Consider the following 70,419-nt stretch of genomic DNA (forward strand, 5'->3'; position numbering starts at 1 on the left):
TGTGATTGCCGAAGAGAAGAAGATATTGGACCGGGTCATGGCCATGGCCGGCAAGCAGCCAAACCTGTCCCCCGATCCCAAGGAGTATGATGCCCAAGGATCTTTCCAGCCGGCCAAAGAAACAAAGAAGATACCCCTCGACCCCGAGCACCCCGAGAGGTTTGCTGTCATCGGGGCAAGCCTGAACAGCAAATAGGAAGGCGAGCTCGCCGATTTCCTCCGTGAGAATCGGGACATCTTTGCATGGTCCCCCAAGGACATGCCAGGTGTTCCAAAGGAATTCGCCGAGCACAAACTACACATCCGAGAAGACGCAAAACCAGTCAAGCAGCCCCTCCGCCGACTATCAGAGGAAAAGAGAAGAATTGTAGGGGAAGTGATAGCCCGGCTTCTGGCAGCCGGCTTCATTATGGAAGTTTTCTTTCCAGAGTGGCTCGCCAACCAGGTCCTCGTGCTAAAGAAGAACAACAAGTGGCGCATGTGTATAGATTACACAAGCCTCAACAAGGCCCGCCCTAAAGATCCCTTTGCCCTGCCGAGGATTGACCAAGTGATAGACTCCACGGCCGGATGTGAGCTGTTGAGTTTCTTGGATGCTTACTCAGGATACCACCAGATAAAGCTAGATCCGGCTGACCGCCTGAAGACCGCCTTCATCACGCCATTTGGAGCCTTCTGCTACCTGACTATGACATTCGGCTTGAGAAATGCCGGTGCCACTTTTCAGCGTTGCATGCAGAAGTGCCTCCTCAAGCAACTCGGCAGAAATGCTCACGTCTACGTAGACGACATTGTGGTGAAGACGGAGAAGCGCGGCACCTTGCTGGAAGACCTCAAAGAAACATTTGAGAACCTACGCCGGTTCCAAATCAAGCTCAACCCCGAGAAATGCGTGTTCGGAGTGCCAGCCGGCCAGCTCCTAGGCTTCCTGGTCTCCGAACGCGGCATCGAATGCAACCTGGTGAAGATCAAGGCCATCGAGAGAATGGCGATCCCCACCAAGCTTCGAGACATCCAGAAGTTCACCGGATGCTTGGCCTCCTTGAACCGCTTCATCAGCCGGCTCGGAGAGAAAGCTCTCCCCCTCTACCGCCTCATGAAGAAGAGCACTCACTTCGAGTGGAATGACCAGGCCGACCAAGCTTTTCACGAGCTGAAGAAGATGCTGGCCACGCCGCCTGTCCTAGCGGCGCCGACTGAGAAAGAGCCCATGCTCCTTTACATTGCCGCAACCAGTCGGGTGGTCAGCACCGTCATCGTAGTCCAACGCTCAGAAGAGGGCCGAGCCCAGCCGGTCCAGAGGCCAGTGTACTATTTGAGCGAGGTACTGTCCGCCTCAAAGCAGAACTACCCGCACTACTAGAAGATGTGTTACGGCGTGTACTTCACCGCCAAGAAGCTGAAGCCCTACTTTCAAGAGCATCCCGTCACGGTCGTATGCACCGCCCCGCTGGCCGAGATCATAGGCAGCCGGGATGCATCCGGCCGGGTGGCGAAATGGGCCATCGAGCTGGCCCCTTACACGATCTTCTACCAGCCCCGCACCGCCATCAAGTCCCAAGCACTGGCCGACTTCCTCGTCGACTGGGCCGAGACCCAGTACCTACCACCGGCTCCCGACTCCACCCATTGGCGCATGCACTTCGACGGGTCCAAGATGCGCACCGGCTTGGGAGCCGGCGTCGTCCTTACCTCTCCCAAAGGCGACAAGCTCAGATACACGCTGCAGATTCACTTTGCCGCCTCCAACAATGTAGCCGAGTACGAGGCGCTCATACACGGGCTCCGGCTGGCCAAGGAACTCGGCATTCGCCGGATCCTATGTTATGCCAACTCGGACTTGGTGGTCCAGCAATCATCCGGCGACTGGGACGCCAAGGACGCAAATATGGCAAGCTACCGCTTCCTTGTTCAGCAACTCAGTGGATACTTTGAAGGATGCGAGTTCCTCCACGTACCGCGAGCCGACAACGAGCCAGCCGATGCCCTGGCTCGAATAGGCTCCACTCGGCAAGCAATACCAACCGGTGTCGCTCTACAATGCCTCCTCAAGCCGTCCATCAAGCCATCTCCAGAGTCCGATTCTATCTTCGTACCGCCTGACCCCGACGCGGCCGGGTCCGGCTCGAAGAACCAAGCAGGCGACCCGGGGACTTCAGCAGTCGGCCCGGGGACTTCGGTAGCCGGCTCGGGGACTTCCGCTGTTACGCCCGATCCGGGGACTGCCACACCCGGCTCGGGGACTACAGTAGTCGGCCCGGTGACTGCACCAACACAACAGCCGGCGGCCGACTCCAGCATTTCACCACCCTGCCCGACCACCCTGGTGGCAGTAGCCACATTGGCAATAGGAGAAGTCACGGCTCCATCATGGGCTCAGTCCATCCTCAACTTCCTAGTAAACCAAGATCTGCCGGCTGACGAAACAGAGGCAAGGCAAGTCCAACGCCGAGCCGGAGCATACACAATCCTCAACAAAGAGCTCGTCAAGCGCAGTGTCACTGGAGTCCTCCAACGATGCGTCGAGCAAGAGAAGGGCATCGCAATCCTCAGAGACATCCACCAAGGAGAATGCGGCCACCACGCGGCCTCAAGATCACTCGTCGCCAAGGCTTTCCGCCATGGTTTCTTTTGGCCGACTGCCTTGGATGACGCCAAAGAATTGGTTAAACATTGCAAAGGGTGCCAACTCTTCAGCTCCAAGCAACACATGTCGGCTTCGGCACTCAAGACCATTCCCCTCACCTGGCCCTTCGCCGTTTGGGGACTGGACATGGTGGGCCCATTCAAGACGGCGCGCGGCGGCATGACGCATTTGCTCGTCGCCGTGGACAAATTCACCAAGTGGATTGAGGCAAAGCCGATCAAGAAGCTGAATGGGCCGACTGCCGTGACATTCATCGCGGATATAACAACTCGGTACGGCGTGTCACACAGCATCATCACCGACAATGGCACGAATTTTGCCAAAGGAGCCTTGGCACGTTTCTGCGCAACGCAAGGTATCCGGCTGGACTTAGCGTCCGTCGCCCACCCGCGGTCAAACGGCCAGGTCGAGCGAGCCAACGGCCAGGTCGAGCGAGCCAACGGCCTCATCCTCTCCGGCATCAAGCCCCGACTGGTCGTACCACTGGAGCGTTCAGCCGGCTGTTGGCTTGATGAGCTGCCGGCTGTCCTCTGGAGTCTTTGCACTACTCCAAACAAGTCAACCGGCTTCACTCCTTTCTTCCTCGTGTACGGTGCCGAGGCGATCATCCCAACCGACATCGAGTTCGACTCGCCCCGGGTAACCATGTACACGGAGGCGGAGGCCAAGGAAGCACGAGAAGATGGCGTTGACCTGCTGGAAGAAGGCCGGCTGTTAGCCCTCAGCCGGTCTGCCATCTACCAGCAGGGTTTGCGCCGCTACCACAGTCAGAAGGTCAGACCAAGATCCTTCCAAGAGGGCGACCTTGTGCTCCGGCTGATCCAGCGAACTGCCGGCCAGCACAAGCTCTCGGCCCCTTGGGAGGGCCCCTTCGTCATCAGCAAAGCTTTAGGCAACGACTCCTACTACCTAATCAACGCACAGAAGCCCAAGGCACGCAAGAGAGACGACTCCGGCAAGGAGTCGGAACGACCATGGAACGCCAACCTCCTTCAAAGATTTTACAGTTGAAATGCAGTATGTATCACGCTAACTTTTGTACTAAGTACGAGACAATAGGCCCCCCGAGGAGAGCTCGGGGACTGCCATCTTCTATCTATGAATGAAGAGTATCATGCTTATGACCTTGTCATTTCATTTACTTGTTCCGTCCGGCACCGGGTTCGACTAGTCAGCCCGGGGACTGGCCGACTAGAGTTATATTAGAAGTCCTACCCGCGGTCAGACAAGTAGTGTGCCGACACCCAAGCTTAGCTCTTGCCAAAGTCGCAGTTCGAAGAACCGGCTGTCCGGCTGGCAAGAGTTAAAAGCAGGAAAGGATGCCCACACGAAAAATGGCTAGGGACTAACGGACTAATATAACGAAAGCCGGTTTGCCTCCTACCACCGACCGACTACCAGAGTAGCCGGCCGGTCGGTTTCCATTCACTTCACTTCAATCCAAGAAAGCTCGAGTACTTGCCTCCCCAAAGAGGGAAGGCGGCAAAGGAAAAAGCCTAAGGATAAAAAGCATACGTGAATGGAAACCAAACATGCACACAATAATATTTACATAAAAGACCTCCAAGAGGCCAGCATTCAACATAGTTTGGATACACCCCCAGTGGGTGGAACTGCAAAAGCTTAATAAAGTTGTTCAAAAGGCAACAAGCAGGAAAAACAAGGACGACAGATTAAGCCGACGGAGCGATCGACGAGCCGGGCTGGTCGGTGGAGACGGCTGTGCCAGCTGAAGGAGTGGCCGGCTGGCGAACCTCGGCTTGATCACCGCCTCCCGCAGAGGGCGCGCTTGCGCGCGCCTCGTTGCTGAAGGCACAGTCAGCCTGAGGCCGGCCGGTTGTTCCATCGGCCGGCTCGACGTCTTCACCGTCCTCTTCTTTGTCGTCTTCGCCTTCGTCGCTGGAGGCGATCTCCTCTGCCGAGTCCTCGCCCACCGCCGGGTTCAGCCCGAACCACTCCTTCGGCTGGGCAACGCCGTCATCGTTGATTTCAGGCGCAAAAACGCTGATGTCGGTGCACTCGGCGATCGTTGAAGCACGCTGGCGATAGCCGGCCGCACCTCCTCCAGCTCTGCGTCGGCCTCCAGCCGCCAAGTGCGCAGCTAGTCCAGGTTCAGCCCTGGGTACCAAGCTCAGACGAACTCCAACGCCCGCCCAGCTCCAAGCCGGGCCACCGACGCCTTCCAAGCTTCAAAGCGACCGACTGCAACCTCCAGCCAGTCGGCAGTCCGGCTCGGGGTGCGGGGAATCATCTTGTCGGGCCAGAGGGCGGCCAACACCTGCGCTCCGGCACGTTGGAGGCGGCGAAGCATACGATGAGCCGGCTGTAGCCGCGCTTGGACCGCCAAGAGCTGCTCCTCAAGCGTCCGATTCGCGTCCGGCGCGATGTTGACCCCCGCCTGACGGCGCGCTTCGCGATGGGCCTCGATGGTTTGGGCGGCGAAGACGGAGTAGCCGGGAAAGTAGTCTGCACAAAGAACAAAAAGTAGCACAAGTCAGAACAAAAACCAGGCGGCCAGGGGCAGGAAAGGAGCGAGGGAGGCGGCTTACCGTCGACCAAGTCCTCGATGCGGCTGAAGCCTTCATCCAGCGCTTGCCGGGTCTCAGCCCAGCCCGCCGCCTCAGTCTCGAACTCGGCCTTCAGGGCGGCTTCGCTATCCTGCGCTTTCTTCAGGGCCGCCTTGTGGCTCTCCTCCTGGTTAGCCAGCTTCTTGGCCAGGCGGTCACGCTCCTGGACCAAGGCGGCGTACTCAGTATCCTTGGTGCGAAGGGCGGCCTGCGCTTCGCTGAGCTCCCTCCTCAAGTCAGCGTTGGCCCCTGCAAGCACGAAAGACAAAAGAAAAAACCAATGAGGAAAAAGTCATCAGGGAAGATCCGACCCGGCTGCTCAGCAGTCGGCCCAAATCTCGGGGACTACACCCAGTGGGTGCGCTGACGCACCCCCACAGGAGACAAACAAGATCAAGTACTCACTTCGGCTGTTGACCAGGTCTTCGGTCTTCCGACCCAACTCCTGAGCCTGGGAGTTGAAGGCGGCAGCACGGGAGTTATGATACTCCTGGAAGATCAGACAGGAGGCGAGAATAAGGTAATCGTCAAGGAAGATCCGACCCGACTGCTCAGCTGTCGGCCCGAATCTTGGGGACTACACCCAGTGGGTGCGCTGACGCGCCCCCACGGAAGAAATCAAGAGAACAAAGCAACCAAGGATAAAAGACTCACCCGGATGGCAGCCCGCGTCGAAAGGAACTCCTGGGTGTACTGCTGCAGCAAGGCGGCGTGAGCTTGAAGCCGGCTCCGGACCTCTTGGGCCGCCACGTTCAGCTCGCCCGTCCCCCCGCTGGGAGTCCACTCGGACGTGGCGGTGTTGGCCGCCTCCAGGGCCTCCGCCGACTGGCCGGCGCCTGCAACTCGGCGCGGCTCCGGCGCAGCGGTGCCTCCCCCTGCGCGCCGGCGCGTTACCGGCTGCACCTCGAGGCCGGCTCCGACCTCCGGCTCGCCCCCGGCCGGCTCCTCTGGTGCCGCTGATGATTGGCCGCCTTGGCCCGCTCCGGTTGGCGCTGCCGGCGGCGCCCTCTCCGCGAAGACCATGGAGTCCTCCCTCCTCTCCATCAACGGCGGGTCTTGGCCGATTTCCTCCGCCAGGGGCAATGGGGTGTCAGGGGCCATGGCACCGAGGGGAATGGCGAGCAGCGGAGGCTGGTTATGCGAACCCTCCGCCTCCGTCTCCGCGGCCGCCGCCTCTGCTTGGGCCTTGGCTGCCGCGTCGGCCTGCTCCTTCGCCGCCTGGGCGGCCGCTTGTTCCGCCGCCTCCCGCTCCTCCCGTGCCTCACGGGCGTTCTGCTCCATGGCCTTCCTGAGGTCGGCGCGGGGGTCCACGCGGCGGGAGCCTGAAGACCCTCCAGTCGGCCCGACTACGGAGCCGCCCGGACCCCGCTCAAGGGAAAGCGGCGCCCTGTCCAGCGAGCAAGGAAAGGTTAGGAAGAGTGTTCAATAGAAGAGAACAATGAAAAGCATGCGTCCAAGCATTCGATGACTTACGCTGAGACCGCCTGAGGCTGCTTCACCGCCTTGCGGAAGCGGGCCGCCTTCGCGGCCGCCTCATCTCGTTTGGTCGCCGCAATGGAGGCCTTGGACTTCTTCGGCCAGCTGCCGAAGAGGATTGACGCGGCTCGGCGCTTCTGGGCGCCGCCGCTGACAGCCGGCGCGGCGGACGAGCCCGCGCCTTGATGATCAGGCGCCGGCTGGCGACGCAGGGTGACTTCGACCTCGACATCATCCGGCCAGTCCTCGAAGCCGGCAGTGAGCCCCGTGCCTCCGGGCTCGTCGTTGTCCCCCACGACGGCGTCTTCCATGGCGGCCGCTCCCAAGTCCGGGTCGTCGGCGTCGTCCACCGTGCGGCCGGGGACATACTGACGCTCTATCCCTGCGGCCCCGGTCGTCGGCGGAAGGAGAGGTTCTGCTAAGGGAGAACCGACTAATCAGAAGCCGGCCATCATGAGGCCGGCTACCAACAAAAAAGAAGAAAGAGAGGAAAACTTACCACGGGCAGAGGGTTGGCGCGAGAATACGGCGCCTTGCCGTATCGCCAGTCCTCGGCGAGCTTGCAATTGGAGATATAATTCACCATGTATGACACCTCCGAATGAGGCATCTCCCTGGTGCTTAGCCGGCTTGGGTCGAAGCGGCCGCTCATCTGACACATCATGTGGGGCCGGCTTTGGAGAGGAAGTAGCCGGCGCTCCACGAAGGCGGCCACCAAGTCGGCTCCGGTCAGGCCTTCCGACTGGATCATCACCCGAAGCCGGGAGACGGCTGCGTTCCTGGCCTGAGACAGTGACCTGGACCGGAAGCTCCATGAGGGTTGCCTCCCAGCCGGCGGGTCAGCTACATAAGCCGGTAGATTGACGTGGTCGCCTTGCTGGGCGACGTTCTTCACGTAGAAGTACGACTTCTGCAAGATCTTCACCGACTGGATCAACGGGATGGGCGGGAACGGGTTGTTCTCGCCCGACCTCCTCATGGCGATGTAGGCCCCGCAGGGAGCGGGCACGCCTGCGACGACGGTGCCGAGTTTTCTCTGGAAGAATTCCCCCCAGAGCTCCAGCGTGGGGAGCACCCCCAAGAAACCTTCGCAGAGAGAGATGAAGGCCGACAGCAGCATCACCGCGTTGGGCGTGAGGTGATGCGGCTGAAGATTGTATAATTCGAGGAAGGAGCGCAGGAACCCGCTCGCCGGAAGGCCGAAGCCGCGCAGGAAGTGCGAGCGGAAGACGACCCACTCGCCCTCCTCCGGTGCTGGCAAAATCTCCCTCTCCGGCGCCAGAAGGACCCGCACGAAGTTGGCGTCGGGCAGGCGCCACGTCCGGCGGAGGAACTCAACGTGGTCCTCATGGACGTCGGAGCCGTCCCACGAGCTTGACAGCGCCATGGGAGCGAGACGATGTGGCGGCGGGGCGGCACTGAGACGGGAAGCTGCGGCGGCAGCGAGAGGAAGAAGGAAGACGAGGAGGGGCGGAGTGAGAGAGAGCGTGCGAACCTCTGTCTCTCTCCCTCCTCCCCCTACTTATAGGCTCGCGTGGCGGAGCCGAGGAGGCATGGCGTGGGGAAACGTGGGGATCGACTGTGCCCACTCCCCCACATCCTGCGTTTATTGCGCCCTAACGGCGAAATAAAATCGCCACGGGGAGGCGAGCGGTCCGCATGGGCCGTAGAAGATCAGCGCCCGGGCCGAGGCCTAGGAGTGGCGGGCCCGGGCCTGCGGCGGCGTCTCGTCGTGCGCGTGCACTGGCAGGGGTTCGCTGCCACGTGGCCCGTGGGAGGGCCCGCGGTCAGCTCACGGGTCAACCGCGTTCCCACCAGCAAGACACGGAGCTCTCCGAAATCGGCATACACCAGCGAAGCCGGCTCCTCAGGGTAGGAAGCTGACCAATCTTCTCGTCCCTCTGTCAGCCTCGAAGCCCGATCAGCTTCGGGGACTACTGTCGGAGTAAATAGCCATGGGTAGCCTAGCCGGCTTCCCCTGGCCCTTCTGAAAAAATTGCGAGCCCGTCCGGCTCTCAAGAATCCAAGACGTGGGGCCGCCTTCCCCTTCCTGGCCTTCACCCAGGCCGGTTATCGGGAGGCGGCCTGACTTTAGCCCTCGCGAAGAAAGCCATGGGAAGGCCGGCTTCGAGAAGCCGGCCGCGAGAAGGCCGACTCCAAGAAGCCGGCTCCCACAAAGTGGTCGAGACCGTACCCTCAAAGTTTGCGTCCGCCTAACGGCAATGTGACGGGGCGTGGCTACAGTGAAGCCTGCCACCCCCAAATCCCGGAGCACGACCGGCACAGTGCGCCGTACGGGTGACCATGACCCGTCCGGCGCATCACTGTTGCCATGTTGACCCTGATGCCATCCACGATGGGCTACCAATACGGCCCACGGGCGGTGGGCCCCTTCGGGCAGAGAGACACCCGAAGGCGGCCACGCCTCCCCCAGTCGGCCCAAGACAGAGCCGGCTCCCCGCAGCCGGCTTGCCGCCACCCTCGAAGGAGACGCCCCATTAAGGAGACAAGACGCGGTGAGGCTACAGCAACCGCCCGCCGGACGGCGGCACTGTAGCCACGCCTACCTCGACGAAGCCCACGTCACCAAGATAGAGCAACAATGACCAGCCGCCGACAAGGTCCTGGACGGTGGGGCCTGCCCGTCGTCCAAGGGGCCGGCAGCCGACGGGACCCACCAGTCGACGGGCCCCAGCAGCCGGCAGAAGCCGGCGAGCGCAGGCACAGACGGCTGGGCCCCACGCCCAGTCGGATTACCATTGTACCCCCGGGGGGTAGGCCTATATAAACCCCCCGGGCACCCATGCAAAGGGTTCGACCCCTAGCTAGATTTAGACACCACACAAGGAGAAGAAGCAGGCCAGCCGTGCCCTTCTTCCTCCTCCCACCAAACAGCTCAAGGAGCATTGTGTAGTTACTTGTCCATCTAGTGATCATGCAGAGACCCCGCAGAGCAGCAGTAGGGGTGTTATCTCCACGGAGAGCCCTGAAGCTGGGTAAGATCCGCCGGCGTGCATGTCTTCGCCTCATCCCGTTTCCAGGCACCGGCGATGTCTTACTGGCTCCCACAATGATAAGCCACCCGTTGGCATATGTCGCACCTACCACCCGACAATGAAACATCATGTAACATAGCAGATTCATTAAAGATAACATTTCTGCTAATAACAACCTTCTGGGTTTCAGGATTCCATAATTTAAAATCTTTAACACCAGACTTATAACCAAGAAAGATGCATTTAACAGCCCTAGGCTCCAACTTTCCATTATCAACATGAGCATAAGCAGTGCAACCAAAAACTCTCAACTGCAAATAATCAGCAGGTGAACCAGACCATACCTCAATTGGAGTTTTCTTAGAGCAATAGATGGTGAACGGTTAATGAGATAACAAGTAGTGGAAGCGGCCTCAGCCCAAAAACGCCTATGCAAACCTGCATTGGACAACATGCAACGGGCTCTGGAAATAATGGTCCTGTTCATGCGCTCAGCAACACCGTTCTGTTGAGGAGTATAAGGAACGGTGTAGTGTCTGACGATGCCTTCAGACTTGCAATAATTCTTAAATTGCTTAGAACAGAATTCCATACCATTATCAGTGCGAAGTATTTTACCTTCTTTTCAGTTTGTCTCTCAATCATAATCTTCCACTCCTTAAATGCTGAGAATGCTTCATTTTTATGCTTCAAGAAATAAGGCCATACTTTTCTCGAATAATCATCAATAATAGTCAGCATGTAACTAGCACCACCTAGTGACTTCTTGCGAGATGGTACCCATAAATCAGAATGCACATAATCAAGAATACCTTCGGTTGTATGAGTCGAAGTGTTGAACTTCACCCTCTTGTGCTTGCCGAAGATACAATGCTCACAAAATTTTAATTTACCAGGTTCATATCCATCAAGAAGACCTCTCTTATTTAACTCTGCCAAACCAAGTTCACTCATATGTCCAAGACGCATATGCCAAAGGTTAGCAGCATCATAATCAGAATTCTTTGAAATAGCTGGAGTAGCGTTACCTGAAACGGTAGAACCTCGAAGGTAATAAAGACCATTGGTCGAACTTAAATCACCTTTCATCACAATAAGGGAACCTTTGGTGACTTTCAAAACACTATCTCCACCTGAATACTTGTATCCCTTTGCATCAAGGGCACTCATAGAAATAAGATTTCTCTTCATCTTTGGAATATACCGAACATCTGTCAAAGTTCTGATTATGCCATCAAACATCTTGATTCGAATAGAACCTATGCCTTCAATCTTGCATGGTGAATTATCAAAACCCAAAACGGAACCAGCAGAAGTAGTGGAATCAAAAGTATTAAACCAATCTCTATGCGGGCACATATGAAAAGTACATGCAGTATCAAGTACCCACTCATCATTGGTCTCAGCACATCCAGCAATAACGACAAGAGCATCATCGGAACTATCATCACGAGCAACGTTAGCAGAATTTTCACCTTGTTTGTTACCTTTCCTCTTTTCTTTATTCTGCAACTTGAAACACTCTGAGATGTCATGCCCGTCTCTCTTGCAATATCTGCAATATTTCTTGTCTCTGGATTGTGACCGGCCCCTGTAGCCGTTTTTACTTTTGCCTCTGTTTCCATTATTGGAGTTCTTCTCCTTTGTCCTGCCACGAACAGATAATCCCTCTGCTTGGGATGAACTTGAACCATCATGAGGCACCATTAATTTCATCTTTTCCTTAGAGTTCAAAGCTTCATAAACTTCATTAAGTGTGAGAGTATCACGACTGTATAATATGGTTTCTCTAAAATTGGTATAAGAACTTGGCAGTGAACAAAGTAACATTAAAGCAATATCTTCCTCTTCATACTTAACCTCCATTGCAGCTAGATCGGATATAATCTCCTTAAATTCTGAAATATGATTCAAAACATTACCTCCCTCGGGTAACCTGTGCAGGAATAATTTTTGCTTCAGATGCATCTTGCTGGTGAGATCTTTATTCATGCAAATCCCTTCCAGCTTTAACCATAGAGCGGCGGCAGTTTTCTCGCTCAAAACTTCCCGCAAAATATTATTATGCAAATGGAGTTGAATTTGTGACAAAGCCTTACAATCAATTCTTTTCTCCTCAGCAGTCCAGTTCTCAATTCGGTTCTTCCCAAAACTATTCAGTGCTACATCATAGTCGTCCTGTGCCAACAACGCCCGCATCTTGACTTGCCATAGGGTAAACCTTGTGTCACGATCCAACAGCGGAAGATCGTATTTCATGGATGCCATGAGTCGATAAATCTGTGTACACAAAGTAGTACAAGCCGGTAGAAAAATTCTTGACAGAATTTAATATGCGGAGCAAATAGAACAGAGTAAATAGCACCTGGTAGTATTAGGCAGTGGACGTAGCAATTGATCCACAACAAGTACTAGATGAGCCAACTTGCGATTTGACAACTAGTACTCCTGTAGCCTTCACGTGAGCAAGTAGCTAGTACTCCCTCCAGTCCTTTTTAGTTCGCATATAAGATTTGACTGAAGTCAAGCCTCGTAAAGTTTGACCAGTTTTGTAGAAAAAAGTGTTAACATTCACAATCTGAAATTAATACCACTAGATGTGTCATGACTTAAAGTTTCATATTATATAATTTTAGCATGGCAGATGTTGATATTTTTTTATGTAAATACAGTTAAATTTTATGAAGTTTGACTTTAGAGAATTTTAATATGCAGAGTAAAAAGATCGGAGGGAGTACTTCACCGTGTGATCCTTCGCCAGTAGCAGCAGTACGATCGATTAAAAGAGCGTGAGTAGTAGTAGCAGCAACAACGCGTAATCTCCTCGGTACTTGTAGCCCCTCGGCTGTTGGCTCTTCACGCGTGGACGCGTACGCACGCGATGGCAGCGTACGGCGCGGTGGAAAAAGAGCACCTGTCGAACTCGGCTTGGCGCAGTGGAAATCGATCCGAGGACGGATCGACGGATCGCCAGAAGACGCGTGCGGCGGCGCGCGCGACAGAACCCTAATCTTCTGTCTCAAACCCCGTATCTGCAACCTCACCTCTGTATACCACTTGTTAGATAATAACAAGAAATAAACGAGACAAAGAGAGCACACAGATTTTTACGTGGAAACCCATGCGGGAGAAAACCACGGACGCATGAAGGCGCAATCACTATGAGGAGTATTACAAGCACGAGACGACATGCCGTCTGAGGTGCGACTACATAGGGTATATAAGAGGGGCAACACATAGGAGTCCTTATAGAACAAGTAAACGAGTTGTACTCGTACGCGTCGACGCCAACGCAAAAGCCCACACCAGTTGTACTACGTCTAGTCCAACCCGGTACTAGAATTCGGATTACAATTTAGAGCTCTTTTACTGTACCCTGTCATCAATATGGGCGGTCTATTCTTGAAATTCAAGGGCGGTGATCGATCTATACTACTCAATTGGGCCAGTCCCGTCGCCAACAGTATCAGTGGCACTGGCCGCTTCGGGCACCGCGGTATACGTGCTATGAAGGTAATTTAGGGAGAGGAAAAAGATTAGCCCGTCTCGCCAACAAGCCAACCCGTTTTTTACACTTTTTCAGCACGGCCGCACAAACACGCCCATCGACTTGGATTCCGGCGGCCACCTCGTCGCCTCCCCGATTGTCGGCCGTGCTCGTGGATCAACGTTGTTACGCCGCTAGGCGCCAGCCAAGCTCGTGGTGTCACGCGCGCCGGCAAAGTCTTCCTCGACGAGGCCTCCTCCGGTCCTCCCCTTTCCTTTTGCGGCGGCCACCGTTGCATCTCGTCTTCGTCTTGGTCACATGATCGTGTACTGGCCGCTCGACAGTATACACAGTTGTCCGATCCCGACGAGCTCCCCTTCTTTGGCAGCCGCCGGCTACCAGGGAAATTAGATGTAGTGCCTATTTTAGAAGCTATCAATGGACGGACTCTATAGATCAACCAAAACACGACGTCTCCACCGACCAAGAGTTAAGTGATGAACCACCATGGTACCAAAGACATAGAAGTTGTGAAAATTTACGATCTGCACTCTAGTTTTTGGTGGGATGCGGCCTGTACTGACGGACGTGGACGTGCGTGAGAGGGCCGTGCGCGCCCCGGCGGAAGGCACAGCTGGAGGTACGAGGACGGCGAAGTGGACGAGCGCCCGGCAGTCGAGGTCAAGTGCACCGGCGGAGTGTGGTGGCAGGAGTGCGCCGGGATATGGGACGCGACGGCGAGTTCAACTACGGCTCAGGTAGTTGAACGAACAGAGCGACCGATTGCTGCAGGGCTGACGTTACAATGGAAAACAGAAAAATATGACTAGATTACCCTCATGAAATGAACGGCGGGATGATTGTATACTGCTCTCTCCCCTCTATAGCAGTAGAGGGTACCATAAAAATGCTCTACAATTTAACAGGTGGGGATCGGAATCACCGCTCAACGGTGAGCAACTCGTTAAAGGCTTGATATTTCCCGTGAATTGGAGATTGCAGTCACGAGTTCCTCTGGTTCGATTTTGAGTCCCCCACCGTGCAGGCGAGCTGTTGATGAAATGCTCAAGTGAGTTCCGGCCGAGCGGGGGCCGATGGCGGGGCCGGGCAGCATTGAGGTAATTTGCTTCCTTCTCTGTATTCGAAATTGCCATTGCCTGGTTGAGTGGAAACCTTGGGCGAGGCTGCTTCCACGAGGGCTTCAACCTGCCCAACACACCCCATCCACCGAACCCGGATGGCACGGTGTGACCACTGACCAACAGTACCCGAATCGGACACGAGTTTGAGTTTCCACACAAAACAGAAGCTTGTCACATCACTGATTATGCCACACTCGTTTCCCCTACCTTTCTTACCACGGCATAGACTTTTCCTTACCAAAGGATCTGTAGCATGAGGATTGTTCTAACTCAGCTACCAGACATGCAACATGCTTATATTGATTAGTCTATATCCGTGTACCTAGCCGGCGTTGAAGTCTACTGAGAAGACCAAAGGCAACTAGTGAGGTTGGTTCTTCTATATAGGAGGAGGTTAATTGCCATTTACCAGTACGAGTATCACCAAGGCTACGGCTAGCTAATTCCTTACAGCATGCTCAAGTTGCAGGAGAAGATGACCCTTCTCCTCCCCTCCGTTCCTTCCCCACAGCCACAGGCAAATCTCCTCATGCCGATGTTAATAGTACTGATGGCCCTTGAGCTCCTCGTGGCAACAGTCACCGCTGCCCCGTTAGCCTTGCCTGGCTGCCCGGAGGCCTGTGGCGGCGTCACCGTCCCCTACCCTTTTGGCTTCCGGCAAGGCTGCTTTCACAAGGGCTTCAACCTCACCTGCGACGAGACGGGCCATCAGCTGAAGCTGTTCCTGCATGACGACGTGGAAGTGGACGCCATCTCACTGGTGGGCGGCACGGTGCGTGTCCAGAGCAAGATCGTGAACGGCGAGTGGGACTACAGGAACGCGCCATACCAAGCGCTTAACCGAAACAGGAGCGTTCTGTCTGGGAAGCCCTATATTGGCTACGACGGCTCGTGGTCTGGCGGCCTAACGGTGTCGGCCGAGCACAACGTATTCGTGGCCATCGGATGCAACTTCATCGGCTACCTCGCTGCAGGCAGTGACCGGGGTTCCGTGTACGTCAGCGCATGCGCCACGCTGTGTGACTCAGATTATCCGCCACCCGGGGACACCTCGTGCTCGGGCGTCGGCTGCTGCCGGACGACCATCTCGCAGGGTTTGCCCGCGTACGGGGTGCAGCTCAAGGATTTGAACCAGACTGAAGCCGCGTACGCAGGCAAAGGCAAACCCGTTAGTTCACGCCTTTTGTCCGGGGCAGCCTTCATTGTCGATCGCGAGTGGTTTACCGGGATTAACGTAGGCGCCATGCAGAATAGCACTTTCGGTGATTTCGGAAGCTCGTATCGATCTCGTCGGAGCAGTCCCAAGGTGACCAGGGTACCCACCGTGCTGGAATGGTGGCTGGATGTAAAAAGCGACCGTGACTTGGTCGTGTTGGATCCCCATTCTGTATCAGGTTGGAGATGCATGAGCTTGAACAGCTCCGCTGCAAACATCGACGGTGGAGTGAACAAGGTAAGGTGCAACTGCTCGGATGGATACCAAGGCAACCCTTACATCATTCACGGATGCCAAGGTAACACCACTCTGCCGAGTGCCGACTCTCCTTTGTTCTCCCCCTTCCAATTTATTTTTTGCACCTACACTGTTCAAGAGATTTGCAACACAATAGTTTCACATACGGCAGTTCAGTCCATCTTACAAATTTCGAAAGGGATCGAAGATTAGTGGCCCTTGTGCTTTGAATTGAGTCCATGGGGTAAGTTGGGTGGGTTACCGAAACTATTGATACCGTTTAGATAGGGCGAGGCTGAGCAGCATTGAGGTCTCCTTTTTCTCTGGTCATAGAAACTCTGATTGCTTGGTTGGACTTGAACCACCGAAGCAGTTTGTGGCCATCTCCTTGCCCGGGATGGTACGGCAAGACCAATTGACCAACACAGCGATCGACCGATGCCTCCGGTCTGCGAAGGTCACTATAGGCATAGACAAGTTGGACATGAGTTTCCAAATAAAACACAAGATTGTCAGGCCACTGATTATGCCCAGGATGGCACGGTACGACCAAGTGACCGATGCCTCCAGTCCACAAACTGACAAACATCACTATAGCCTATTTTCTTTGAAACAACAGGCCTTCCCGAATTATTACTATAGCCTATAGGCATAGACAAGTTAGGCAACTAGATTTTCACATCTTCACTGGCTAACCATGCCACCTTCCTTTCATTAAACAAGAATAAGTAAAATGGTCAATGACTAGACATATTTTCCTTGTGCCAAAGATATACTCCGTACTAGCTAGTACTTACGTTTGCAAGATGATGTTGTTTTCCATTACCCCGTCCAGAAAAGCATACTTGTTGCAGTTGCAGGGCTGATGCTTCGGCTTATAGTGGACACATTAGCAGCTCTGGTTCCTACATTTCGGCTTCCAGCAAGGGTGCTTAAGCCTGGGGCTTAAACCACACGGACGATGAGATGATCCATGGAAGCTATTGCTGGCGTGGAAGTGGTTAACATATGCCTGGCCGATGGCACAAGTGTGGATTCCAGTCTGCTGGCCACAGGGCCCCTGATAGTCTCCACGGGGCACACCTGGTTTCTAGCTAGCCGTGAGATATGGAATGCAACATCATCGCTAGTGTCATACTCTGTCATTTGTGCTGCCAATGCCAGATGCCTGTCGCCGGACCAGGCACTTGATGGATACTCCCTCCGTTCGGAAAAGCTTGTCCCAAGCTTGTTCCTTAAATGGGTATATCTAACCCCTACATTCATTTGAGGGACAAGTTTTTTTGGACAGAGGGAGTAGAAAGGAAGCCCTGTGATGCATTTAGGCTGGGGCACCACTTAGGACCCGACTGAAAGTGAGTGATCTGGTTATGTAGGGGTTGTTAGGCCCACTTGCATGTACGCGTTACATGTCTATGTGGCTCTTTGTGTCTCACGTGTCCGCACTGGTACTATGCAAGGGGCATGGTTAGCTGCCTTTGTGGTCGACGCATGTGTGAAAGGAGGCAGCAGTGCAGCACTGATGGCTTTTGGTTTATGTTGCCACTATGGGTGTGGGGCGGGGGAGGCGGGAGCTACCGTGCTGCTTCCTTGTCGAAGGTAGGGGTCCATTGTGCCGCCTGCCTTGTGCTCTTCGGCACGATATCATCAACACCTCTAAAAACAGACACTAATAAAAAAAGGTCCCATGTGGCAAAGGGCGTGACGTCGTTAATATGCAATCATCTCTGCAAATGTACTCCATGTGTAACTTTTTTTTAGGGTCACGCCATGTGTAATTTGATCTATGCTGCTTTAGAGCCTGTTCAGATGTCAAACACCTTGACGAAACCCTCAAATCCAGCACCGTGTGCCGTGCACCGGCTTCTGTCAAGGAGTTCCACCCGTCCGGTTAGCACAAATCCAGCCGATCCTTTGTGCTAACAGGCTGGCTGGCCTGCCTGGAGAGAGCCCTTATGCCTAGTTGGAGAGAGGATAAGAGAGGTCAGGCCTCGGCCCCTCGCCCAGTTTGAAGGGAAACTATGGGCGGCCGAGATTCCTTCATGTCGCCTCATCCGGTGGCTGGTACTTCTCCCTTCACCTCCCTACATACCCTGTAGCATGCAGCGGCGATTCCTACCTACAGTTCCTGCAGCACGCAGCGGGGACGGCCAATGGTTGCCAGGCAGTGAGGCATCGCGGTCCCCGCGTCACCCCGAGCTGTGCCATGGCAGCGACTAGGCCCCTTATGTCGTTGGCGTGCTCCAGTTGGGACGGTGGGCGAACCAGGGTGACTATGTGGGGTTGGGTATCATTCAGGTGGCGGCTCAGCGGACACTGGGTGGCCTCGGTTGAGCGGGCGTGGGGGTGGGGTGGTGGCGCCGGCTGCGCTAGGGTAACGCAGGATGACGAGAGGAACAACATGAGGGAGAGGGTGGCATTCCATCGTAATTTAGTCTAAATCATACCGAGCCGTTCATTTTCCATTTATCGGTGGTAGTGGGGAGCAATTTTTGCCAACTCTGCATTTTTGAGGATTCTGGGGCGCAGGAAATTGCCAGCTTCTCCAACTTCTCGGAAATACACTACGACCAAACACTACTTCTCAGAGCTGGCTCCGCGAAGCTGAGTCATTCAGCCTGGCTCTACGTGCACTATTGGCACAGAGCGGAGTTGGAGGGCTTCCAATCAGGCCCTTAGTCACGTCGATATCGACTGACAGGGTTTCATTGATTTCTTATAGTAGTATCTTAGAATTAACTTTGAATTCAACTACTCCTCCGTCCTAAAACAAGTGACGTGGTTTAGTACAGTGGTTCCATTGCTTCCTGTAGGGAGTATTTCTTTTTCTCCTCCCTTCTATTTTATTGATTTTGTAATGTACCATGAATAGCCTTTGTGTTAATCTTATTGAGGCTTCAACTGCACTGTTGAAACTTACTTGATAAACATCATTACATTTTTTATTTACAACGTCACCCTGGTTTTGAGCTTTCCTTTTTTGTTTACGCCCTTTTCCTCTCCCTTCTAGATATCGATGAGTGCCAACAGCCAGTTTATCCATGCGTGCATGGGACCTGCATTAATATGCCGGGGACATACCGATGTGCAACAAAGAAACGTATCATCGGCCTCCCAGGTACAAATACAACTCATTTGCTTGGTACTCCCTCCGTCCTTTAAAGAGTGTACTTCCATCTTTCTTCGAAAGTCAAACTTTTTTGTATTTGACCGTGTTTATATAATAATACATCAACATTTATGCCATCAAATTAGTAGCATTAGAATCGTGATAAAATATACTTTCATCATATACCTATTTAATTTCACAAACTTTGATATATTTTTGCACAAACTTGGTCAAACTTTGAGATGGTTTGACTCTTCAACAAAGTTGGAAGTACACTCTTTAAAGGACGGAGGGAGTATAAGGAGTTTCTCAAATCCAAATTAATTTAAGTTTTAGCTCGTCTTAAGTCAAACTTGTTTAAGTTGACCAAGTCTATAGAAAAATGCACCAATATTTTTATGTTGTACTCCCTCTGTTCCAAAATAGATGACTCAACTGTGTATTAACTTCAGTACAAAGTTAGTACAAAGTTGGGTCATCTATTTTGGAACGGAGGGAGTAGATCTCAGTACACATTTGCGTATGCACGGTCAAACTTAAGTTTGACTTCAGACAAACATAAATCTTCAATTAATTTTGAACGGAGTAGTAGCTGTTAATTCGTTATATAGTGTACCAGTAGAACGGCGGCAGAAATACTTCTACTGCATCTTTTGGTTTTAAAATCAGTTTTTCTACTACTTGAACATTGAAATCATCAGTTGGTTGACCATTCAAAAAGAAAGAGAAAATGGAATAAATATAAATAAATAACAATGTTGTAGGAATAATCAATAACACCCCGGGTTCCTACTTAGCCCGAGAAGGCACACAATAAGTTGATTATCAAGGAACAACCAAGTGAACACAAGCCAATCCTTTGTCATGACTAGTAATCGTGCACGTACAATGCACGTCTTGTTAAATTTAATTTTTGGATATGCAAATCACGTCTTAACTATTATTACTTCCATCGTCCTCTCCTCTATCACCATGTTGCTCCACAACATATCGCACATCTTATCCTTGTCACATCCTTCATCGCTTCTTTTCTACTATCTCCGTTCTACTTCCTTCGTCTTATAATGTAAAACGTTTTTTTGACACTATGCACTCATCTTCAAGTGAAAATTCACCTCACACTTTGGACAAGTAGTGACCTAAAACATCTTATATTATTTGCTTACAGAGGGAGTACATAATATGAAAATATTGTAAGCGTACTATATAAATACACAGAGTATGTGAGGTAAACTCAACATTTAAAATAATCAAACTATACTTTATTAAGTTTCCCTAATTTTCCCCACCGGTGACATGCAAGCGATCCATCACATGAGCGTCGGTGATACCCCTCAGCAGCAGCGGTAGCTAGCCGAGAGGATAGCAGGCGACTGCCACGATGACGAGCGAGCATGAACATATGGCGTGATGTACTCCTCAATGACCCGCAACATCTCCTCGGCGCTGGTTCTCACGATCACCCAATAAAACTATAATGCACAAACCTTTTGTCTGTTTCAAGATAGATCTCATTTTGTCTATATGGATAACATAACTTCCATTTGCCCCTAGATGTCATCCACGTCAAGTCTTGAAGAACAAAAAAATAATACCAAGGTGACAAGAGTTGAAAAGAAAATATATCCACTTGTAGACTTATAGTAAGTAGATCATCACTTGTCACCTACATGACCAACCAAGCAATGGAATGTATGATAGTTTGGCGCAAACCAAATAATAAAAGGGTAGATAATCTTATTGAGTGTGCCTTCAGGTACCAACAATGTGGTTCCTTCTACACATCCACAGTACAAATCTATGCACAAAGTCTAGCTACAAACATTGTCCTAAAACATTCTTTATCAGCAACAAGAAAACGAATTAGCTGATTTCTCGCCCATTGTACTAACTTTGCTAAAAAATTGGTTCCTTAAAAAGAAAATTAGATGAAAGACCAGTTCAATACCGTCCTCTTCGTTTTGATGCAGAGGCCGGGGGCTGCCCTCCTTTCAAAAAAAAAATCCACCCTCTTGATCTAAGATCCAACAATATACTTCCAACAGAAAAGGATTATCCGATCTAGTATGTACAAGAAACTACTTTGTCCACTAATTCTAAAGATTTGAACGTTCGATGTTGAACAACATCAATACCAGTTAGCTTCAGATTAAAATTCTCAGCAAGAGCCATACAGTTGTATTGCACTGAACATTGAAAATTAAAAGCAACATCAAATGAAGAACACTACTCTATGGTGCATCCACATCAAATAAATATTTCAAATATTGGTGATATGGAAGATTAAGAAAGTGCGACATTCATCAGCAAGCCTAGAATATGTAAATATTAGTACCCTTTTTCTGTACCTATGGACGAGAGCAACCTCAAATCTTACCAATGCATTAAGGTCATCTTCCTGACAACAGAAACTAACCTGGCAAGCACAATTGTTAGGTGATGCCTCCAGGGCCAAATCATAGTTTCACTACTTCCCATAAGATTCCTAGTGAAGCAAGAAAAAAAAATGCTTTTCAGATCTGCTAGTTGCAGCCTCAAATCCTACGGACAAATCTGTTTATAGTAAACAAAATTTATGTCAACAAAAGAAAAGATTACCCGAAACAAATGTGCACCTGACTTAATCTCTCTCAACAGAACTGCAGTGCACATGTTTGTCTGTAGTAAATATCTTCCTTGCTGCATTTGTTTCAGTCTGGATCTCCTCGCTTCCAAAGGCACAAACAAGATTACTACATGTAAAAGTACTGCAAAAATAAGATTGATACAAGTTAATACAAGATTCTACTTTGCTTCATTGCGTTCTTTACAAAAACACTGTGGGCTGCCCCTTTTTTGGTGAGTGGACCAGGGTGCAAAATGAGATGCAATGAATATTTCATGTAATATGCTATTGGAAGTTAATAACATAGATTGGAAGTTAAGAACATAGCAAAGCAAAGCAAAGCTTGAAACAGTTCATGTAGGTGTGTTTATGTTTCCTACCAGTATATCAAGCAATACATTTGGCAAAATTATGCCTTGTACCATGACGACATCAGACAAAAGCTAATTAAATAGACCATATGAAAACTGCACCAAGTAACACATCGCTTGTCTTTTGCATCAACATCTGAAGGTTGCCATGCTACGAAAACCAACAACTTTGCCCATAAAATGCAAACCAATCTAAAATTGTGCCTTGCATGCACATTCTTCGGTAGAGCATTAACCATGTACTTCCTCCGTTCCTAAATATAAGTCCTTTTAGAGATTTCAATATGGACTACACACGGATGAATATAGACATATTTTAGAGTGTAGATACTCATTTTGCTCCGTATTAGTCTATATTGGAATATCTAAAAAGACTTACATTAAGGAACATAGGGAGTATCTCCATAAAAATCAAGCATGCCTGATGTAAGCAAAAAAGTCACTCATCTCATCTTTCGAAGTTATTAATAGCCACCTTCTCTTCCTTCAAATGCGCCTTCTGGGAGAAGCAATACACAAGAATGAATAGATACAAGTCAAGAACTGAATCAAGCATGCAAGAATATGAGGTCTGCGCAATAATAAAATTAACCTCACAACTAAATAAAAATACTAAAATCCCCACAAAGAAAAATCAAAATTGAATGTCCCGCAGGTACGATTAGGCCAATCACAAGAAGTAAATAAAATCAAAGAAGATGGGACGTCATACATGGCATAACTTGTTCAGTGTGCCATCAGCCTGGACGAAGATTCGAGAAGCATTTCCAACTATTTGATATCAGGCTTAATATTTAGTTGAAATTTCACAAGATCTCTCCATTATATGGTCACAGTCATCTTCCTACTTAAATTGACATGCAAACGAAAGATTAAAATGAGCTCAATAAATTCTGGGTATGAACATTAGAACTACCTATCAATCAGGATATACTTCAGTCATTGAATAATGCAAATATATCTATAATCAAGATAGTTCAGGTAGTTGTAGCACTTAGTTACGTCCCACTATTCAAGCATCCAGAAAAAACCTGAGAATAGCTAACCTTAACGACGATTGGCGGTGTAGCTCGAGTGGGATACATTTGAATAGCTAAGCTTAACGGCAATGTTAGACTTGGCTTCAATCAAAGAGTCTCTCAGGTTCTGGGCCAAAACCAAAGAGTCTCTCTTGGTCCTGCTCCGGAACCTACAAAAACACCATCAGAAAACTCTGTTAGAGCACGGCATGGCCACAGACTGAATAGGATAAGTACTAACAACATATGCTACTCTGTTTCTATAGAATGAAAAAACGAATAGTTCACCTTCAGTTTTAGCAGGGATCGACGAATTGGGGATGAACCAATGGACTGGAAACTAAAGTCCAACAGCCAAGATAGTACAGTAAGTTTTCAAACAGATTTATATCCAATGAAACTCGACAGAAACTCACAAAAACAGAGGACTAAACTGTGTCCACGGGTTATAAAGAAAATTTAGAAGGTGGGGAAAGATAATAGAAAACGAATTGCATCTTTAGAATTTTGAGGATCTCTGCATGCCGACGCCGCCACGGGCCACGACCTCATATCTGCGAACAAGATGCCCGTAGAGGAAATGGTTAAAATGCACACGTCGTCTGACATTTCACTGGAGCGCGACATCCAAAAAAAAGGCGAACTCCAGGGGAGGGGGAGGAATGGGAGGATGCGGACGTACTTGTGGCCGGCGAGGGAGATCTTCTCCTTGTTGAAGACGGCGATGGTGAACTCGACCAACGGCATGGCGGCGACCGCGCGGTGGCTCGCACACGCGCATGCGGGGTGTGATGTAGCCGTGGAGAAGGCGACGGAGGAGAATGAGCCGCCGCCGGCAGCTAGGGTTTTGGGATGGGCGAGGGTGGATGTCGCGGAGGAGGTGGGCTGTGGCGGTTGGAAGGAGCGTGCGCCGGCGGTCTCTCGTCGGGCATATGGCAGCCGCGAGGAGTGGTGCGTGCGATGGCGTGGTGAGGCGGGGAAGTGGCGGTTGTGGGAGACGGGGGCGCTGGAGGCGAGGAACGTGGGTGGGTGAGTGCGTCGGGACGTGTTTACCGCTAAAACATGTCTTGGTGGCTTGCTGTTAAACATGAAAAGAATCTGGGACATTTAATATGAGAATGTGTACGGTGCAGATTTGCTGGATCTCCGCCTCTTGTGCTTTTATAGGGGTAGTAGATTAAGAAGACAACAAATAAAAAATATATATATATGCAAAGTCAAATGGATAAAGGAGAGCAAAGAAGCCCATGTAAAGATTCAAGCCCACCATGGCAGAGGTACGAGAGTGATTGGTCCACTGTAGGGTTATGGACTTGCCTTCTCTCTGTCCCTCCCTTCCTCTCTCTCCCTTTGTCCACCATGGACCTATGAACCAAAGGTTATCTTTTTTGTCCTCCCCACCTACCATTTCAAGGGCAGCCTTGATAATTTCTCAAGTACCCCTAGCCTATATAAACTCCCATGGACATGTAGCTCATTAACTCTCACTTGAATAAACTTAAGGGGAGGGCATTAGAGAGCTTCAAGCCTTGCCGCAGGGTCGTCTCCAAAAATTCGGGGCCCCGGTGCAAAATGCAAATGATGCCCCACAATCTAAAAATTCTTATAATTGAAAATTTAATACAACTAAAGCATATTCACAGTTAAGTTATATTAACTTTAAATGTGTGTTCGTACAATATTATGAAATAGATCTAATACACCAACTATCTTCCCTAAAGAATTCATCCATGGAGCGATAAAAATTTAGCAATTTGTTAATTAACTCAAGAATTGATGCACATGCACACTATATTCACTAGTCATTCAATTATTGAACTGGAAAAATGACCTAAATAAATCCGGTTTGCTTGGGCGCACCTGATGGACATGGACTGATCTGTGATGCCTAAAATTAAATCTCCAAATCGATCTGGCCTAAGCCTGTGCGCTCGACCACCGAACTCCTCCTGCTTTTCTTGGCCACGTTGGCCCTTGCCGCAGCTTGTTTCCGTTCGAATTTGTTAAACGAATTATGCCATTTGCCCTGCCATCCTGCTCCTTGCGATTGCGCCACCACCAAGCAGATTCAATCAAGCCGTCGTACCTGGGAAGGCTAGCAACCAATCGTGTCGCATGATTTTGCTGACCTACAGGGAGTTTGGGAGAGGCTCGGTGCGATCGGTCGATCGGGAAGAAGCTCGGGCGATCAGACCAGGCCGGCAGGCCCAAAAGAGTGCAAAAAAACGAAATAGCCTAAAACGAGAAACATATATGGCCCAAAATTGGGGCCCCTTGGATTTGGGGGCCCTGTGCGGTCGCATCGCTCGCACATGGCCTTGGACGGCCGTGCCTCACCGTGGGAGCTCTAGAGTCATGTCTGTGGAATCTCGTTCACACAGACTGATGTGAAGAGAAGCTTGGAAAGGGCACCGAGGAGCCTGTCCGACTTGGGCCTGTGACCAAACCTCTCTCGACACCTTCTTAACATAGGACTAGTTGCGCTTCTTTGAGGCGACAAACATATTCAAAAAACATCGATGTGTTAATCTTGTCAGTCGTATGATGACCTTTGCCATAAGGGTGTTGTACACCCCCCTAATTAAATATTCATTGTGCTTGCCTTACCAACGACATCCATGGTAACTTGATTACAACCAGTTTGCTAAAGGCACCCCTAATCACACCTTCTTTTCACTACAACAACAAATAAACAAATGAAATAATGACTATTATGTGCTTCTTAAACTAGTAAACCATGTGATCACTCCTGAAATATATTTTTGTTACTTCCAATATGTTTGCTCTGATAAATATTGCAAAAAAACTCATTGACGTGGTATTGTTGAGCAGTTTCAAACTTTCAGTTCAAAATTTAAATGTGTGTGTGGCATATTATGTACTATCAAACCTCACTGCCATTCTCTGCAGGTTTAATTACCGCAATTGCAGTAACTGCTGGTTTTGGGTTACTGTTTTCACTTCTGGGTGCTGCCAAAATCACTAATAAACTCAAGCAACGAAGAGCCAAAAAGTTGAGACAAAAATTCTTCAAGAAAAATCATGGATTGCTTCTACAACAGTTAATCTCTTCAAACAACGATATAGCCAAAAGAACAAGGATTTTTAGCTTGGAAGAACTGGAGCAAGCGACCAACAATTTTGACCATAATCGCATCCTTGGTGGAGGTGGCCATGGCACGGTGTACAAAGGCATCTTATCTAATCAACGTATTGTGGCCATCAAGAAGGCCAAAATTATTGTACAAAGGGAAATCGACCAGTTCATCAACGAGGTTGTCATACTTTCACAGACAAACCATAGGAATGTGGTGAAGCTTTTTGGTTGTTGCCTCGAGACAGAAGTTCCTCTACTTGTTTACGAATTCATATCAAATGGAGCTCTTTCATTTCATCTCCATGGCCAAAGTGAGAACCCATTATCATGGAAAGATAGGTTGAGGATTGCACTGGAAACTGCAAGGGCCATTGCATATCTACACTCTGCTGCTTCAATATCAGTATACCACAGAGATATCAAATGTGCAAATATACTACTTACCGATACCTTGACATCAAAAGTATCCGATTTTGGAGCTTCAAGGTCTATTGCAATAGATGAGACAGGAATACTTACAGCTGTCCAAGGAACCTATGGTTACCTTGATCCTGAATACTACTACACTAGTCGACTCACGGAGAAAAGCGATGTTTACAGCTTTGGTGTCATCCTAGCAGAGCTACTGACAAGGGTGACACCAGTTTTTTCTTCTCATTCATCAGAAGGGACAAGCCTAGCATCACATTTTGTATCACATATAAGAGACAATCGATTCTCAGATATTCTAGATGCACAAATTGTTGAGGAGGGAGGGGCTGAAGATGCTGAGGTGGTTGCAAGACTCGCAGAAGCATGCTTAAGTTTAAAAGGTGAAGAAAGGCCTACAATGAGACAAGTGGAGACAATACTTGAAGATGTTCAGAACTCAAGAGTCAATCTTAGTTCTCAGATCACAAGAGTGAACCGAAATGCTACAAATGATCAGCCATACAAGCGAAGTAAAGGCGGAGAAGAAACTAGACTGTACAGCTTGGAAAAAGAGTTCATAGAGTCGTCTGAAATTCCAAGATGATTTTACTTACATGGTGAAGTGTTGCATTTGCTTTTATTAGTTTGGGTGCCAATTTGGAGCTATGAATTGTAGCATGCATATAGCGGTAACCCAGAGGTGAGCACAGGCTCATCGAGGGCGTAGTCCACCTTAGGCTTTTGTGCTACCGGTGCGTCCACAGTTCAAAACTCATGCAATATTTTTTTTAAACTTCTAAAAATAATTGAGTACATAGAGACAAGATACATGGACATCATCTTGGTGCATGTATGCGTGTTTACTGTACTGGATACATAAAACTGCAACTATATACTCTTTTGTATCATCTAGCAACCCAAGTTGAACCCATACACGTACACATACAAAAACTAGATATGTATCAGGATAATCATGCAATGTGAAAAAGAGAAGCAATATGATGATTTTGAGAGTGAATCTCCACGGTTGAGACTTTTGCATAACTACAGAGCACTACTGCTGCTACTACATGTTCCAACGGGACAAGATACATGTACTGTTACACAAGCTTCTACTATAAGGCTATAACTGAACTTTCGCACTGTGTATGAATAATCAAAGTCAATTTCCTCGGCATTCCCAAAATGAGTAGGGTATTCAGGACACTCCATTGGAGTCAAGGGAAGGTAGAGGTGGCGCTAAGCGTGCCGCAAGTACCTGTGCCGTCCATCTCCAAGCGGAGTCGGCTCGTCTGACAGACGGCAGAACTGCCATAATCGGTCGCTAATCAACATTTCAGTAAAACTAGGTTCAGTATAATTCTTGGTGGTAAGCTTCATCTAAAATTGGGTTCTGCTAGTATGTTCAGCAATGCAGTTGTGCATTGTGATTTTTATGTGTTGTAATGCAGACTTCTACGCTTAAAGACACTGAAGCCCCTCTACTCCGAAGATTTTTGTCGATCATTATCAAATGAAGTGTTCATGATTTAGACGGGGTGGTGAAGTCCATATAATAGCTGTGGTTCTTTGAAATACACTTGTGTCATGTGGCTTCAGTGTTTGGGCAGCCTTTTGAGTTCTAGAGTTGTACTGATAGTATTCGGAGAGCGTCCGTTCATTCTTTTGATCGGAAACGTGTCCTGATTGACCAGGAGTCAGTATACATCATTGGCCCCTTTTATTATGAAAGCAGTATTCTTCAGGTGGTTGAATGAGACTAGCCTGAAAATGGAGCAGGTGCATTACGTTACGCAGCTGCCAAGTACCATGGCCTTGTACAGTTTGGTCGTTCCTCCATGACTGGGTGCTCGATCTATCGATGCAGCGGCGCTCGGCAAAGATGTTATCACTCCCTTTTGTCGCTGAGAAGTACTCTAGGTCTGGATAGCCTCATCATGGCTTCCCTGTTTTGTCGCTGAGAAGTACTGCAGAAAAACCAGTGTGCCTTCCCTGTTTTGTTTGTTCAATGTCTGAACCAGCAACTTTCGCCTTTTCTATTTGTCTGAACATAGGCGCACAGTGCCTGTTCTGTTTGTTAAGTATGCACTTTCGCCTTTTCAGTTATAAACGTCCGAACCGCGACACAGGTGCACGTCGGCAGCTCCACGGTAACGCAACGGCAGCAGCCGGCCACGTTTCGCCCGGCGTGCCTCCGTTTTTGGCTCGAGAAGGTAGTTCGTTGTTTAGAGGGTGTTTGTTTTTAAAAATTTATTGGTTTAGAAATTTAAAAAAGTCCAGTTCCATCTAAACCAAACAGGAGGGACTTATAGGGACTTAAAGTGGGCATTTGGGACTTATGAAATAAGACTCTCAAGGACAGTCTTATAGAGACTTATAGTTGTAATATGCTCTTATAGGGACTTATAAGTCCCAAAAACCAAACATGTAGGGACTTTTTAGGAACTTGAGACTTAATAAGTTGGGTAAAAAAATTTATAGGACTTATGAATCAAACAGGGCCTTAGTACCTGTAAAAAAAAAATTACGGTGCAATATTGTGGTTGGCTTAATGATTTTCTCATCTCGCTGTTTTGCGGCCAAACCTGCAGCTCCGTTGGACGAGTTTTTTTTTTCGAGAGATCTCCGTTGGAATTTTTTTTTTGAGAAAGGGAATCTCGTTTAATAAGCTAGGCAAAAGCCCACTCATGACTAAGCCCAGACATTCATTCCAGCCCATTGCCCACGTCTGCCTCTCTCTCTTCGTCCAGGTCGTCCAGCCCACTCGAGCTCGAAGCCGCCGCCGCCGCCGCCTCCGTCCAGTCCAGGTCGTCCGACTGCTCCCGGCTCCACTCTGGCGCAGCCGAGCCCACCTTTCCGGAGAGCGCCTCCACCTCAAGCGACTGGCGCCCGATGCGGCATCTCCCTGACTCCCTCCCCGCACCCTGCAGTGCACCGTCTGCTCCAGCGAGGCAGCGCCTACGCCGGCGCCGGTGGAGCTGCTACACGAGGCACGGATGCATAAGCGAAAGTACTGGGAAAGCGTGCGTCGACTTCGTTCGGAGAGGTGGTCGGTTCACGCTACTCCTGCTTGAGCAAGGTACTGAACACTGTAATTCTTGGCTTGATGTGTTCTGTTTCATCCGTAATCTGTAAGTAGAATTTATGCTTTATTTATGTTGAATGACTGAAAAAAGATCGAAGCTTATTAATTTTTATTGTAATTGTAATTGGACACGAAGAAGAATAGGATAGTCTCTTTTCCGGAAATATGAGTCTAAAAGCAAACATGATTGCATCTTTTCATTAGTTTTTCTTCGCTGGTTATAATTTTGTAAAGAAACATATAACAGGTATTTTAGTTTTCACATATATCTAAGCATCCCAGCTTAGCTGGTAGAATCATGAACCCAACGTTTAATTTGGAAAAGCAGTGGCGGAGCTTGGGCTGAATTTGTGGAGGGGCAAATGGGCTGGAGGGGCAAGAAACATGCTTTTAGGCTGATTTTAATTGGACATATGGGCTGAATACTAGAGGATATTTGCTAACTTTCTTATGGACTGGGGGGGCAATGGCCCAGGTTGCTCTCCACAAAGCTCCGCCACTGTGGAAAAGTGCAGAGTATATATGCCAATTTTTATTTTTATTTGGAAAAGTGCAGGGTATATATGCCAATAACATGTAGGACAGGTGATCTATTACAATTTACTAACTTGCAGTGAAAGTCTTTTTCAGGATAGTAGTTCTCTGAGATAAATTTATCGTCAAAATTTATTTATCGTTCTCTGGGATAACCAGTTGAAAGGGGGTACTGAAAATATATGACATTTGAATGCAACTGTGGCCCAGCAACTTTCACTCACTATGATGTGTGAGGTTCTTTGTCAGCAATTAGGACTGTCCGATCTCCTCAATCCGCTGCACGACATCAGACATTGTAGGCCTCGAGTCAGCATCTTGACTGCAACACTTTAGCCCAAGCTGCATAAGTCGCACCATGCACTCCTCTTTCCCGTCCTTCTGCCCCCGTGCTAGGAGCTCCACGTCAAATACCTTCGCCGTCCACTCCTCAGGTATAATGGAACACACCCACCGTGGCAAATGTACTCCCCCGTCATCCTGAAATCTCTTCTCCAGTGGAGACTTGCGGGTGAGAAGCTCCAGCAGTAGGATGCCGAAGCTGTACATGTCAGATTTCTGGGAGACCCACCTATTGCGGGTGACCTCAGGTGCACGGTAGCCGGAGGCATTGGAATAAATGCCAAGTGTTATCAGGCCATGCTCCGACACACATGCGTCGTGGGTTCCGGTGAGCAGGATGTTGGAAGATTTGATGTTGCCATGGCAGCTCGATGGCCCAGCTAAGTGGATAGCCTGCATACCACGCGCAGCAGCTAGTGAGATAGCCAACCGCTGCTCCCAGTCCAGTGGACCTGGGCCAGAACCTTGGTCGCCTAGATTCACACATCATGAAATTAGTGATGCATCAAACACTTCAGGAAATGTAAAGGCAGGCATATGATATCATTGTACAGTGTATACATTACCGTGGAGTACTTTTGCTAGGCTACCCGTGGGGACTACATTATACACTAGCAACTTCTCATCCTTGCTGCAGTAATACCATAGAAGTGGCACTATGTGTTTGTTCTGGATGGCACCAAACAGCGTAACAAGCCGCTTAAAGACCGCCTCCTCCAAGTCCACATCTTTCAGCCTCTTGACCACCAGCTTATACCCACTATCTAGTGTTGCTCTGTATGTTGTCCTGACTGTACCCTTGCCCAGAACTTCAGTCGATGCCCCAAGCAGGTCTTTCAGGTCGAACAATTGGCGTGTCATTGTCGACCCAATGATAGAAGTTCCCACATTTTGTGTACTAGTTAGCTTCACATGCTTCACATGTTCCCACACATGTAAACAGTAAACTGTGAGACTTACCGTGTAGTATGTGCGCTTGGTTGAATTATTCTAGGCCAACCTGCAAAAACTCTCCTCTTCTCTACTACATTTCGCTTCCAATCCATTAATGGCAGCCTCACGCAAGGCAACGGCACTGGCCGTGGACACGGTTCCATCGAACTGTTTGCCACACATGGCTATTCGTGTCCATGGGCTAATGGCAAGAAGGGGTGTGTGGAAGGGTCTAGTGCCTTTTCTAGGCATGGAAAGGGCACAGTGCTACTGGTAATTCATGGATGTTTGTAGAACGATGTAGAGAAATGTGATGTCGGGTGTTTCTACTGTAGCTGCGAATCCTTGCATCCTTGGCCATTGGATGAGTCCAATCAACGGTAAAAATTGCGTTCTGTTGTTTGGATTCACACTTTCAAAACTGCTACACTATATAGTAGTATAGACTATCACGGCTTACCTGTGATAGTGCCGCTTTGAGTGCAGCCACAATTCCCGTTTTGGGGGTACTGTCACTGCTTTCTTGTGATGGCATCTTTTCAGCTGGAGCTACAGTTCTCATGTTTTGGCAACTGCTACTGCTTTCCAGAGATGGTGTTTTGGCTGGAGCTAGTTTACTTTCTCTTCTGATCTCTTCGATCTGCTGCACAACTTTAGGCATTGTAGGCCTCTTGTTGGGATATTCACTGCAACAGTTTAAGGCAAGCCACAGAAGTCGCACCATGCACTCTTCTTTCCCGTCCTTCTCCCGTCCTCGGAGCTCCACGTCGAACACCAACGCAGTCCACTCAGTATGAACAATGGAACGCACCCACTGTGCCAAACGAGCTCCCTCCATATCCCTTGTGCTATTTACCGGAGCCTTGCAGGTTAGAAGCTCTAGCAGTAGGATGCCAAAGCTGTACACGTCGGCTTTCTGAGAAACCCGCCTATTGCTAGTGACCTCAGGCGCGCGGTAGCCCGAGGCATTGGAATACTTGTCAAGTAGTGTTATCAGGCCGTGCTCCGACACACATGCATCGTGGGTTCCGGTGCGCAGGATGTTGGAAGATTTGATGTTGCCATGGCAGCTCGATGGTCCAGTTAAATGGATAGCCTGCACACCGCGCGCAGCAGCTAGTGAGATAGCCAACCGCTGCTCCCAGTCCAGTGGAGCTGGGCCAGAACCTTTACCATGAAGTGCTTTTGCTAGGCTACCCATGGAGATGAAATCATACAGTAGTAACCTCTCATCGTTTTTACGGTAATACCACCGCAGTGGCACAATGTGGTTGTTCTGGATGGAGCCGATGAGCGTGATATGCTGCTCAAACTCTACCTTCCGTAACATAGCGCAATCAAGGGAGCCTTCTTTCGTTAGTGGTCACCCAGATCGCCATGGAATTGATCTAGTCTAGAAGAAAGAACATGTGGCATACTTTTACTCCGTTTCCATGATGTGGAAAGAATCAATGTTAGCTGGGGATATGTTACAAGGTGCAGCAACATGCTTCATGTAATCATGTGCAGCTGTTGAGATCCACTTAAATTACGTCGGAAAAAGAAGGTGCGCTGAAAGTTCTTGCTAGTTTCATGCTTCACACTGAAAATTATTGCATATCATCGATCGCCATATGGACTTTTTTTTAGTAACCGATCGTCATATATACACATGGGACGGACCTAGTTTCATATGGACTTTTTCTCTCATGGCTAACCCTTCAACCCGCAGGATACGGAACACTCTCAGGCCACTCCCTCTTGAGATTATCTTGACCGTCGGATCTCGGCTGCGAGTCATATGGACCGTTTATTTTGACTGGTGGTTTGGGTTTTGTTCGACTCTGCTCAAGCTAAGTCCATACTTTGGCTGCCACTGGGCCATACCTGAAACTGCGACCGTATCGTAGACGGGTGACTTTCTGTTGGTGAGAAAAATGACACGCTGTGCCCAACGCTCTCTCGGCCGGCTCCTTCTTTTTTCCCATCTCGCGCGGGCGCCGTCGCCGTCACCACGGGTTGCCCATTTCAGTCTTTCGTCGTCGGGCGCCCATGTTCCTGTCTCCTTCGCGTCTCCACCCGCCTCGTGCAGTACTCATCCATCGCCTGCTCAAGCCAATGTTGACCTTTGTCAGCTCCTTCCGGGCTGCGCCGACATCGTTCCAGCCGTCACATGCGCAGGCGCGATTTCCACATTATTATCCCCCGCTTCCGCTCAAGCAAAAAGCAAGTTGTGTAAAACTATACTTGGGGCATCTATAACCGTGGTCATCTAATTTGAGCCACTATACGCCCGACGTGTCTGGCACACCGGCTGGGGTGACCTGACAGACCCTATTTTCTGCATTTCACAGATACATCTTGATATGCCTTACGCTGCGTTTGGATGTCTGTATTGAAGGACTCCGTATTGAATTGGTTTCAATACCAATTCAGTGAGAAAACTGTAATGGGCATGCATACGATTTCACTTGTTTGGATGTCATGGAATTGGCCCATGGACTCCCAGTGAGGTTTCAATACCAAATCTTGTTTGGATGACATACTATGGAATTGCATAATGCCTTGTTCTATATGCATCAAATCAAAATTTATACAATATGTGACTATAATCAACGTCCTTGTTGCTCTTGTTGTCAAGTAAGACGGGTTGTCGATGATCATTTTATCTCGCTGGCTCTTGCTGACAGTGCGCTCCTGCTGACCTCCCTATCTTCTTTTGAAAAGCAATCAGCCAAAGCAGAGACATAAGTTCCACACTGCACACATAATCATGCAAAGGACGCTTCTACGTAGATCAACACACGGACATAGCAATCTGGCATAGATGCATTACGAGACGCGGCTGCCAAGTACCATGGCCTTGTACAGTTTGGTCGTTCCTCCATGACTGCGTGCTCGATCGATCGAGATGCAGCTGCGCTCGGCGGGATGTTAGCACTCCCTTTTGTCGCTGAGAAGTACGTAGGTCTTGATAGCTCATGGCTGGTGCTGCAGAAAAATCAGGGTGCCTTGCCTAGTTGCCTTCCTTGTTTCTTCAGTTTCAGTAGAATGTCTGAACCAGCAACTTAGACGCGCGAGGGCTGTTCTGTTTGTTCAGTATGCACTTTTGGCTTTTCAGTTGAAGTCGGAACCACGACACGGGCGCACGTCGGCAGCTCGTCGGGACGCAGCGGCGACGGCCGGCCACCGTGGCGCGCCTCTGTTTTTGGCCCGAGAAGGTAGTTCATTGTTTATTAGTACCTGTATTTTTTTTTTGGCGGTGCAGTATTGTGGTTGGCTTAATGATTTTCTCATCGAGCTGTTTTGCGGCCAAACTTGCAGCTCCGTTGGACGAGTTTTTTTGTTTTTAGGGAAACTCCGTTGGCAGTACTTCATATAATATGTTGGCAAAAGCCCACTCATGACAAAGCCCAGACATTGGAGCCCATTGCCCACGTCTGCCTCTCTCGTCGTCCAGGTCGCCCTGTCTCGAGCTCGAAGCCGCCGCACGCCGCCGCTGAATACCTGAATCCCGATCCCTCCTTCCGAGCTCCGACTGCTCCCGGCTCCACTTCGGACCTGCCGCGCCCACCTTGCCAGCAAGCTCCCCCACCTCCAGCGACTGGCGCCGATGCGGCGTCTCCCTGACTCCGTCCCCGCACCACCTGCACCTTCTGCTCCAGCGCGGCAGCGCCTGGCAACCTCTTCCATGCCGGCCTCGGTGGAGCTGATACACGAGGCACGGAGGCGGAGGAGAGAGGGCTGGCAGAGAGTGCGTGGACTTCGTTCGGTGAGGTGGCCGGTTGACGCTGCTCCTGCTCGACAGCTCGAGCAAGGTACTGAACATTCTAATTCTTGGCTTGATGTGCTCTATTCATCTGTAATCTGTAGAATTGATGCTTATTTCTGTTGAATGAAACAAATCGATGCGTATTTCCGTCGTAATTGCAGAATTGAACATGAAGAGGAACGGGACAGTCCCTTCTCCTGAAACATATTACATGAGTCTAAACCAAACATGATTGCATCTTCTTCATTACTGTTTCTTCCCTGGCGATAACTTAGGGGGGGGGGGGGGAATCGTATATCTAAACAAACATTGCAGCTTAGACTTGCAGAGTTTATATTCCAATAACATGTAGGGCGGGTGATCCGTTACAAACTTGCAATGAAAACATTCTTTTTCAAGATAGCAGTTCTCGGCCAGAACCAGCTGAAAGGGGGGTCCCGAAAATATATGACATGTGAATGCAAAACTTTCACTCACTATGATGTGCAAGTTTCTTGGTCAGGAGTCAGGACTTTGTGGATTGCCTCAATCTTCTGCACAACATCGGACATCGTAGGCCTCGAGTCAGCAAATTGACTGCAACAGTTTATGGCGAGCTGCAGAAGTTGCACCATGCTCTCCTCTTCCCCGGCCTTCTGCTCCCGTCCTAGGGGCTGGAGCTCCACGTCGAAGACCTCCATCGTCCACTCCTCGCGTACAACAGACCATGCCCATTGTGCCAAATCTAACCCCTCCTCATTTTGTGTGCTCTTTGCTGGATCCTTGCGAGTGAGAAGCTCCAGCAGTAGGATGCCAAAGCTGTACACGTCAGCTTTCTGGGAGACTGACCTATTGCCGGAGATCTCAGGCGCGCTGTAGCCGGAGACATTGGAATACACGCCAAGTGGCATCAGGCCGTGCTCCGACACACATGCATTGTGGGTGCCGGTGAGCAGGATATTGGAAGACTTGATGTTGCCATGGCAGCTCGATGGTCCAGCTAAGTGGATAGCCGCCACACCACGTGCAGCAGCGAGTGAGATGGCCGACCGCTGCTCCCAGTCCAGCGGAGTCGTGCCGGGGATTCGATAACCTAGTAGGTTCACACATCATGAGTTAGCGATGCATCAAACACTTTGGAAATTGTAAAGGCAAACATACGATAGCACTGTAAAGTATATACATTACCATGGAGTACTTTTGCTAGGCTACCCATGGGGATCATATCATACACTAGCATCTTCTCATCCGTGTTGTAGTAATACCACCGCAGTGGCACAATGTGCTTGTTCTGGATGGCGCCAATCATCCTCACATGCTGCTCAAACTCCACCTTCGGCAAGTCCACATCCCTCAGCCTCTTGAATACCATCTCATAACCACCATCAAGCGTCGTTTTGTATGTTGTCCCAACTGTACCCTCGCCCAGAACTTCAGCCGATCGTCGAAGCAGGTCATCCAGCTCGAACAATTGGCCTCTCAGTGTCAACCTATCAATATAAGTTCCCACGTTTCGGGTACTGCTGCTGCTTTCAATTGGTGGTGTTTCGGCTGGAGCTAATTTATTTTTCTTTCCCCGAGAAAACAGAGCTAGTCTTCCTTGTACCTGACGAGGAGCTTTTCTAAGTTTGCGAAGAAGCTCTGCAACTTCTAACATCTCAGGACGTTTGTCAAGCTCCAGCTTCAAGCATTTACCTGCCAACTTAGCAATCCCTTCGATAGTCTTCATATCACTTGATGTTGTGATTTCAGGATCAAATATCCCCCTCACCATCCTAAAGCCTTTTGAAAGAGACTTAAAACTTTCAACCAAGCCAATCTCCCCATCCTCTGGTCTTGCTTTCTTTCTAGTGATCAGTTCCAGGAGTACAATTCCAAAACTATAAACATCACTCTTTGCTGTGAGGCGACCATTCTGAGCAAACAGAGGGTCCATGTAGCCGATACTTCCTATATTATTTAGAGTATATAGAGTATTTTCAGTGTTGACTAGTCTTGATATTCCAAAGTCTGATATTTTTGCTCTGAGTCCATCATCCAGAAGTATATTATCAGGCTTGATATCACCATGAATGACCTGAGTATACATTTGTGAATGCATATAGGCCAATGCTTCTGCACAATCAATGGCAATTCTTAGCCGTGTATCCAAAGTGATGGGAATGCTATCCTTGTGAAGGAAGTCACTTAGATTTCCTTTGGAAATATACTCCGTGACCACCATAAGGGCATTTTCATCAACACAGTAGCCGACTAATCTGACTACATTCTTGTGATTGATCTCACGGTGGACGATCAACTCTTTGTCAAAAATTTCTTTTGCATTGTAGATAAACTTCTTGACTGCAACCATACTTTTGTCCTCAAGGACTCCTTTATAAACTTCTCCAAAGCCACCTTTACCGAGTACAGTTTCATAGTTGTTGGTAAATCTTCGTATCTCATCTTCTGTAAAATATTTTATATTATGATTGCTACGTGCAGTCCATTTCGATCTATGCTCTTCCCGGATGCGTTGTGTTACTATATTTTCTGTCATCTTTGAAAGTAGCAGGGAACTTATTCAATGTTGGAAGACAGTTTGACCTAGAAAAAAATTCTGCTAGTGTTCGTCAAATTTAACCCATCATATAAATGAGGAAACAAATAAATAAAGTACGTAAGAGTGCTTAATTTCATTGGATTAATCATCAATTAATTAGTAGGGATTTCAGATGCCCATTGGGAAACATATATGGATGTTGTTTATAGAGGCCCTAGCTGTTGAAGATGACCAATCTATTTATCTATTTTACTGTTTCAGATGTTTTCACAACACTGCAGAGAATCATTTGTGTTCATGGACTGCATCGCTAGAGGAAGTACAACGTAGGTGTGCAACACTGAATTAATATTTATTGTAAGTTTTGCTGTGAATTTTGAATAACAGCTTCATATCTGGGTAATTCACTAACTCTACATAATTGCTTCCTTGCAGAGAAAATGAAGCAATTTTTTGGATTGAGCATGAAGAAAAAGGTTGGGATCAACTAAACAAAGTGAAGAGTTTAAATCCAAATTGATAATATCTCGGGAAAAAAACAAGACAGAGATGGGTGTGGTAGAGCCAAACATACCACTTTAGAGTTGACGCCGTAACATGACACAATCAGCTGAGCCGCCATGGGATGGGACTAGAAGAAAGAAGAGATCGCCATCGTTGATGGTCAACTTTCGAAACATGAATGAGGTAGCCCTATCCGTGGTTGTTGGGGTTACTTAACAACTGCTGCCGAATTAGATAAAGATTATCATGCCAAACTTTCTACTTATTATGAAAGAGCGTCCCGATCCCATGATTGCAAACGTACAAAAACATAACATTAGATAGTACCAACATGCGCTATGTCTCTATCTCCTCGTGTGAAATATAAGACCTGGTCGTCTGCAGGGTCTGGGCTGGGTTTCCCTAGTGTTTTTCTTTTTCACTCGTGATATTGTGTGTGGTGTTGCATGGTTTTACTCCGGGAGTTGGATTTTTCCTGGTTTTAGTATCTTTGTCCATTACCTTGTTTTTTTTTCTTTTCTCTTTTTCCTTTTTTTGTCTATATCTTTTTTCACTATCCTGTTCTTTTTTTCCTTTTAACCAAAATACAACTATTTTTTGAAAAATGCATGAATATATTTAAATGGGTGGAAGCCTTTCTATAAATTACTTTTTAAATGTGAGAACACTATTTTAAGTAACATGAATATTCACATTTTTTTAGAATGTGAAAACACTTTAAAATTACGTGAACATTTAAAAATAATAATACTTGTAAAATTATTTAACATTCTACAAAAGTACATGAAATATTTTAAAATTAAGTGGGCAATTAAAAAACACATAACTTCTTCTTTAACGACATGGATATATTTTTTAATATGTGAACACTTTAAAAAATTATGAACATTTAAAAAATTGTAAATAACTTTTTAAAATATACGAATATTTTCTTAAATACATGAAAACTTTAAAATACAGGAAATGTTCTCTTAGAAGTACATGATTTTATTCTTTTTATATGAGCATATTGTTTAATAACACTTAATTTTTATACTTATTTTACTATTAAATTAGTTATATATAAACTAGTGGGATAAATATTTATTTTATATATTTAAGAAACATAAAAATACCTAATAATGGGCCGCACCCGAGTGTTGGCCCAACACTTCTAAGAGCGAGGTATAGACGCACACAAATATATCACCAGTCCTATTTGGCCGGAACCTAGGTTTTCACCCGCAGAGCTCGACATTCAAATAGCAGAGGAGGTGAAGGGGCTCCGCAAGGACGCCTCCAAGAAGGTGAACGACGGTCGAGGCCATCGTGGTCGTCGGCATCGATCAAGATCGGTGCAAAGCTTTCGCCTATAGCTCACCATGCCCAAGTCATATCATCGTATCCCTTCCTTTGCTCGCGCATTGGTAACCAGGTGGGCAAGATGGCTTTGCCGCTGCCAACATCCACCACCCCCCGCCAGCTCGATACGCAGCACTCCGCTACCATATTTCAGCCCTTGTGTATGCGACGATGGCGCACATGTCAGCTTCGTCCGATGAGGACACCATTATGCGAGCGGCTTCATTGGCTCATGGCTAGTTAACTTTGATGAGTTAGTGTTGTCTAGCATCATGAGTTGTAGCGCTTAGCAATTATAGCTTGGTGCTAGAATGTAGAAGGTCGAGAGACCTCACTCTTGATTATTCACGTTCTTTTTTAAAAAACAAGGTAAAAGACTTGACAATTTTCATTGATTAAGAAGAAGGTTTAGACATAAGCCGCAAGGTGGCAAAAAAAAGTATTCTCGTGACATAACAATACTAAGCTGCATGGCTCCCGCCAAGTTCAAAGATGGGCCTCCTCTTTGATTTTTGCGATAACAATGGAGGTCGGACGAGGACATTTTTGAAAAATTCTTGTTTTGCGCTCCTTCCAAATTTTCCATGAGACAAGCAACATCAGGGAGGCGATAGCCTTCCTGCGGTCACCTCCATTAACCGCCTTAATCCATCAATCTCTAACTGAGTCTTCATGACGCCAAATCATTGGCGAGGAGTCAAGGATGCCAAGCCAAGTGCAAATTTTGGTCCAAATCCGGACAGTGAACGTACATTGGAATAGGAGGTGAGCCACAGATCTTGCACTTGCTTGCAGAGAGGGTATAAATTGCAGTTTAGCCAACCTCGGCGCAGTAAACAATCGGCTGTTCAAACAAGATTTTGGAAGATCAAAGTGTGACCTGTAACTGAACATGTACAATGTACTTACTATATAAACAAACCAATATAATGATTATGACTGGAGTGTGGCGTTTTGGTGGCCGAGCTATCTGGAGGCCGAAATCTGTGCCATCTAGGATAGTGTTGTGATGTGTGCTGATTTGTTTTCTCGTGGATATACGCCGAGTATTCAATTCCAATACAATGGTGCCATGGGCTGCGGTGCTGCGATTGTACATGGGCCACGGGTACACAGCGTTATACATGCATGTCATGTTCAAAGGTGCCGTGCCAGGCACACGAACAGCATCTAGGCATCATTACTACCCTCCCCCCCTCTCCGGCGAATAAACAAACCTGCACCATCGATGGAACTTTCTTCATGCACACTGTTGTTTGATGCCTTTGATGCAAATATGTTTGTGGAGGTCCGTTCGTTCGTCCTATTTGATATTCTGGATCAAAAGATACTAGATTCATGAACCTCTTCAGATCATCATTTTTTTGGTTTGATGGGTTAAAAAAACTAGCTGAATTATGGATAATTCAAATTGTTCTCGTCATGAATAACCTTTGCCCTCATTTTTTTCGCAATCATCATGTATACACTTTCCCCCATTATTTTTGGATCACCTTTTTTGTTTGTTTCATCGGTTAAAAAATGCCTTCAAATTGTTTGACTTTTATATCAGTGATTTATTTGAAAAATAGTCGTCCCCTAGTAAGAATTCCCTTAGCAATTGAACGATGCATCCTCGTTATGTTCTTTAGCATCACTGCCTCCCATGTCAACACCATGCCATTTTGAGTGTACTAATCGGTGTTTTCCAAAGATTAAAACACCAAGGAACTCTCATAGCAAAAAAAAAACCTAATTACCGGATACTAGCGAGACACAAGATAAATCACGCATACGGAATGATGTTTTTTACCTCTTTTGTTTACCAAAGGTTGCAGTCCGTATGACTATCAGTACGCTTCAGTTCTTAAGCCAGCCACACTTCCTTGTGTTTTGATCGCTTCATTTTTTTTCTTCATCCCAAGCATAGCTTTGGTCTTGTATAACTTTGCTATCTGCCAGCAGGATTGCGTGTGCGTGTGCGTGTGCGTGTGCGTGTGTGTGTGTGTTCGTGTCCATTGTGCAGGTATTCCCTTAATGTTGCATTATGAATCAGTAAAAACCACCCTTTATCAGAAAAAAAGCCAGCCACACTTAATACCGAGTGTTTCTTAATCAGCGCAAATAAGATGCACTCTAGTATAAGGAATACTGCCCTACCGAATGCTATCCAATTATATACTTTTTATAAATCAATTACATGCATCAGCTAACTCATTGAATTTATTTTATTTTGTTTTTGTGAAGCACCGTGTTATGTTGTTCAGAGATTTGCACCAAAACCCGTTTGTGTGCTTCGTATCATCACACTAGCTGTCCAAGAGCATCACGTCGCTACTAGCACCAGCAGTCCAGCATGCATGTCATCAGCGGCGCGAAACCTTTCCTTGTTATCGCGCTCAGCAACTCAAGCATCTGCTTTGACACACGCCGCAGTTGTACGCGTGGGTCTATATTATGAAAGTACATGTGTGCCCGCACTGCTGCGCCGACTGTGTACGTGAGCTGGCGCTGTTTATTTGCCCGCAAATACGGGCATTGTGCAACAGACTCGACTGAAAATACGGTAGCTGCATACCCGCTCAACGCTGATCACGACAAGTACCAACGGATGTGATAACGGCCTCCAGGTAGCTCGGCCACCAAAGCGCATTTTCGTTATGACCGCGACAAATAACGTCTTCTGGCCTGGTTCTCCATTGAGGGACACATCTGATCTGCTTCATCTACCGACTACATCGAGAAACTCTGCCTATGCATCTTTCAGTGCGACAGTGTTGCTGTGCTTGTCGGCCTGCGGGGCTACTCTAGCGGTTTCGCCTCACGACAGGTAGTGTTGACATTGTTTGTCTCCGCCTTTGCTTGATGTTGCTATCACGAAAGAGCACGATGCTTGGTGGTGTTTTTTGTCTTCACTACGGTTTAGTCACCGACGGATGGACATGACGGTGGAGGTGTTTAAACGCCCATCAAAATTTAATGCAGAGTGCAAATTCTTTTTCCTTTTTTTTAGGAAAACCTACCAAGTTTTATTCATCAAGTGGAATAGATATAGGTATTACATTGGGATCATGTGGATGATCCATCCAAAGATGGCATCCCTGATTCAAATAAAGTGCATGCTTAGCTAGGTTATGAGACTCATAGTTCGAGCTCGTGGACTCGTAAGTAAAAATACTCCCTCCGACCCTTTTTACTCTGCACATAAGACTTGTCTGAAGTCAAACTTCACAATGTTGACCAACTTTGTTGAAAAATATTAACATTCACAATACGAAATCAATATCATTAGATGTGTCATGAATTTAATTTTCATATTATATAACTTTAGTAGTGTAGATGTTGATATTTTCATATAAACTAGTACAATGTCCGTGGGTTGCTACGATACGAGAAGTTCAGTCACTCGCTTAGGAAGTCATCAAAATATTGTCTCATGTCGCCTTTGTACGCAGTTTATTAAAAAAGAACAAAAATACTAGGAAAACTCATATGGCGGCTATTGGCGAATCTTAAGCGATCACAATATTTTGAATGTTGAAACATAAGACAATGGCTATCTTCACTTTGGAATTGCAATTTGTTCACTCCCGTAATTCTATGATATACTAGAACTGAGAGAAATTGGTTAGGAAGAAACTAAAAACTAAAGCATTATTTTGAGTTGAAGTTGCATTTCTACATTTAGTATGTATTCTTTTTTTAAGTGTTGATCTCACATAAAAGTAATAATGTAGTTGTTTATTTGTGGTAGGACCAACATATGAGTAGAGTATATTTATTTATGTTTTGGAAGGTTGTTGGCCCCATGTGGGTAGCACTGCATTTGTTTATTGGTAAATGTTGTCTGTCTCACACATGGTAGAGGTGCTTTTCTTTATTGATGAAGGCAGTTGGTCTCACATCTGGGTATTGGTGCATTTGTTTCTTGTTTAAGGTTGATGGTCCCACATGTGAACTTATCGCCAACTCCAACCTTTATAAGTAGGAAAGATATGGTCAAACTTTACAAAGTTTGACTTCAGATAATTCTTATATGCTAAGTAAAAAAGGACCGGAGGGAGTATAAGAAGTAAAGATGTTTCTCCAAGAGCTAATCTCTTTGATCACACTACCGTAGTTTCCTCCTGATGATTCTCTTATGTGCTTCACTATCTTCTCTTATGTGCTTCACTATCATCTCACAGTCGGACGTAATAGAGAGATTTTGAAGCCCCAAGTCCTCGGCCAAAGACAATGCCTCACGACATGCAATCGCCTCTAAACTTGTCGGATCCACCATACCTCTGATGATAAAAGCCGAAGATCCCAGGTAGACACCCAGATGGTCTCTGCAAACTGTTGTTGTGCCTACTCCATGAGATATCGGTGCATCAACATTGATATTGGCTTGCCCCGCTGGAGGCTGAATCCATCTCTTTATCTGCGATGTTTGGGCTGTCGGTCTCACCTCGTTTCCACTCGACGTGTGAACTTCACGTAGTTATGATATAAAGTGAGTAATGAACATATGTGTTGGCAGTGGACTTTGGTTAATCCCTTCATGTATTAGTTTTCGTCTTGCAAAGTGTTATTTCTACGACTGGATCAGTGGGCATTATAATGCAACGCTCTCTATGTCGAATTGGCGCAGTTTTGCGTAGAGTGCCCCAACTCGACCAGTCGGCCCATCTATCGAGCATGCCTACTGTTGGGAGGACGGTTCTAGCGCCTTTATGTTTCCATTCCATTTTACTGAAAAAACCACGAAAAACTTATTTAAAAAGGAATAATTTTTTATAACATTTTTTGAAAGAAGTGTACTTCTTTTTTAAAAATGAATATTCTATGAAAACATGATTTCTTTTGAAATTTCAAACAATTTTGGAAAATATGGTTTTTAGTATTTTGAACACTTTTTGAAATTCCAACTTTTTCCTCAAAATGCAATAATTTTTTTAAATTGTGATCACATAAGATGATAATATTATTTTGAAAATTATAATTGTTTTAAAAACATGAGCAATTTTGAAAACACGAACATTTTTTATAATTGTCAACATTCTTTGAAAAGCCAAACATTTTTATGAAATGTGTACATAAGCATGAATGTTTTGGAATTCCAAACATTTTTTTAAATTCACAAGTTCGTATAAAAACATGATTTTTTTACAAGCCTAAAAAAGCAAATATTTTTTTAGAAAAAACTGAATATTTTTTCGATTTTTTAAATACTGAACAAAACAAAAAAACCAGTAAAATACAAACAAAAAATTTAAAGCATGCCATAACCATCTGGAAGCTTTCCAATACCGGTAAAAAGCAGTAAATAATTATTCTTAAAACCGGAATCATAAGTGCATGCACTAACTAAAATGGGCCGGCCAATCGAGCACCTTGCTTCGCTTCCTCCATGTGGATCTCCAGTATTTTGACGCTTAATGGGTATAGGAAGCACCGGATCATTGTTCAGTTAGGCTGTTTTTATAGGGTGATTGAATACCTAAAAAGTTGGGGACCTCCTATTTGGCGACCTATGCGGTGGAAATGAAGCAACCGCACACGCCAGCGCTGCAGCTAAGTGGGCCCGCCAATGCAGGAGCTAGCACTGCACGTATTCTTTTTTTGTCTACTGTTCCTTTTCTTTTCAAATTAAATTCATAGAATGTTCAAGAATTAAATAAAAAGGTTCATGAATTTCAAATAATGTTCAAATTTTTGAAAAGTGATTACAAATTCAAAAAAGTTCATCCATTCAAAAAAGGTCGAAGAATTCAAAATCTATCACAAATTTTAAAAAATCCCACGAATTCTAAATATATTCATGAATTCAAAAAATGTTTCAAATTGAAAATTTTGCATGGTTTAAAAATATATATGATCTTAAAAAAGTTCATAAATTCAAAACATATTCGTCCATTCAAAAAATATTTGTTGATTCAAAAATCTCGTGAACTCATTAAATTTTCATGAATTTCCACAAAGGTTCGTGAATAGAAAAAATGTTCATGAATTTATAAATCTTCATGAGTTCAAATATTGTTCACGAGTTTCGAAAGGTTTTACTAATTATAAAAAAATGTCCCTGAGCTGGAAAAAATTCATGACTTCAACAAAAAAGTTCACCGGTTTAAAAAATGTCCATGACATTCGAAACAATGCTCACGAGTTTAAAAATAATGTTTAGTAATTTCGGAAAATGATCATAAATTTTTTGAATTGTTCACAAATTTGAAATGTTTTGCGATTTTCAAAATGTGCTTGAATTCAAAATTTGTTTCATGATTTTTTTTGTATTTGAAAAATAAAACAGAAAGAAAAAAGTAAACATAAAAGGAAAGAGAATACCCAAAAAAACGAAAATGACAAAAAAAAACACAGAAGAAATAACAAAAGAACGATAAACATATGGGAAAACCCCCGGAATGGTCTAGCTCACTATGGGTAGTGTTGTCATCATTTGTCTCCGACGACTAACATCATGTTCGGCAAGATCCCACATTGATGCCGGTATGGTCGATACTGTTTTTCCTGTTAGATGCCACTATCACTAATGCACATGTTGTCTGTCGGTGTATTTTTTTCCCATCTCACTAACGTTTAGTCATCGATGGACACTAAGCTTGTCATTGAAGGGTTTTAAGTACCCATCCAAAGTTAATCCTTGTATTGTTCCTGCATCAAGATTGATGTTTTGTTTAATTAATCCATAAAATAAAATACATGGACAGTTTTTGTTGCACTTTTTTTAAAACGAGAAAACTATAATCTTTTATCGCCAAAAAATAGAGAGGAAACCGATGTCTTACCCCTCCGTTTCATAATGTAGTGCTTATAGTTTTTTTCTTTCTTAAAGTCAAATTTTGACCAGGTTTAGAGAGAAAAATATTTACACCTACAAAACCAAATGCATATCATCAGATATCGTGAGTTGAATGTTCATACTGTATATGTTTAATATTGCAGATATAGATAATTTTTTTCATAAACTTGGCTAAAGTTCGCTAAGTTTGAATTTTTAAAAAATCTATATACACCACATCCGCAAAAATAAATAATATATACACTACATTATGATACCGAGGGAGTATCATTTTCTTGGGTGATGGGCAAACGGTGGGCCTACTAAGCCTTGTTTCTTCATATGAAGAGTAGTACTCAGGCCGGAAAGCTTTTTTTTGCGTTACTACACAGGCCGGAAAGTTAATTTGCTAGCACATAAAGTTCGGCCGAGCTCTCACTGAAAAGAAGTAGTCTCACTCTCGTTCGTTTGCTACAGAGCAAAAGAAGAATATCATGCTTAGAATTCACTGTTTTGTTTTTAATTGTTTTTATATTAGAAAGATGATTGAAAAATGGATCTGTTTCAAGCCACTACTCCAGACTGCGTGTAACACACGTTCTAGACTGAAGAAGGATTCAGGAAGAGTGAGAACTGAACAAGACAGGTAATTTCAGAAGCCATAGAACTTTTCACATTATTATTTTCCACGGCTGCCACAATCGTCATCATCATCATTATTCCTCCAATCCCCAATCCTCGATCCACTACTACTGCTACTAAATCAGGATCCCAGACTAGAACCACATGGCAATCGCAGGATGGCCAGATGCAGACACACGAACGTTCAGAGCGGCCACCGCGACTCCACGCACTTGCTTGCTCACTCCCAGATGCCGACCTCCATGAAGCCGTCCTCGGTGGCGCAGCCCCGGAACATGCCGGTACAGTTGAACCCGTAGGCGACCTCGCCGGTGCCGGACACGGCGATGAGCCCCGCGAAACCCTCGTCGAGCCGCTCCTTGACGCAGAAGTCTACGGCCTCCTGCAGAGGCAGCCCCTTGTACTCCATGACGGCGGCCACGTCCCGCGCCAGCGTGGAGCGGATGATGGCCTCGCCCTCGCCGGTGCACGACACGGCGCAGTGCCCACACGCGTAGGTGCCGGCGCCGATGAGCGGCGAGTCGCCGATGCGACCCGTCATCTTGTTCATCAGACCACCGGTCGAGGTGGCGGCCGCCGTGAAGCCGTTGGAGTCCACCACCGCGCAGCCCACCGTCTCCGGCGCGTAGATGCTGATGGGCAGCCCGTTCATCACCATGCCGTTGTTATTGCGGTTCTCCGACGCCGCCGCCAGCGCGCTGCACGTGTCGGCGCCGGCGAGCGGGATGCGGTAGTCGAAGAGGATGGTGTTGGCGTCCTTGGCGAGCTTGAGCATGCCCACGTTCTCCTCCGTGATGAAGTAGCTGTTGTCCACAACCTCTAGGCCCTGCAAACACATCAAAATCAGATCAATTTTTTCGCATTCAACAATTAATCTGTGTTTAATCCCGATTAACTCTGGATGCATATAAAGATCGCAGATTCGTTTAAATTGGGGCCACGAGAATCACGGAATCAGATCCAGTTGCTGTCACACGATGGTCGGGGGTGGTGGACCATGTACGGACGACGGATTCGTCTGACGGGGAGCAAGTGGCCTGGTCCCAGCGGGTCGGCACGAGATCCGGCAAGGAATCCATGCCACGGCTGCCCACCACACGGCACGAGTGGTGCACAGGGAGTAGGCGATGCCGTGCACAAGTTTTGGCGGCAGAAACAGAGGCTTACAGTAGCCATCCTAGGTTCATGGATCTGTCACGAGATTCCTATTGGCCGCCACTGCTTGATTTGATTAGCTAACTGTTCGTTTTGAATAATTTAACTAAAAAATGTGCCGGCCACGACAAAGAAAATCATGCCCATGCATCGGCCCATTTTCTTTCCTGCATGCGACAAGATGGATTCCTTTGTGCGGCTGCTATGCACGATCTTGACTGAAAACTTTAAGGCTTAGTAGAATTTTAATAGCAGAGGACAAATTTAAGTTGGAGAGGCATGGAGATATCGTGAAGGTGCGTAGATGCATGGTTTTGGTAGGTGCGAGGCGGCTGGTGCCACCACGAGACCCATGTTTTTTCCCTTCGCTTTTCGCATGTTTTCTTATCCCTTTGATTCTTACTCAAAATGAAAAGTTCATCTATTTGCATCATGATATCATGTACTCCCTTTATAAGAGCCCCTCCGTTCCAAATTACTCGTCGCAGAAATGGATATATATAAAAGTAAAATACATTTAGATACATCCATAGTTGCGACAAGTAATTCGGAACGGAAAGAATACCTACTAATCGGTGCACATGACTACCAATAGCAAGCCGTAGACAGACAGGTTACGTTGGTGTTGCTTTGAGCTGGATGTGAAATCAACTCGCAGTGCTACTTGGTCCACACATTTCTCCACAGAGCAGGGGACGAAAGGGATACACGCACGTGCATTTTCTTAACTTGCTGTGCTGAGCAAGCTGTATCTTAACCCCAGTGCCCCATACATACATACATGCACGAAAAGCTAGCTCAGATAAGCTACATGTATGTATGCCATGTTTACCCAAATGAAAATCCGTGTCTGGAAGGAACGGTCTTTCCCGTGCAAGCTAGCTGCATGCAGATGTGCGCTCATGGTGTACCGCACCACAGTGCCCCACACGTCATCGACACGTGTCTCGAGAAAGTGCGGCTGCATGCCATACTACTCCGTCCGTTCCGTCACGTGAACTTTCAATTTAAAAATGTTAATTACCGTCCTGATATATGTTGATTAGATCGCCATGCAGGCAGTTTATGCATTCCTTCTTGAGTGGGGTGCATTTTTTTGGTAGGAACCAGAATTAACCGAGGGTAATCTTAGGATTAATTACCTGCTCGCGTGCGAAATCCTCGGCGCCGTCGAAGGCGAGGTAGGAGTGGGGCGACTTGTCCATGACGCGCCGGGCGAGGGAGACGGGGTTGCGGACCGTCGAGACCCCCGAGACGGCGCCGCAGCGGCGGCCGTGGCCGTCCATGATGCTGGCCTCCATCTCGACGGTGCCGGCGCGGGTGAGCGCGGAACCCCGGCCCGAGTTGAAGCAGGGGTCCGTCTCCAGCTCGCGCACCACGGCCTCCACGACGTCCAGCGCCGCGGCGCCGGCACGCAGCAGGTCGACGCCGACCTGCAGGCACCGCGCCAGCACCCGCTTGGCTTCCTCCTGCCTGTGCTCCGGCAGGTTGGGGTCCACGCCCGCGCCGCCGTGGATGGCAATGGCCCAGCGCGCCATGCGTGCTAGCCTCGTAGGCACTTGGATCTCTCTCTCTCTCTCGCTACGGCCACGTGATGCTCTGCTCTTTCTTGTTCCTCTGTTGGCTCGGGTGTGTTGGAGATGAAGGATGGGAGGTGGGAGGGCGGGGTATTTATAGGGGGAGCGAGGGTGGGAGGGGAGGCTCTTCCGGACGTTTAAAGAATCTTGGGTCCGGTAAGGAGCGGGATTCATTCTTGGCTCCGAAACGGAACGGTTTCCGGTACTGCATGCAGGGCGGGATTTGATGACCGTCGCTACTCGTACTCTCTCCGTTCAGAATTATTTGTCGCAGAAATGCATATATGTAGACGTATTTTAGTTTACATACATTCATAACGTATTTTAGATTTAGATACATCCATATCCGAAACAAGTAATTCCGAACGGAGGAAATAGATGCGTGTGGAAAAGGTGCACCTGTAAAGCTACCAAATGAGTTTTGCTAGCAAATGGAAGCAGTAAATAAATGGATTCGGCAGCTTAATGCCAGAGGCTGCGAAATCTTTGTACGGCATTGGCAGGGCATTTCGTTGGTTTCTACTGGTGCAGGTCAATTACCTTACCTAGCACCAGAGTTTGCTCCTAGGACAAAACGAGCAAGGCAAGTTCATGGTAAAAGTGAATACAAGTCAAGAGGAAGATTCAGTACCTCAGATCGATTTATCTACCTATATGTCGTTCCGGTGAATTTACTCAACCGCCACAGTCCATGGTAGAAGTGACACTGACAAGAATGTTAACAATGTTGACGGCATTCTCCTAGTGCCAAATTATTCCATGCCACAAAATGACCAGGTTAAAGTACTCCAATAAGCCCCACAAAATATGCATTCATGTACTACTAGTCCTAGAACAAACATCGGGTCAATGCTAAAGATCGACCAAGCAGCTGTTAGTTCGGCCGCCGGCCGCCGGCTGCGACCAACCACCGAGCAAGCGTTACGTTGCTGCTGTGATGGCTGCCGGCGCAGAAGATCCCGGTGGGTCGATTCCCCTTTGGAATCCAGACAAGCTAGAGCGCACAAACTGCAGGAGAATCCGCCACGAGATGCGCACAGGTCACGCGACGATGGCGATGGAATCTTTGCGCCGAAATTATCACCTAATCTCGTGGGGGCGCCGTGAAGATTCTACTTACTTACTACCCTTTTTAACACCCAGGATTAACTTTCCTATTATTGACGATCCCGTAAACCAACTTCGATAGCCCGATTCATTTCCCGGGTGAAATTGCTGTCGAGATCACAACAAATCAGATGTGCAGGAATTGCCGAATTATGCAAGATCGTCAGCCCTCAAATTAAGTGCAGTGCCAAACCAGTCGTCGGACCGGGATATTTTTTACAAATTCACGTGTATTGCACTGTATATGTGGAGTCAGTTTCAGTTGCCATTTCTAAATTACCAGCTCCATTGCACCTTTCTTATTTTGACGTGACGAGGAAAGGAAGGTTTGGCATTCCATGCGCCGGTACATTTTTTGTGCCAAACATCGTTGTTCCGGGGGCCACCATCAGCCACAGGGCATATATTACCGACGGCTTGGCTTGGGAGCACCGTTCGATAGAGTACCTTCGCCGTCATCACTCGACACCTGGGCGCCGGTTTACCATTCGTCACCCGAGGCCGAGATAATTTCAGACCAGAAGAATCTGTGACGCACTTGCATCACTTTCGATCCAACCGAGGAAGGCGACGCGCACAGACATGGTCACAAACCACAAACAGCACTCCCCAGCTCCCCGGAGCAATCACATGAGATGATGCATGCATGCACCTGCCGACTGCCATACAAAGTTAACATTGCCTCGGCTAGAAACAAAAGTTACCTCAACCAGTGAGGGCTTCCCATGGCAGTACTACTCGCTAGAAAACCAACAAGTTGTAGGCCACGATGGAATCCAAGTTACTCCAGTGCTTGCTGATCCTCCATGTTAATTAAGTACTTTTTGCAGATAGAATACTGTTGTAGTCACGGCGAGTTAGGGAGGCGAAATTGCATGCGCAGCCCTTTAGAGAAACAAAGGCGAAAGGGAACTCCACGATGATGTTCATTTCTTTCCGCGAGTGATGTCATGCATCATACATGATACACTTATTGGCGATTGAATCTCTCGAAATCAAACGTACATACTGCAAGTCAAGTGTGCTTGAATATTCCCTTTATCTGCAGGATATGCAGTTTCTCTGCAATACGCAAAGAGTATCCTTCATAATTAAGTCTTCAAGATCCATTCAAAACAGGGGATCAAGTGCGTGCTAAAATAGCTACATATTCACCGAAAATTCATGGGCGAGGACGGGCTCGCCTACTCACGGAATCGTGAGTCGTTCCTTCGCTTCCGGATGTTAGGCCGCATGTGTATTTCAGGACGTGTACTGTGGCTTGTTTAATGCAAATAACGGACGTAAGAAACGACGGACATCTACGTAGCAGAGAAGGCGTCTACGAGCTGTACCCACATGTGCATAATGCTGGACGCATGCACGGCAGCACCCCCTCGTCGGTATGGTGGTCGGTCGGACGTCCACCACACACATTGATTTTTTTTAGCAAGATGGTCACGCTTTTTTTGACACCACAAGACGGCCACGCTGGCGATTTTATGGACCCCAAGTTTTGGCACACGAATTTTCAAGTATCTCAACTCAAAAAAGTTCTAAGTATCTAAAACTTACAGTTATGACGTTCAAAGTTTCTGAAAAGTCAATTTTATTGTTCGCTCGCACTAACATTCAGATTTCAATGTTCGCGTTTTTTAAGCTTGCGATTTTATCGTTCACTCGCACTAAGTTTCAATAATTGAAAATTAACATTTTTTTTACAAAAAGTCATCAAAACATATATATATATATATAATGGATCTTATTTGAAAGCCCTTGTCACAAGCAATATGAATCTGAAAATGAAACTTAAATTAATTTTTTGTTAAAACATATAAAAGTTTCAAATTCGAAAGCCAAAATAATGAGGCAGGGGCATTTGGGGTGTTCAGAGACGAACATAACAGAGAGATATTCATTTGCGCTAATCCACCAACTCACCTAGCATTGTTGTGATTGGTGACGGGCAAGTTCTAATGTTCCATAGATTTCCAAATTAATAATAATGACATATATAGTTATAGTGATGTTGTATTATCAAGCTGATCACCTTTGTTGTTAAACCATATGTCTAGAATTTGAGGGTACATGAAAGTTGATGGTAGTTGCAAACATGAGTGTCGACAAAGTTCTTGAAGACATGATGGAAAGTGTATTGTGATTTATGATTTATATATAAAGTGGGGTGCGGGCCTATTTCAAGAAGTGGCTAAGCCGTAAATATGTTATATTATTGCTTGGGTTGTAGTGTTCACTTTAGTTGTGCATAACCAAAATTGCTAACTTATAACAGAAGGAACGTGATTCCGGTGCAACTTCCATTTAGTTATTTGCAAGAAAAAGGAACTTCTAAACAATTGCATTTAAAAAAATATTGCATATGTTAGCTTGCTAAAAAAATGTGAGAGGATTTGGGACACGCAGGTGCGAGGGCACCGAGCCCCTCACACGTGTTTTTTCTTTTGTTTTCAATTGTTAAACTTTTTATATCTCTTGAATAAAAAATTCAAATTAAGTTTTGTTTTCATATTCATGTTTTTTTGTGATGGGGGCTTTCAAGTAAGATCCATTTTAAGTAAGTCTTGAGGAATTTTGAAAAAACATATTAATTTTTAATTCTTGAAACTTAGTACGAGTGACCGATAAAATCGTGACTTTAGCACCTGTGACTGGCCAAAAAAGTAACTTCAAGTTCCAACTCTGCAATCTGATACTCGTGACCGAGAAAATAAAAAATTTCAAATGCAAAATTGTAAGTTTCAATGATTAAAATTTAAAAACTTATTGTCCCCCCGTGTAGGATCCAACTACATCACGAATCATGGGGCAATCGAGCGACTGAGCAGGGTTTGGGATCTGCGTGCCCCTGCAGATTTCTGGAAAAATATGTATGTTCACTTGTTTGTCAGTTAAATCAGCACGCAATAAAATGTAGCGTTCTTGACCAATTTTGAATCCGCGTGATAGTAAAATTGACTGGGAGTCTCGTCAAGATCGGCGCAAGCGCATCACTAGTACGAAGCCAATTAACTCTTCGTCCATCCCGATGCGTGAGGGTCGTCTTTGCCCGTTGACTGTTCCCAGTCCACCGTCGACAGGCTCAGGCCTCGCAAACGCCATTCAGGTCAAGCAATGTTGGAGTCGTCCTGTACTGAGTAGTACTGTATCCAACAGATTTTGAACCTGTCCCAAACCAGACGACGCACCCAAAGATTTTGAACCTGTCCCAATCCATCCCAACCGGGGGCTCTCCGTCTAATTGACAAACACCGTCAGAGCTCTCCTTAACTCCGTCACACAGATTCTACGGACTCATGACCGTATGTGCACTGATCGGTCCCTGTATACCAGCCAGTATCCTCCATCAGCAATAACTGCAGCCCCACGTGACCTTGTCCCATTGGTACACATAACAGGAGCATGCGAGCCCGTCCGCTACATCGCCACTCTGCATATTCACATCAATGTTAGACACATGCAGGAGGGGTTCATGCTTTTGAAGGCTTTCCATTTGTGTAAAGAAGTTGCTAAGATTTTACATTATTATGTCTCACCCAAAACTTGATTGCTAGTATCATTTTACATTTTTGTGTGAAAAATCCTTATCATTTTACATCACCATGTAAGAAGAAATAACTAATTATTATATGTCAAAGGCTACCACTGTAGCCCCCCTTCATCTGTCCGGATGAAGTTTCAAGAAACATAACACTAAACCATCTTCAGCGGAGGTAACTTAATTTTTATTTCCCATCAAAATGTCGCATGCTCATGCGGTCGACACATAATGCAGCAAGGGGTAGATCCAACTAATCTAAATCATTAAACCAGTTCACACATGGTGTGTGCTCAACATATTTAACGTGCAACTAATATCATACCAAATATCAGACTTGCGGTAATCATGTAATTAATTCATAAAGAATATCCTACATAGGCCCTGTTTGGATACTCTAACACAGTTAGAGTTAGAGTTATTTTCTAACACACTCTAACCCAAATAAGCACCTCTTCACCGGGATAGTTGTGTTAGATGAAACTAACCCATTCTAGCCCTCCCTGTTTGGATACTTTTGGGTTATTTGAGCCTCCAACTAACCCAAACTAGCTCTAACCCCATGTGTGAAATTAGTATCATGCCAAGAATCTAAGTCAACAGTAATCACATAATTAACACGTAAATAGTATCATACCTAATATATGTGACAATTAATATACTACCTAATATCAATGTCTATTGCGCGTACACATTTAGTAGTTACTTTAAAAGGAAGTTGTAGGAAGGAGTAGGGATTAGGTGATCGTGTCATGAGAGCGCTTTCTATCTATCATGTAGCACTTCCTTTACTTAGTTCATGAGTCATTCATACTAGTTAGTCTTGTGTAGATTCTATTTCTATGTACTCGTGGACAGAAAAGCGTGTCTATTTGGATGGCATCCAGTAAGGTTCTCCATGATAGATAACAATGTTTCTTTGCTGAAATGATCCAACGTTTGTTTATTATTGAACACAATATATGTAATAAGCTGAAATAGGAATCAACGGTGAATATTTGTGATAAAACAAAAACTTGCATTAATGTTCTTCAAAGACATCATCTATAGCTTTACATCTCGACTTTCCATCACGTCTCAGGTAAAAACATTGCATAAGACCACAAATTGGACTAACCTCACATATTTCGATGAGCCAAATGCTAGTGATAAGATTCTACTATACTTCTAACAGAAATTACTTAAAACTTGGGTTAGAAAAAGATACGAGGCTACCGTAAGTCTGCCCACTAGGACAAGTATGGGCCCACCAAGCCATGCAATGGCCCAGGTCTATTGTCCTGCCTACGACCCTCCAAAGATAAAGGAATCACCAGAAATCTCAGAGGACTCTTCAAACCACCGTAGCGAACTAGAATGTCTATAATCGTAGGCATGGTCCTCCTTTACAAGTTGAGATCTGGATAGTCGTAGGTACCTTACATCGCATAGTTTCACCCCCTCGATACATCTACGGACATCCATGTTGAGGTGCACCCCATCATCGATAAACAAGGAGTAGGAAGTAGAGTTTTTGCCTCAACCGTGATGACCTGAACCTGGGTAAAACTTGCCTCCATATTTCCAATCATAATAATCCGACTTGCTACGTTACCCTAATGCACACATCATGATTATTCTTTTGCAAATTTTCAGTTGAAAACTTAAAACAAAGATAGAAAAGGTACTATTCACCAATCATAACGTAAGTTTTTCGATGAGTTTTCAAGTTTGAACGTAGAACTTATACTGCTTTGAAAAGATACATCGTGTGGTAAATGTGTAAGAAAAGAATAATCTGATGGTATCCTTCATTTACATGCCACCGTGCCACTGTCGCACAATTCGACTTAAAATCACAGATGATTATACAATATTTACAATTATATATATATATATATATGTATGTATGTATGTATGTATGTATGTATGTATGTATGTATGTATGTATGTATATATGAACTATAAACCATGCCACACGTTTTGATATGTAAATCCAAACCACATAGGGAAAAATGAAAAGATATCCAATTGTGTAGTTTACACGATTCAAAATTCGGTGGGAATGTTAAAGTAGACTACTATTCATAGAAACAATATTTTTGGTTTTAAAGGTGAAGATCAACTTTGATTTTAAATTCATGGCAAGTAGATACATATCATATATCTATGATACAAAAATTTTGCTTCCATATTCCGCATGATATTCTTGGTTGTTAAACTGCCTGTGTTGGCACCACCTAAACCTGCCTTACTAAGCAGGCCACTTGGTTGTTCACCATGTACTGAAGTGGCATGCTACATGGATGGTTTTATCAGCAAGTGTGTACAGTGGACCAAACTAAATTTACCAATATAAATGAGACATTGATATGTAACAAACGTATCTACATGGATGGTTTTATCAGCAAGTGTGTACAGTAGGGCAGTTAGTCCCTCCGTGCAGAGAAGAAAAAGATGTGGCGGGAGAGGATCCCCCTGACGAAGCCCTCTCGATGGTTTGAACGCTTCAGTCTCTGTCGAGTTGTACCTGACTCTATATTCAACGGGAGATACACATAACATAACCATATTCACCCAGTTTGCATGAAAACCAAGCTTGAGGAGAATAGCTTCCAGGAACACCCACTCGACCCGGTCATAGGCTTTATGCATACCAAACTTAACCGCACACCACCCTTCCTTGCCTATTTTCTTCTGCTTAATTGTATGTAAGCTTTCATATGCAATAAGAACATTGTCCGTAATTAACCTCCTTGGGACAAAGACACTTTGGGTTGGACTTATTATATCAGACAAAAATAATTTTAGTCTTGTGGCAATCATTTTTGAGATAACCTTATAGACCACATTGCAAAGGCTGATCGATCTAAACTGCGAAACTTTCTCTGGTGTTTGTAACTTTTAACTTTATTATTTGGACTTTGCTAGACGTACGGAGTTTTACGGGGGATTTACAGGTTGCTTAACATTGATTGGCCGAGGATTGATTAAGATGCATGGGCCCACCAGTGGAAATATAGGGGGGGGGGGGGGGGATTAGAAGAGTGCATAGTCCTCAGCCTGTAAAAACCTGTAGAATGTGCCTGTACGTGTAGCATTATTGATCGTTTGTTCTTATTTTGCCGTGACGAGGACAGAAAGGTTAGGCATTTCATGTGCCGGTACATTTTTTTTGTGCGGAAACATCGCTGTTTCTGCCACTCTCAGCTACAATCCACAGGGCAGAGACTACCGACGGCTTGGCCTGGAGTACCGATCGATCGAGTGCCTTCACCGTCATCACTCGACACTTGGGCGCCGGTTTTACCACTCGTCACCCGAAGCCGAGATAATATCAGACCAGAGGAATCTGTGAAGCACTTGCATCACTTTCGACCCAACCAAGGAGGTGAAGCGGACGGACACGGTCACGAACCACAAACTGCGCATGCATGCTTTCCCCAACTCCTCGGAGCAAAGAGGAGATGATGCACGCACCTGCCAAACAAAGTTAACCCGGCATCGGCTCAAACAAAAGTTAACCCAGCAAATGAGGGCTTCCTACCGCCTGTACTACTACTCACTAGAAAACCAACAAGTGTTAGGCCACGATGGAATCCAATATGCTAGTGTTTGCTGATCCTCCATGTTAATTTCTACTACGTTTTAATTCTTCTTTGCAGATAGAATACTGTTCTAGTCAAGGTTAGTCACGGAGGCGAAATTGCATGCGCACACCTTCAGCGAAACAAAGGCGAAAGCAGGGAGGTGCACGCTGATGCCCATTTCTTTCCACGATTGATGTCATGCATGATACTTTTTAGCAAGTGAATCTTTTAGAATCAATGGCACTTAGTACAATTCAAACATTCTTTGAATATTCCCTTTTATTTGCAGCATATGCAGTTTCTTAGAAATACGCAAAGAGTATTGTCGAGGAGTAAGTCATCAAGATCCATTTGAAACTGGAGATCAAGAGTGTGCTAAAATAGCCACACATTCACATCAGTGTTTTTTTTAGAGAATTCACGTCAATGTTAGGTGCATGAAGGATGGGTTCACTTTGATAGCCGTTGCTTTCGAAGGCTTTTTCATTTGTCTAAACGGTGCTAAGATTTTACGTTAACATGTCTCACCCAGTTTTGATTGCGATCATTTTACACCTTTCTGTGTGAAAAATCCTTATCATTTTACATTGCCATGTAAGAAGTAACTAATTATATGTCAAAGGCAACCACGATAGAGCCCCTTTCATATGTCTGAATGAAGTTTCATGAAACATAACAGTAAACCATCTTGTGGGGAGATACCTTAATTGTTAATTCCCATTAAGTTATCACATGCTCATGCGGTCGACATATGAAATTGTTAAACCATCTAGAACGAGCTATGCGCCGTCACCATCAACATCTATATCTATACCAATATAAAAATGCTAGAGGGGCAGATCCAACTAATCTCGACCATTAAACCATGTCACTCATGGTGTGCGCTCAACATGTTTAATGTGCAACTAATATCACACCAAATATCAGCATTAGTGGTAATCATATAATTAATTTATAAAGAATATCCTACCTAATGAGTGCAATTAGTATCATACCAAAAATCTAACTCAACAGTAATCACATAATTAATTAGTAAATAGTATCCTATCTAATATATGCGACAATAATTATACTACCTAATATCAACGTGCATTGCACGTACACATTTACGAATTACTAAAGGAAGGAGTAGAGATTAGGTGATCATGTCATCAGAGCGCTTTCTTTCTATCATGTAGCACTTCATCCACTTAGTTTATGAGTCATTCATACTAGTTAGTCTTGTGTAGATTCTATTTCTATGTACTCGTGGACAGAAAAGCGTGTCTATTTGAATGGCATCCAGTAAGGTTCTCCATGATAGATAGCAATGTTTTGATGGTAGCATTCATTTACATGCCACTGTGCTACTGTCGCACAATTCGACTAAAAAATCACAGATGGTTATACAATATTTTGAATCAATAATATATATAAACTATAAACCATGCCACACGTTTTGATATATAAATCCAATCCACATAGAGAAAAAAATGAGAAGGTATCCAATTGTGCAGCGTACATGATTCGAAATTCGGTGGGGATGGTAAAGTAGACTACAATTCATAGAAACAATATTTTCGGTTTTAAATTCATGGCAAGTAGATACATATCATATATCTATGATGATTTTTTTTGTTTCCATATTCCATATGATTTTCTTGGTTGTTAAATTGCCTGTGTTCTCTGATACTTTTTCTTGGCACCGCTTAAAGTTAGAGTAGTTCTACCGCTCTTGTCAGCATGCCCTTTTTACATTGATTCCATTTTTTGTTGGTAGCTTACTAAGCGGGCTACTTGGTTGTTCACCATGTACTGAAGTGATAGGCTACATGGCTGGTTTTATCAGCAAGTGTGTATAGTGGACCAAAATAAATTTACCAATATAAATGGGACATTGATATGTAACAAACATATCTACTTTTTTGAGCACTTTTGTTATGTTTTTGTCCTCTAACTTGTATGGTTTTCCAAGTGCGTAGCCAGATGGTTAGGTTTCGTGTGGTGGAATCGCCCCACCAGGATTCAAGTTCTAAACTTAGCATTGGTGCTCGCATTTTTCAGATTTATTTAAGACTTTTCGCAAATGTTCGTTCAGTGGGAGGAGACATTCAAGTCAACTAAGAGACGTGTGTGTGGTGACTTCCTCAATGTCAAAAAGTTGTGCCGGTTCAGAGGTGCTCAAAGGAGTAGGGTGTGTGTGCGTTCGTTCATAAAGATGAGTGCATATCCGTATTGTGAGTTCATAGAGATGAGTGCATATGCGTATTGTGAGCATCTATGATTGCAGTGTGTTTATCAATAATTTACCCAGATAAATAGATCTATACAGACGAGACAGACATCCACGTGTGTTTTACATGTGGCAAAGATTGGGTAATTTTGTCAAAAGAATATTAAGCGCAAGCGGTGTCCACAAATTCTATGGCGGGGAGGCATCAACATGGCTGCCCCCACATCGTCCACGGCGACTCGGGCGGCGATCCCTCGTTCGCCAGAACCGGCGCCACCTCCCGCCACGGGGGGGGGGGGGGGGGGGGGGGGGCGGTGCTACAGCCTAGCGTGACGTTTTTCTTGATCTGAAGCGACGGCAATACATGCAGGCAGGCAGAAGAGCGGGTTGGCCTTGGGTGTAGTAGATGTTGTGCTCTTCATGGATGGCTTTGTGCTACCTACAGGCTCAGTATTCATCCATCTTGGGTGTGGTAGCCAGATCTGGCACGTGGTGACGGTGGACATGTTCGCCGCGGTGATCTGCTCCGGCCCAGTTCCGACATTGTGACGGCGGCTTTGGAGGTGGATCTGCTCCGTCCAGGCTAAGTCTGACGGCGACCGTACGCTTTTGATCTACTGGTCGCGCTCCAGCTCCGGCACTCCGGCCATGTCAGCTCTGGACAGAACTCTCTCCAGCGAGGTGTTAGCGGATCGGTGGTGTTTTCCGCCAGCGGTGTTTGGTCCTTACGGCGACTAATCCGGCCTACGACAGCGAATTACGGTGGTCACGGAAAGGTCTTCGTGAGGGCTCTTTTCTCCACACCCGATGGCTCACTTCGAAGAGAGATGCAAACTTTGGATGATGAATGACGCACAGAGATGGTGGTGCAGTAGCGGCGGTGCACAACGCATGTACCTGCTGGGATCGAGGAAAAGTGGTGGCGGCAACACATAAGTGATGTTGATGATGGTGCTACTCGAGCACCTGGTCTTGAGTTCCGGGGTGAAAGCCTAGGTCTGACACATGTTGCTAGACCTAGCAATGACGACGTTGTTATGTCGTTACCTTGTTGAAGGCATTGCTCGAATATGCTCAGACCGGTTATTCAGGGTGAAAATTTAGATTCTGATCATGGGTGGTTAGATCCAGCGACGGCGATGCTTGAGGTGTCGCTTCCTTTCTGAAGGCGTTGCTGTTGAAGAACCTCGTCCGTGTGCAGTGGCGGAGCGTGAACCAAGTGTTAGGAGGGGCCAAAACGAGTGTATGACATAGAAAAAGCTAGGGTGATCAGATATGCCGGAGAATTAGTAGAGCGATTAGTTGAAATATAAGCCTATTGTGTAAAAAAAAATCTAGCAAGGGGTGGCCAAGGCCCGGTATTGTCCCCACTACGCTCCGCCATTGTCAGTGTGGTGTCATGAGATAATTGATGCGGATATGATCATTGTTGTAGTTTGTCGATCGCGTGTCTGTTAGTTTGGATTTTTTTTATCACCTACGTTTAGCTTTGGTCTTACATGACTTTGCTATTTGTCGGCGTGTTTTGTGTGTGTGAGTTAGTGTTGGCTATGTGCACTCTAGGTATGCAGAGGCCGGATGTGTGTTCATTATGTTTGTATTCTTTTGATGCTTCATTTTGAGTCAATAAAATTCATCCTTTATCAAAAATCAACATGGCGAACAGTAAAAAATTTAAAAGTTCTGTGTCGTTTCTCACATAGATGGGTTATCTCGCACAGTGACATGCTAAGATTCCGTATGAGGTGTGACCCATTGTGCACCGTGAAAGGCATCGTATCATATTCCCAATCAAAACGTCAAGAGAAGTGGCTGGGCGCTGGTGCTTCTTTGTACTGTACGTTCATGTTTGGCTCTCAGCCGCTCGTCCTGTCCTGGAGAGCATACGATATTTGTTGCACCTGTGAATGGACGTGGGTGAGCCGTAATAATTTCCCGGCTAATCCAGGCCGGCCCCGGAATAATAAAGCTCATCCCATAAGCGCGGCAGTGGAGAACAGCAGGGAAACCTCGACGATCGACGCTGAGCTATCAGAGCAACTTTATTGGGGTAACTCATTTCATCCATTGGTGTTCGTTGGGTCGGCGCATATAAAAAAAGCGGCTTAACGCGTCGATTCAAACAAACACACATCTGTTTGGTGTCTGCATGACGACTCATTTCTGGCTTAATTTTGAGGCGGATTTGCGTTGACGCGAACATAAGATAAAATGAACGCGTGCGCGCCTACTCTTTTCCCCGGTCCGTCGGTCGGTGAGAGGCATCACCATTTCCCCTCATTTCTCACTAAAACCCCTCCCGCCGGCGCGCGCGCTCCCGTCCCACACCCGCTATGGACGACGATCTCGACCTTGACGTCGCCGCCGGCCTCGCCTCCCTCGCCTCGTCCGGCAAGATGACCGCCCCCTCCGGTAAAGGCAAGCCTCGTGCCCCATGCAAGACTGCCGCCGCGCCCAAGCCAAAGAAGGCGCTGACGTTGATAACCCACAAGTGTAGGGGATTTATCGTAGCCATTTCGATAAGTAAGAGTGTCAAACCCAACGAGGAGCAGAAGGAAATGATAAGCGGTTTTCAGCAAGGTATTCTCTACGAGCACTAAAATTATCGGTAACAAATAGTTTTGTGATAAGGTAATTTGTAACGGGTAGCAAGTAATAAAGGTAAATAAGGTGCAGCAAGATGGCCCAATCATTTTTGTAGCAAAGGACAAGTCTGAACAAACTCTTATATGAAGTAAAGCGCTCCCGAGGACACATGAGAATATCGTCAAGCTAGTTTTCATCACGTTCATATGATTCGCGTTTGGTATTTTTATAATTTGATATGTGGGTGGACCAATGCTTGGTTACTGCCCTTACTTGGACAAGTATCCCACCTATGATTAACCCCTATTCCAAGCATCCGCAACTACAACAGAAGTATTAAGATAAACCTAACCATAGCATGAAACATATGGATCCAAATCAGCCCCTTCATGTAGTCGACGTTCACATGACACCAGTAGAGGGATGACAACATACATCTCATCAAAATATCAAACGAATAGCAAATTCACATGACTATTTATAGCAAGATTTCTCCCATGTCCTCAGAAACAAACGTAACTATTCACAAAGCATATTCATGTCCATAATCAGAGGGTATTAATATGCATAATGGATCTGAACATATGATCATTCACCAAGTAAACCGATTAGCATCAACTACAAGGAGCAATCAACACTACTAGCAACCCACAGGTACCAATCTGAGGTTTGGATACAAAGATTGGATACAAGAGATGAACTAGGGTTTGGGATGAGATGGTGCTGGTGAATATGTTGATGGAGATTGACCCCCTCCCGATGAGAGGATCGTTGTTGATGACGATGGTGATGATTCCCCCCCCCGGAGGGAAGTTTCCCTGGCATAACAGCTCCGCCGGAGCCGTAGATTGGTTCCGCCAAGGTTCCGCCTCGTGGCGGCGGAGTTTCGTCCCGTGAGCTAGTTTATAATTTTTTTTCTCGACGAAAGACTCCATATAGCCAAAGATCATATGATTCGACATGGGAATATGAAGGAAAGCGCTCCCGAGGATACATGGGAATTATCGCCAAGCTAGTTTTCATCACGATCATATGATTCGCGTTCGGTACTTTGATAATTTGATATGTGGGTGGACCGGTGCTTGGGTGCTGTCCTTACTTGGACAAGCCTCCCACTTATGATTAACGCCCATTGCAAGCATCCTCAACTACAACAGAAGTATTAAAGTAAACCTAACGATAGCATGAAACATATGGATCCAAATTAGCCCCTTACGAAGCAACGCATAAACTAGGGTTTAAGCTTATGTCACTCTAGCAGCTCATCATCTACTTATTACTTCCCAATTCCTCCCTCTAGGCCTAAACAATGGTGAAGTGTCATGTAGTCGACGTTCACGTGGCACCACTAGAGGGATGACAACATACATCTTATCAAAATATCGTACGAATACCAAATTCACATGACTACTAATAGCAAGACTCCTCCCATGTCCTCAGGAACAAACGTAACTACTCACAAAGCATATTCATGTTCATAATCAGAGGGGTATTAATATGCATAATGGATCTGAACATATGATCATTCACCAAGTAAACTAACTAGCATCAACTACAAGGAGTAATCAACACTACTAGCAACCCACAGGTACCAATCTGAGGTTTCTATACAAAGATTGGATACAAGAGATGAACTAGGGTTTGAGATGAGATGGTGATGGTGAAGATGTTGATGGAGATTGACCCCCTCCCAATGAGAGGATCGTTGGTGATGACGATGGTGATGATTTTCCCCTCCCGGAGGGAAGTTTCCCCGGCAGAACAGCTCCGTCGGAGCCGTAGATTGGTTCCGCCAAGGTTCTGCCTAGTGGCGGCGGAGTTTCGTCCTATGAGCTAGCTTACGATTTTTTTTCTCAACGAAAGACTCCATATAGCCAAAGATGGGCATCGGAGGGCCACCAGAGGGCCCACGAGGTAGGGGGGCGTGCCCAGGGGGTAGGGCGCGCCCCCACCCTCGTGGACGGTGGGTGCCCCTGAGGGAGTCCTAGATTCGTGGGTGTCCGGATGGCCGAACTATACCTTTAGCCGGACTCCTGGACTATGAAGATACAAGATTGAAGACTCCGTCCCGTGTCCGGAAGGGACTTTCCTTGGCGTGGAAGGCAAGCTTGGCGATGTGGATATTTAGATCTCCTACCATTATAACCGACTCTATGTAACCCTAACCCTATCCGGTGTCTATATAAACCGGAGGGTTTTAGTCCGTAGGACAACATACACATCAGCAATCAAACCATAGGCTAGCTTCTAGGGTTTAGCCTCCTCGATATCGTGGTAGATCTACTCTTGTACTACCCATATCATCAATATTAATCAAGCAGGACGTAGGGTTTTACCTCCATCAAGAGGGCCCGAACCTGGGTTAAACTTTGTGTCCCTTGCCTCCTGTTACCATCCAGCCTAGACGCACTGTTCGGGACCCCCTACCCGAGATCCGCCGGTTTTGACACCGACATTGGTGCTTTCATTGAAAGTTCCTCTGTGTCGTTGCCGTCAGGCTCGATGGCTCCTACGATCATCGATAGCGATGCAGTCCAGGGTGAGACCTTCCTCCCCGGACAGATCTTTGTCTTCGGCGGCTTCGCACTGCGGGCCAATTCACTTGGCCACCTGGAGCAGATCGAAAGCTATGCCCCTGGCCGTCAGGTCAGATTTGGAAGTTTAAACTACACGGCTGACATCCGCGGGGACTTGATCCTCGACAGATTCGAGCCACTGCCGAGCGCGCCGCACTGTCCCGACGAGCATGATCTAGCTCTGCCACCGAACAGTGCCCTGGAGGCTGCACCCGCATCGGCTCCGATCCTTAATTCAGAGCCAACCGCGCCGATCTCGGATGGGCGGTTGGACGCCGCCTCGGGGGCTGCGATCCCAATGGCGATTGAGCCGAACACCAGCCCCGCACTCCGCAAGACTCGTGACTCCAAGGAGCCGGACTCCTTCCCGGACTCCGATCCCTCCGTGCCCCGGCCAATCGAATCCGATTGGGCGCCGATCATGGAGTTTACTGCCGGGGACATCTTTCAGCACTCACCTTTTGGCGATATTCTGAAGTCACTGAAGTCTCTCTCTTTATCAGGAGAGCCCTGGCCGGACTAGGGCCAGCAAGGTTGGGATTCGGACGATGAAGAAATTCAAAGCCCGCCCACCACCCACTTTGTAGCCACTGTCGACGACTTAACCGACATGCTCGACTTCGACTCTGAAGACATCGACGATATGGACGCCGATGAAGGAGATGATGAAGAACCAGCGCCTACTAGGCCCTGGAAAGCCACCTCGTCGTATGACATATACATGGTGGACACCCCAAAAGAGGGAGATGGCGATGGAACAGCGGAGGATGACCCCTCCAAGAAACAGCCTAAGCGCCGATGTCAGCGGTGCCGCTCAAAATCCGCCAAAACAAACACGATGATTCCAGCACGGGAGATAATAATACTCCGGAAAGCGCCGGAAAAAAAACCCCTCCAGCAAGATTTAGCATAGGAGGATGGAGAAACCAGCCCTAATGAGAGAGCGGCAGACAGAGAGGTCGAGGACGATCATTATATGCCTCCCTCCGAAGACGAGGCAAGCCTCGACGGCGACGAATTCGTCGTGCCAGAGGATCCCGTCAAGCAAGAGCGTTTTCAACGCACGCTTATGGCCACGGCAAGAAGCCTTAAGAAAAAACAGCAACAGCTTAGAGCTGATCAAGATTTGCTAGTCGACAGATGGACTGAAGTCCTTGCGGCCGAAGAGCATAAACTCGAACGCCCCTCCAAGAGCTACCCAAAGCATAGGTTGCTACCCCAATTAGAGGAGGAAGCACTTGATGCGGCCGACCGGCCACCTCGTGGCCGCTTCAGAGAGGCCTCTCGGCCCTCCACTCAAGCCGCACCCCGTACCAAGGCACGGGACTATGCGCCGGACTTACGAGACATGTTGGAGGACAAGGCAAGACAAACAAGATCGATATACGGATCGCGTTGGCGCCCCACGGCTCGAGACGGCATCCGTCACGCCGGCCACAAATTCGGCAGGGCCGAACACAGCAGACAAGGCTCACTGGAGCTACGTCATGATATAGCCCAATACAGAGGCGCCGCACACCCACTCTACTTCACAGACGAAATAATGGATCATCAAATCCCCGAGGGTTTCAAACCCGTAAACATCGAATCATATGATGGCACAACAGATCATGCGGTATGGATTGAGGATTATCTCCTTCATATCCACATGGCCCGCGGCGATGATTTCCACGCCATAAAATACCTCCCTCTCAAGCTTAAAGGACCAGCTCGGCACTGGCTTAACAGCTTGCCAACAGGATCAATCAGTTGTTGGGAGGACCTGGAAGCCGCATTCCTCGACAATTTCCAGGGCACTTATGTGCGACCCCCAGACGCCGATGACCTAAGTCACGTAATTCAGCAGCCAGACGAATCGGCCAGGCAATTCTGGACACGGTTCCTAACAAATAAAAATCAAATAGTCGACTGTCCGGACGCTGAGGCCCTAGCAGCCTTCAAGCACAATATCCGTGACGAGTGGCTGGCCCGGCACCTTGAACAGGAAAAGCCGAAATCTATGGCAGCACTCACGACACTCATGACCCGCTTTTGCACGGGAGAAGAAAATAAAGTTTCTGCGATCTGATCGTGGAGGAGAATATTTGAGTTACGAGTTTGGTCTACATCTGAAACAATGCGGAATAGTTTCGCAACTCACGCCACCAGGAACACCTCAACGTAATGGTGTGTCCGAATGTCGTAATCGTACTTTACTTGATATGGTGCGATCTATGATTTCTCTTACAAATTTACCGCTATCATTTTGGGGTTATGCTTTAGAGACGGCGGCATTCACGTTAAATAGGGCACCATCAAAATCCGTTGAGACGACACCTTATGAATTGTGGTTTGGCAAGAAACCAAAGTTGTCGTTTCTTAAAGTTTGGGGCTGCGATGCTTATGTGAAAAAGCTTCAACCCGATAAGCTCGAACCCAAATCGAAGAAATGTGTCTTCATAGGATACCCAAAGGAGACTGTTGGGTACACCTTCTATCACAGATCCGAAGGCAAGACATTCATTGCTAAGAATGGATCCTTTCTAGAGAAGGAGTTTCTCTCGAAAGAAGTGAGTGGGAGGAAAGTAGAACTTGATGAGGTAACTGTACCTGCTCCCTTATTGGAAAGTAGTGCATCACAGAAAACTGTTTCTGTGACACCTACACCAATTAGTGAGGAAGCTAATGATAATAATCATGAAACTTCAGAACAAGATACTACTGAACCTCGTAGATCAACCAGAGTAAGATCCGCACCAGAGTGGTACGGTAATCCTGTTCTGGAAATCATGCTACTAGATCATGATGAACCTACGAACTATGAAGAAGCGATGGTGAGCCCAGATTCCGTAAAATGGCTTGAAGCCATGAAATCTGAGATGGGATCCATGTATGAGAACAAAGTATGGACTTTGGTTGACTTGCCTGATGATCGGCAAGCAATTGAGAATAAATGGATCTTCAAGAAGAAGACTGACGCTGACGGTAATATTACTGTCTACAAAGCTCGACTTGTCGCAAAAGGTTTTCGACAAGTTCAAGGGGTTGACTACGATGAGACCTTCTCACCCGCTGCGATGCTTAAGTCTGTCCGAATCATGTTAGCAATTGCCGCATTTTATGATTATGAAATTTGGCAGATGGATGTCAAAACTGCATTCCTGAATGGATTTCTGGAAGAAGAGTTGTATATGATGCAACCGGAAGGTTTTGTCGATCCAAAGGGAGCTAACAAAGTGTGCAAGCTCCAGCGATCCATTTATGGACTGGTGCAAGCCTCTCGGAGTTGGAATAAACGCTTTGATAGTGTGATCAAAGCATTTGGTTTTATACAGACTTTTGGAGAAGCCTGTATTTACAAGAAAGTGAGTGGGAGCTCTGTAGCATTTCTGATATTATATGTGGATGACATATTACTGATTGGAAATGATATATAATTTCTGGATAGCATAAAGGGATATTTGAATAAGAGTTTTTCAATGAAAGACCTCGGTGAAGCTTTTTACATATTAGGCATAAAGATCTATAGAGATAGATCAAGACGCTTAATTGGACTTTCACAAAGCATATACCTTGACAAGATTTTGTAGAAGTTCAAAATGGATCAAGCAAAGAAAGGGTTCTTTCCTGTGTTACAAGGTGTGAAGTTGAGTCAGACTCAATGCCCGACCACTGCAGAAGATAGAGAGAAAATGAAAGATGTTCCCTATGCGTCAGCCATAGGCTCTATCATGTATGCAATGCTGTGTACCAGACCTGATGTGTGCCTTGCTATAAGTCTAGCAGGGAGGTACCAAAGTAATCCAGGAGTGGATCACTGGACAGCGGTCAAGAACATCCCGAAGTACCTGAAAAGGACTAAGGATATGTTTCTCGTATATGGAGGTGACAAAGAGCTCATCGTAAACATTTACGTTGATGCAAGCTTTGACACTGATCCGGACGATTCTAAATTGCAAACTGGATACGTGTTTACATTAAACGGTGGAGCTGTCAGTTGGTGCAGTTCAAAACAGAGCGTCGTGGCGGGATCTACGTGTGAAGCGGAATACATAGCTGCTTCGGAAGCAGCGAATGAAGGAGTCTAGATGAAGGAGTTCATATCCGATCTAGGTGTCATACCTAGGGCATCGGGTCTAATGAAAATCTTTTGTGACAATACTGGTGCAATTGCCTTGGCAAAGGAATCCAGATTTCACAAAAGAACCAAGCACATCAAGAGACGCTTCAATTCCATCCGGGATCTAGTCCAGGTGGGAGACATGGAGATTTGCAAGATACATACGGATCTGAATGTAGCAGACCCGTTGACTAAGCCTCTTCCACGAGCAAAACATGATCAACACCAAGGCTCCATGGGTGTTAGAATCATTACTGTGTAATCTAGATTATTGACTCTAGTGCAAGTGGGAGACTGAAGGAAATATGCCCTAGAGGCAATAATAAAGTTATTATTTATTTCCTTATATATCATGATAAAAGTTTATTATTCATGCTAGAATTGTATTAACCGGAAACATAATACATGTGTGAATACATAGACAAACAGAGTGTCACTAGTATGCCTCTACTAGACTAGCTTGTTAATCAAAGATGGTTATATTTCCTAACCATGGACAAAGAGTTGTCATTTGATTAATAGGATCACATCATTAGATGAATGATCTGATTGACATGACCCATTCCTTTAGCTTAGCACCCGATCGTTTAGTATGTTGCTATTGCTTTCTTCATAACTTATACATGTTCCTATGACTATGAGATTATGCAACTCCCGTTTGCCGGAGGAACACTTTGTGTGCTACCAAACGTCACAACGTAACTGGGTGATTATAAAGGAGCACTACAGGTGTCTCCAAAGGTACATGTTGGGTTGGCGTATTTCGAGATTAGGATTTGTCACTCCGATTGTCGGAGAGGTATCTCTGGGCCCTCTCGGTAATGCACATCACTTAAGCCTTGCAACTAATGAGTTAGTTGCGGGATGATGTATTACAGAACGAGTAAAGAGACTTGCCGGTAACAAGATTGAACTAGGTATGGGATACCGACGATCGAATCTCGGGCAAGTAACATACCGATGACAAAGGGAACAACGTATGTTGTTATGCGGTCTGACCGATAAAGATCTTCGTAGAATATGTAGGAGCCAATATGAGCATCCAGGTTCCGCTATTGGTTATTGACCGGAGACGTGTCTCGGTCATGTCTACATTATTCTTGAACCCATAGGGTCCGCACGCTTAAGGTTACGATGACAGTTATATTATGAGTTTATGCATTTTGATGTACCGAAGGTTGTTCGGAGTCCCGGATGTAATCACGAACAT

General features: G+C 46.6%; 5 protein-coding genes across 12 annotated transcripts; 2 read left to right on the top strand and 3 right to left on the bottom strand.

Annotated features, from left to right (window-relative positions):
- The first annotated feature begins 14,523 nt into the window (after positions 1–14,523).
- LOC125540018 (wall-associated receptor kinase 2-like) lies at positions 14,524–27,395 on the top strand. 2 transcript variants are annotated; one of them, XM_048703586.1, is made up of 5 exons: positions 14,524–15,829; positions 16,053–16,311; positions 17,567–17,658; positions 18,779–18,886; positions 25,783–27,395. In XM_048703586.1, the coding sequence occupies exons 1-5, from the start codon at positions 14,770–14,772 to the stop codon at positions 26,982–26,984; spliced, it is 2,721 nt and encodes a 906-aa protein (XP_048559543.1). In that variant the 5' UTR covers positions 14,524–14,769; the 3' UTR covers positions 26,985–27,395. The 2 variants fall into 2 exon arrangements, with proteins under 2 accessions (XP_048559543.1, XP_048559542.1); XM_048703585.1 differs by lacking the exons at positions 16,053–16,311; positions 17,567–17,658 and having other exon boundaries at positions 25,783–27,390.
- Positions 27,396–29,089: 1,694 nt separating this feature from the next.
- Positions 29,090–32,886, bottom strand: LOC125538108 (probable inactive receptor kinase At1g48480). The gene is made up of 3 exons (XM_048701410.1): positions 31,735–32,886; positions 30,908–31,256; positions 29,090–30,814 (listed from the first exon to the last, which is right to left on the bottom strand). The coding sequence occupies exons 1-3, from the start codon at positions 32,602–32,604 to the stop codon at positions 30,252–30,254; spliced, it is 1,782 nt and encodes a 593-aa protein (XP_048557367.1). The 5' UTR covers positions 32,605–32,886; the 3' UTR covers positions 29,090–30,251.
- A 1,737-nt stretch (positions 32,887–34,623) lies between these two features.
- Positions 34,624–38,077, top strand: LOC125540021. Of its 6 annotated transcripts, none has more exons than XR_007297141.1 (3): positions 34,624–35,071; positions 37,828–37,903; positions 37,982–38,077. XR_007297141.1 is itself a non-coding variant. In XM_048703590.1 (3 exons), the coding sequence occupies exons 1-3, from the start codon at positions 34,867–34,869 to the stop codon at positions 38,064–38,066; spliced, it is 339 nt and encodes a 112-aa protein (XP_048559547.1). In that variant the 5' UTR covers positions 34,627–34,866; the 3' UTR covers positions 38,067–38,077. The 6 variants fall into 6 exon arrangements, 2 of the variants coding, with proteins under 2 accessions (XP_048559547.1, XP_048559548.1); XM_048703590.1 differs by having other exon boundaries at positions 34,627–35,071; positions 37,828–37,876; XM_048703591.1 differs by having other exon boundaries at positions 34,628–35,071; positions 37,828–37,872.
- Positions 35,081–38,643, bottom strand: LOC125540020 (probable inactive receptor kinase RLK902). Of its 2 annotated transcripts, none has more exons than XM_048703588.1 (3): positions 38,121–38,643; positions 36,193–37,603; positions 35,081–36,097 (listed from the first exon to the last, which is right to left on the bottom strand). In XM_048703588.1, exons 2-3 carry the CDS (start codon positions 37,541–37,543, stop codon positions 35,502–35,504), a joined length of 1,947 nt encoding a protein of 648 aa, XP_048559545.1. In that variant the 5' UTR covers positions 37,544–37,603; positions 38,121–38,643; the 3' UTR covers positions 35,081–35,501. The 2 variants fall into 2 exon arrangements, with proteins under 2 accessions (XP_048559545.1, XP_048559544.1); XM_048703587.1 differs by having other exon boundaries at positions 36,193–37,590; positions 38,121–38,642.
- An 8,158-nt stretch (positions 38,644–46,801) lies between these two features.
- LOC125540022 (probable isoaspartyl peptidase/L-asparaginase 2) lies at positions 46,802–49,595 on the bottom strand. Its single transcript, XM_048703592.1, has 2 exons — positions 49,091–49,595; positions 46,802–47,619 (listed from the first exon to the last, which is right to left on the bottom strand). Exons 1-2 carry the CDS (start codon positions 49,484–49,486, stop codon positions 47,014–47,016), a joined length of 1,002 nt encoding a protein of 333 aa, XP_048559549.1. The 5' UTR covers positions 49,487–49,595; the 3' UTR covers positions 46,802–47,013.
- Positions 49,596–70,419: the final 20,824 nt, after the last annotated feature.

This window comes from Triticum urartu, chromosome 2 (assembly GCF_003073215.2).
Source record: "Triticum urartu cultivar G1812 chromosome 2, Tu2.1, whole genome shotgun sequence".
Classification (NCBI taxonomy): Eukaryota; Viridiplantae; Streptophyta; class Magnoliopsida; order Poales; family Poaceae; genus Triticum; species Triticum urartu.

Excerpts from the sequence above, each read along its gene's own strand:
- LOC125540018 (XM_048703586.1), top strand. The coding sequence starts at position 14,770 with ATGCTCAAGTTGCAGGAGAAGATGACCCTTCTCCTCCCCTCCGTTCCT. Across the intron at positions 16,312-17,566 it reads ATTATGCCCAGGATGGCACG|AGCCTGTTCAGATGTCAAAC; the intron begins GTACGACCAAGT and ends ATGCTGCTTTAG. Across the intron at positions 18,887-25,782 it reads ACGTATCATCGGCCTCCCAG|GTTTAATTACCGCAATTGCA; the intron begins GTACAAATACAA and ends CATTCTCTGCAG.
- LOC125538108 (XM_048701410.1), bottom strand. The coding sequence starts at position 32,604 with ATGTTACGGAAGGTAGAGTTTGAGCAGCATATCACGCTCATCGGCTCC. Across the intron at positions 31,257-31,734 it reads TCAAAGCGGCACTATCACAG|CATGTGAAGCTAACTAGTAC; the intron begins GTAAGCCGTGAT and ends GAACATGTGAAG. Across the intron at positions 30,815-30,907 it reads CCTAGCAAAAGTACTCCACG|GCGACCAAGGTTCTGGCCCA; the intron begins GTAATGTATACA and ends GTGTGAATCTAG.
- LOC125540021 (XM_048703590.1), top strand. The coding sequence starts at position 34,867 with ATGCGGCGTCTCCCTGACTCCGTCCCCGCACCACCTGCACCTTCTGCT. Across the intron at positions 35,072-37,827 it reads TGCTCGACAGCTCGAGCAAG|AGAATCATTTGTGTTCATGG; the intron begins GTACTGAACATT and ends ACAACACTGCAG. Across the intron at positions 37,877-37,981 it reads CTAGAGGAAGTACAACGTAG|AGAAAATGAAGCAATTTTTT; the intron begins GTGTGCAACACT and ends GCTTCCTTGCAG.
- LOC125540020 (XM_048703588.1), bottom strand. The coding sequence starts at position 37,543 with ATGACAGAAAATATAGTAACACAACGCATCCGGGAAGAGCATAGATCG. Across the intron at positions 36,098-36,192 it reads CCTAGCAAAAGTACTCCATG|GTTATCGAATCCCCGGCACG; the intron begins GTAATGTATATA and ends TGAACCTACTAG.
- LOC125540022 (XM_048703592.1), bottom strand. The coding sequence starts at position 49,486 with ATGGCGCGCTGGGCCATTGCCATCCACGGCGGCGCGGGCGTGGACCCC. Across the intron at positions 47,620-49,090 it reads AGGATTTCGCACGCGAGCAG|GGCCTAGAGGTTGTGGACAA; the intron begins GTAATTAATCCT and ends ATGTGTTTGCAG.